We start from the raw sequence: 72,089 nt of genomic DNA, 5'->3' as shown, positions 1-72,089 counted from the left end.
TCCCCTCCGTCCCCCAGCTTATTTTCCTATTTGCTTTGACAGGAGGAAGGAGGGCAGATGGGGGTGGCGGAAGGTGATCCAGACTGCAACCTGCAGCAGCTGACATTTATATTGTCTTTTAATTAAATAAGCCCCAGACACATGAATGCATGCAAATTCCCCTGTGTGCCCTCCTCCTCTTCCTCTTAAAGCCTCATTAGGGAAGAAGACAGCAATCAAATGAGGAATGCAGGGTTGCCTCTCCTACTTTCAGGCTGTTGCCTGCACATCTTTGCCTGGACAAAGGGTCACTGCAGAACAACGCAAGATGGCTACAGCTGCCTTTCAGCCTGTCCTCAAAAGGCAGTAGCAGAAATCCAGTACAATTCTTTTCCTCTGCAATTGGTGTGCAAGTCAGGGGGAAGCAGTCTGTGCATTCATACACTGGGCTGTGTTTTCCAGTTTGGTAACAGCCTGCAGCATCTTTGAACCCACATATCCACTGGAAAGCCCAGGTGAAATAAGGGGAGTTGTGTTTGTGTTGCAGTGTCCTCCGCTGAATAGCAACGCCTATGAGGCAAGAAGCATCTTGCTCCAATGCTTCATGGGGCGCTGTTTGCTGCAAGACACTTCCCTTGCAGATTCAAGGCCTTCTAGGTGCCCAGAGGCCGCCCCTTGCTCAACACACAAGTAAATGGGATCCCCAAGATCCACCTCTGCAAAAAGAGGAAAGCTCCATCTACACAGGCCCTGCAGATGACACCCCCAACAGCTGACAGTGGCCAGGGGAAGGTGCAAGCAAACAGCAGTGTGTAGGCTCAGGACATGCCACTGTTTCCTAATTACTTTTTTGTTCCCTCTGGAGGCAATTCAGAGCAGTCATTACATCAAAATCAGGCTCTGAACCACAGTGATACAAGTGTAAGCCCTTAGCTAACTTTGTGGTGAACGTACACAAATACACAAGTGTGTGTATTTGTGGTGCCCTTTGTGCTTCTTGACCAGTGCCACTCATCTGGCTTGTAACCTTACTCATGCTTTTCTCTCATGGAGGTTCTTGTGGGGCTGGGCCAAGAGACTAACATCATCCAGTCCCCTCTGTAGGAAGTTCAGACTAAGTCTGTTCAGTTTCTTTCAGCAGGTGTTGCCCCTGCACACGGGAAACCCCCTCACAGGAGATGATGAGCAGCCGGAGGCAGAATAGAAGAATGCTCGCACTAACCTCTGGGGGGTCGGCACAGTGGAGAGAAAGTCCTTGAAATGATCTCTCAGCATTTTTCTTTCCCCACCAGGGGCCTCAGGGGAGAAGGCATGGGGTCACCGCCTCGGCTCTGAGACGCTCTCCTGCTGGCCCTCCGGAAGCACTTGAGGGCCAGGTGAATTTATTTGCTATTGCACCGTTTTTCCTTGCAGATCTGACAGCTCATAATACCTCTGGTGCCTGACAGCCCCGCTCTTCTCCAATTGATAAATAATCTCTTTCTGATTTGAGCAACCAAGGAACATCTTGAGCCTGTCACACTGGAGAAGATCCATCAGTTTCTCGTGCCACAAGTGAGGTGTTTAAAAAATGCTGTTTGTGCAGCCATTCTGGGGTATTAATTCCTGGCATCCCACTTGTATTTTGATTGTTTCCTAAAGAACAACAACATACTTTAACTCTTTGCAAATGAAGCAGCATTCTGTTGTTATGGTAACTCAAGTTCTAAAAATACTATAAAGGAAAGACCACCTTTAATTGATATCACAAGAAGTTGTTATGGTAACTGGAATTTTAAAAGTAACTAGGTTAAACTCCATTTCTTTTTATCCAGAGCTTTGCATAAACAAATTCTGATTAAAATATCAGGTTTAATTTAATCAGTTAATTAATGTCACTAAATGTCATTTATCTTGTAAGTCTCATTTATATTCAGTGCAAAATTACCTAACTTGCTGAGTTCTAACTATTCTGCCATCAATCTGGTATTTTGGAGTTGGATGACTGTACAATTTATTTTTGGTCATGGAGCAGTTAAAAATGAACGCACTGCTTTTAGATCATGTGAACGCCTTTTCCTGTATTTTTCCTCGGTAGCACAGGTTTAATGCCATCAGGTAATCCTGCCAGAAAAGTCAAGCATGTGCTGTTTGAATGGAGGTGCATGCTCTGCCAACTTCTGTAGCTGTCCTAAGCAAAACTGTTTTGAGGCCTTCTCTCCTGCTGTCTCCCTCCTCCTCCTCAGCGCCCAGACCTTCTGTCTCTGCCCGCTCTCCCCCGAGGCCGTCTCACCTCACCCTTCTTCCCAGATCACTCTCTCCTCCCTTCCCTGTCACAACTGGCACATTGCTCTCCAGCCTCATCCCCTAGGTTGGTAGTGACACTTCCTTTGCTGGGGGTGTATTTTCTGCCTGTCTCTCCATCGCACCGCCTCTGCCATTTGCATCAGATACGTCTCCTTTGCTCTCTCTTGCTCTCTTTGAGCGTCCCAGGCTCTCCCAAGCCTGCCTCCCATGTGCCCTGATTTGCCATGACCAAACCCAGCTCTCTGCCCACTGAACTGGCAAGCTCCTCTGTAACTTCGTTGTACCTTTTGACCAAATTTAATCTTCTTGTCCTTTCTTTCCACAATCCGAACTGCATAGCTCCTGGTTGCCTCTCAATCCTCTGTTCATTTTTCACAGATTAGTAGAGTGAAAGGCCAGGGAAGGTTCATTATGATCATTTAGCCTAACAGGCCACAGAATTTCATCCAGGAATTTCTGTGTCGAACCTGTAACTTCTGTTTGAGCGATGAGCGTGTCTTTTACAAAGACACCTAGTCTTGATTAAAAGACTGCAGCTAGTGGAGAACATACTACATCCCTAGATAGCTTGACCTAAAGATTTAACCCTCCCCGTTAAAAATAAATGCATCATATCTTTCATCCAAATGTGTCTAGCCTCAGCTGACAGCCCTTGGACCTCTCCATGGACTTTAACATTTGAACAGTTCACCTCAAGGGAAAAAATTACTACAGGTCAGCTTCCCTGTGGTAATCATCCCCATTCAGGCTCTTACCTGCAGCTATCTGCAATAATGGCGAGGTGATTTATTAGGGGAGCCTGGCTTCCAGGGAAAGAGGGATAAATGCACACTTGCAGAGAGGGGACAAACAGCTGCAGAGCAGCTGGTACAGGGGAATCTAGTTTTCCTGGTACCTTGTCTGTTTGTCTTCCTTTCTGCTGGGGTTTCTTTCCCGGATGGAAGACTAGCATCAGAATTTTTTTCCCAAATAATATTTATAGATCTCCATCAAATCACTTCTTAACCTTTTGGATAAGCAGGGAAAGGTCTGAAACAGCTTTTTAAGTCTCTCATTGAGAAGCAGAATTGGCAGGGCTGCAAATACTTTTTCCAGTTGTTTTTGCACTGCTATTCCGTTTTCCTGCATCTTTTCTGGATGTCTGAGAATGAGCACGGACACAGAGTCCAGCAGATCTCTCAGAAATCCTGTATCAAAAAGTGATGTGATTCCCTCCCGAGCCCTACTAATCCCTTTGCTTACTTGCCCAAGGATTGCATCAGCCCTTGTAGCCCCAGCTTCACAGTAGTTCACATTCATTCATCCATCCAAAATAGCCCCTACCTCCTTTCCAGACTTTCTGCTTTCTAGTATTTGGTTCCAAACTGAAAATAAAACCTGCAGCCTTGGTTTGTGTATACGTGACCTTCCCAGCAGCTGTATCTATGCACCAGCTTTCTAAAAGAATCCAGTTTATGAAGCAACCCAGATCTTGCCGTAGGAATGCTCTGTCCATATTAGCATCACTTATCATGCCTGAGTTGTTTATTTAATCTGCGCAGTTCACCAGCCATGCCACCTTCTTCCACCTCAGTTGTGACTCCTTTTGCATTTGCCTCCAAGCCTTCAACCTTGCCTCTTCCTCTGCTCTTAAATCTCCAGCCTTCTAAACCACACCTCTGAAAGAACAACTTACAGAAAGCACCCAGCCTGCCTCTGGAGCAGCACAAGCAAATCACATCATTGAAGAATCCCCTTTAAAAACAAAGTTCCGGACATTACAGCTTAAGGGGAACACACAGAAAACTGCCCCAGTCAGCCACAATATATCCCAGAGTACTGCAGCCTCTATACAGTGCCTGGTTATTTATTCCATAAACTGTTTGGGTTGGGTCCTTGTCTTGCAGAGCATCTTGCATACAGTTAATTCTATCAGTGCATTATTATAAATCAAACAGCTTGCACATGCACTAAGTGGCTTGTAAGCACATGCATGTAAACAGCTATGAATCAATCTACTTGCCTTTTTTGATGTACTGTAATCAATCCATAAACCAATTGTGGAAAGGATTGTGTTTTGTTCTTATGAAATGGAAATTTCTTCATGTGCAAGTGGTTGCATATCAAATGCTTCTCCAAAAATTAAGCTTTTAATTTAATCAACATGAGTTTTTAAAAATCTTTCTCCCTCACAGCTGCCAGCTAGAAACAGATTTTACTTTAGACAGATTTTAATTCATTTAAAAAAGAAAAGAAAAAAAAAAAAAAAGCTACCTTGTCTTCCCTTTAAACACTTGATTGCCATTCATGACACAATTTACTGTAACTGTCCTGTTTTGCTCCCTTACTGAAACGCTGCAATACTCCCTTACTGAAATTTGCTTCCCTTTTAAATTTCTGGCAACATCTTTGCTCCCAGCTAATGTTGGTTCTGATATTTGCTTCCCCCACATGTATGATCTTCAGCTGATATGAATGGAGTTACCTGCTTTACTGACAGCAAAATATCATAACTGATGAGATTCACTGAATGCCTGAGAGGAGGATGTTAACTGGAATCCTACAACTTTACACACCAAGCTATTACTATTTGTGATCGTGGAGTTTATGGAGAAGCCATATCTCTTGTGCCACTCTTAAAACAATGACCTCAAATCTTTAGTCACTGCAATTATGGGAAGGACATTTCTTGTGGGAGGAGACAGGGAAAAGAGTCACCGAATATTATTGTACAGGGCTGACACCAATGAGCAAACAGCTTTGGAAAATCACAGATGGGCAGATTTACTCAGATCTCCAGCTCAAGACCCACATCTTCTGTCATACACCCAGTGCCTCTTATTTGAGGATCCCTAGGAGTTTTGAAAATGTGGACGATTTCTAATATTTTGTGTTTGGGGTGTACATAGCAGAGGACCTGATCAGAACATGCAATCAGTTTTCTGAACTGTAATTAGGTTATCAGAACATATCCATCATTTAGCATAGTCATTAGAGATGACTGGAATCAATCTTTTTTTTTTTTTTTTCATGTGGAAGTTTTTAACATCCTTGCCCTTTATCTGTTTTAGAGAAGTTTCAGGTTTTTGGCAGACATTCAACCCCCAAGTATATGCATTCTGAAATACCTCTATAGCATTTACAGCTTAAATACCTCCTGCTCCCCTTCATCCCTGGCCCTTTGGCACCTTGGCTGTATCCCAAGTCTGGTGGTGCTCTGCCGCCACCTTTCTGGCTGCCCCTGCTCTGGGGACGTGGCTCTGCTGCACTCGGGAGCAAGACCCTGCACGGGGCAAGGTAGAAAACAGCAGGTTTGGTGCGGGGCACCACACTTTCAGAACCCAGCCATTTGGGATTCGTTCATATACTCCTTTTTGACAAATAACAGGAAATTTCTGGTGAAAGCAGATACCTTTTAGCTTTGTTTGAATGTAATTTTCCTTCATAAAAGCATTTTCAGGGCAGATTTCGTGGAGGAGCTCTGGCAGTCATCACATAAAAATGTGATTAATGCTGTTTGAGAATGAGGTCTGCCTTCCCGGGGAACCCCAGCGATGGAAGTTTATGACGAGGTACATGCAAAGCTGACACATGGGACCCCTGCACACACAGAAATGGTCTCTGACCTAGCACCTTGCCTGAAATCTTCTACCTACACATATTAACTGTCTATTCATGGCAGAGAGGTGAAACAGTCATTATATGTTTTTTTCCCAGTCCATGTAAGGAGAGGTTTGAAGCCTCAGCCTGGGCAGAAACCATTAAATCAGAGAAATATTTGGAAGCATTGATCCAGCTGAATGAAACCGCAGCCAGGCTGAGCCTGTGTGCAGCCACTGAAGTTACAAGGGGCACAACAGCTGGAGGACAGGCAGGGGAAGCCAGAAACTGCTCAGCTGAAGCCTCTCCAGACCATGTTTGACATGTTATTTATCTTCTTCTTTTACAGGTCTCTCTTGCCAAGGAAGTGGGGGAGAGAAGTACAGCTCAGAGAGCTGTTTACTTTCCTGTTGAATGAACAATTTTGAATGAGCAAGATTAGTCTACAAGGATGAAAATGCAATCCTGTCTCACTTAAACAAACAAAAAAAAAGGTAAGAAATTAGGTTAGCTCTTCCAAAATTTTTCTATCTCCAGGAGAAGCAGTGCAGCTTAATCTCAGCTGGGCCTCCCTCCCCTCTCAGGAGGGGCCTTCTGCCAGCCCCCAGCCAAGAGCCCCCATGCCAGACGAGGCCGTCAGGAGTGACACACATGGATATCTGCGGGGCTGCAGCCTCCACAGGCAACCCCCAGACTCTGGGCACTTTTCCTATCTGTCGGACACTGCCGCAAAATTCCCCCCTGCCCTGTGCCATCATCTGCCATGTGTTACTGGGCTGTGGGATATGGCCAGCACAGCTCCTGGCCTCCCTGCCCCGAGTCCTTTCCCTGGCGGGGCTGCAGTGCACAAGGCTGAATCCATCCCGCAGCCCGAGCGCCTGAGGCCATGCTGGGCCTGTCCCCTCACCCTGTGTGTCAGGAGAAGCAGGTGGGAACACTGGGAGCATGACTGACACCGGGACACCAAAAGGTGTCCAGAAAGTGCACACTGTACTAGATATTGTAATAGCCAACAATAATCCACGCCAGTGTTTTGCAGACAGATGGGCCAGATTGTTCTTTCCCCAAATACCAAGGTTAAAAGGTTCGGTTCTGTTGTAGCTGGGCTTCCAAACCCCCAGGGAAGCAGCCAGGCCCCCCCAGAACATCGCAGCTCCTCAGAGCGGCTGTTCTGCCCAGCAACACATTATGGATTCAGTTTTATTCTGCTGAGAAAATGCTTGTGAAGTTCAGTGCGGGCAGTGGGCAGCTCCTGGGTGTAAGCTGGAGGTTGATGTGCTTGCTTCCCCATCCCCAAAGCAATCCCAGAGAAAACTTCCCAGCAACATGGGCTCTAGATTCCTTACAGGTTTGGGTTAAACCAACCAGTACCTTCTGTTGCTACCCTGGCAGTTTCCAACCAGTTCCCAACCTAACTGCACGCAGTGACTGAAGAAAAAAATCCCTCATATTTACAGGGAGGAGTGCAAGCAGGAGAAGAATGGCATGACATAAAGCATTTTCACTCCTTCAGAAATGAATAATGAGCAAGATGAGCTGCCCAACAGAAAGAATTATCCTTGATTCAGTGGATTAATTTGCTCGATAGCATGAAATAAGACAATTTAAGGGAAATTAAAATTAATATAAAACATTTGTCTTCAGACACGTTTAAACAATGACATGGAAGAGTATGACGGTCAATAGGGTGTACAAAGCTGTTTAGACCATAACACTGCAGCCATCTTTAAAATACCAAATATCATTTATATAATTTGCCTTATGACAACACAGTTACGATACTGCTAGTGGGTAGCTGTACAACCTTGTTATAGAAAAGCAGACTGACAAACATACTTGCTTCTATTTACTATTTTACCTAGCCTATCAGTAGCATTTGCTTTAGAGGAGCACCCAGGAAGACAGATCAGACTGGCTCACTATTTTGCAGTCGTGTTTGTGCTACACAGACAGGGGCTACAAGATGGTCCTTGCCTTCAGAGTGTTCATAGCCTGATGTCTCTTCTTGCCCTGCCATGAAGTGCTCGACCTGATGGGCAGCATCCACAGTTTCTTTGTGCGTTTCTTTGAAAATCCTGCCACTGCTTTTTTCATTGCTGTATTGAGGGAAAAACCTCTGTGAATCATAGGTCTCCTCTCCAAGTAAGTCTCTTTTCGTTGTGCTTTGCACCTGCTCTACCACTTGGTCAGCGGACGGCACTCTCTAACTCGCTGGCATACACACCAGTGGTGTGGTGGAAATAAAGTTCTGGGGCCTCCAGTGACGTGCAAGCTCACATTCCCATGCCTGGGTAGGTGATCTGAATCCACAACTAGCCCCGGCAGCAATGGGTGGCAGATTGCCTTGAGCACAGTTTACCATGGCACATAGTGCTGCTAGCACTGTAAGCTGCTATTCAGCTGCCGCGGGCACGGCAGAATTGCCAGCATGGCCTCCTCCTGCGGAGATTAAGTCAGAGATAAATCACCGTGGGTGGGCTTGAATACACTGACTACGTTTTTAAAGTCCTGCTGCCTAGCAAGCGGTTGTCCCTAGGCACAGCAACAGCAGGATTTATGTATGGATGGACATGCTCCCCATAAATATTATTGTTCACAGTAAAGTGGGTAAATGTTAGAAATAATAATAAAGAAATCTATATGAAAGCATGACTCAACCTAATCACATTCCTGATGCTTGCGACTCAGCATCTCAGAGAAATGGCTCTGTGATGGCTCGCAAAGTGAGGAGGAACAAAAAAGAAAATATACTGCCTTCCTCCTAGCTATAGCCCCTACCCAGCGCTTCAGCAGCAGGCAAGCTCCCAGCCAGGCACTGCACCAAGGGCTGGGTTCAAGAGGGATTTACACCATGCCCAGAGGAGCTGAATGAGGAAGCTCCACTCCTATAGGAAACCCGCCCCCAGCTCCATCCTCCTAAGACAGGGAGGCAGCAGAGGGTTAAGAACAAGTGACCTACGGCTGCTACTGGCTGTGCTTTGCTCTCGCAGCCAGGGAACGCAGTCAGCAAAGAGATTTTTAAACTTCATTTTCTCTGTCTACAGGTGCCTGTCTTCCAGTATTAGTCTAGGGAACTGCACACCAATTACCTCATATATTCACTGAAAGTGCAGTACAATACAACTTATTGTTATATAGTGTCCTTGATAGAAAGCCCCATGAAATGCTTGACAGTACTATTGGGTCCATAAAAGTGTGCGTGGTCATGAATACATGTGAGGGTTCAGTCCTTGCTCTTGATTCCTGTTCTCTGCTGGAAACCACTCTGTTACAATTCTCTCAATTTCAACACTGAGAGGAGGTGGAGGAAGGGAATATCACAGCTCTGTGTCACTGTCTGCAAATGCACGAGGACACGGAAGGGCCATCCTGCCAGACGTGAGACAAATGGCCCGAGGGACACGCAGACATGCAAATAGAGGCACGCACGCTGACCCGCCGCTGGCCACCGTGACCAGTCTGACCCTGGGCACCATCAGTGCTCCCGAGGAGAGGTGGCGTGCCCCCATTGCTGAAGCAATGGCCAGGATTTTTCATGGCAGCGCTTTGGCTCAGCCACACATACAGTACAAGCAGCTTTATCTAATCTTTTCAGTGCTCGGCAAATGAAGAGCCTAATGTCATATCATGCATCACCTGTTTTCTCCAGCACTGGGCCCCCAGAAAAAAAAAAAAAAAAAGGAGAAGGAGTTCATTTTCCAAAGTTCAAATTATTTGTAACCATTTGACTAAGCCCAATTCTAAAAAACATGATAAAATGTCAGTGTTGTGCTTCTATCACGAAGCAGCTGGGGCTGGATTCACACAGCCAACTGTGAGGCTGAAGACAAACTTAGCTGCCTGATGCAGCATCTATCTATGCTCAAAAAATCTGTGAGAGATTCAGTCTGCCAGACGCCCCAGGCTGCTGTTTTTGGGATCTGTGTACAGTCAGCAGAAAGGGACAGGCATGAGGACAAACAGGCCGTCAGAGGATCCCAAGATGCCTGGAGGATGGATGGCTCCTGAGCACAGCTGGAGCTGTCCCCGTGGACTCCTCAGTACTGGGGAACACATGTGGCAGGTAGAAGTCAGCACAAGGCATGGGGATGTGTTGCCTTCCCACCCAGACACCAGCTCCCCTACCTCAACCCAGCCACGAGGTTCAGAGAGACCCAGCAGGTGACATTTTGCATCTTCTGTGGGGCAGCTTCCACCCTGGGTCTTTCAGAAGCCATTGAAGGCCCAAGGAAGAAAGGCAGCCATGTGCTGTCCGCTCAGACACAAGGATTTTCCTTAGGTTTGTAGGAACATTTTGCAGAAATGAGATAGGTGAATATTTTAGAAAAAGTACCCAAGACTTTGATTTCTTCTTAATAGGCTGTGTTCCCTTACTCCCTTGAATTTTCTTTGCAATAACCAAGGAACGTATTAAAAAATCCCATACTTAATTAGGCCTGAGTTTCATCACAGTCCCATAGAAATTAAAAAAAAAAAGGAAACTAAAACCTCAGTGATTTGCCCAAGACCAAACTTTACATATTTTCATCCAGACAAATAGACAGTCATCTCTTGAATATTTTAACAAGCCAATGCTAATGAACTATAACTGACAAATCTAAAGAAGAATGATCCCCTGCCATTTAAAAGGAAACTACAGTTCTCTTTGCTATGTGGTGCCCTGCATAGCGCTGGGAGCCCTGGTGATAGATGTCCAGACAGCGGATCTTATAAAACCTGAACCCTGCAAGGAGTTTGTTGGGCTTCAGTGACTGGGAGGTGGAGAAGGGAGTGGCTCACTGAAACCACAGTTAAACTTTGATGAGTTAGCAATGAAATTACATGGTGAAAAACATGGGGCGAAAATATTTTCAGGCTGACATTAGATATGAAACATTGGTGAACTGAAGACTGGAGGAAATTTTGCTTTGGGTTGAAACAGTTTGGATTTGAGCAGTTTTGCTGAGCTATATGCCGTATAAACAAGATCAAAATAAAATGGAATCCAAAAATAAAAACATCATACTGAAGACACAATCAAAGTGTTTCATTAGGAAAAAAACAGACCTAGCAGATGATTTGAGATTCAGGGATATTTTTTTGAACACAGCTGGGAAAACGAAGATTTATTTGGAAATCATCTTGCTGCCATGAAATCAGATCATGTAATGCTTACCCAGGGCCATATGCAGACCTGTGTAACTCCAGTCTAGGGCTGATTATCTCTGCAGCTGAGGGCAGACATGGCATATCAGCCCCGCTTCTCTTGAACATCTCCAGCCTGGTGCTGCCCAGGCCCCACACAGGGGTCCGCTGGGTGATGGAGCCCCCTCACTTGCCTCTGTGGCTGCTGAGACTGGGCTCAGCAATTCTCAGCTGACTCCCCCCTCCACTCCCACATGTAAAAAGCAAGGTTAGGCTCTAATACCTACACAATGCCCTTTAATTTCCCTGGCCTGGTGCTGACAATTGGAAAATGAATATTACACAGGCAGCAGAGGGTGGCTGCAGTGGTTGGGTGTAATCAGCATCCCTGTGCATGTCCAAGTGAGTCTCGTCTTATTTTAATTCCGGTAGTATTTCTGTTTTCAGCCAGCTCATTACAGGCACCTATTCAAAGCCTGGAGAATACATCTAAATTGAAAGTAGAAAAAAAAAGAAAAAAGCATAATGTGCTGCCTTTTCACCTCCCCCTGCTTCTTCCCCTACCAAGTTAACAGTGAAGACCGTCTAAGGCACCTCACGTAGACATCCTTGTTATCAGAACTGTCCTGCGGGTACGAATCAGGCCCCGAGGCCTTGCAGGGAGGTGACCCCAGTGCTGGGTCGCTGGCTGGCAGGGCTCCTGGGCCAAGGCGCTGGGAGCAGCACAGCAGCCTGCCACTCGCTGTCCCTTGCATCCCCGCTCTGCCACGCGGAGTGTGGGCACAGCACAGAGGGTTTCTCTACCCATCCAATTCTTGTTTATATCTGCTTATCCACTTGTTTATATCTGCTGAGGTTCAAAACGCATTTCAAAATATCGGGGAGCAGGAAAAGAAAAGGAAGGAGAGAGAATTATAGCCTGCCTGTCTCTATTTTATAATCTATTTATGTGGGAATAGGGGAGGGAACATGGGGCATCACTTTGTATCTGGTTTGAAACATTTTTTTTTTTTTTTCCCATAAACAGAAAGGCTTCAGGAGGAGAATGCTAAGCAGAACAGAGAAGTGACACACCATTTATCCAGGTTTTGTTAAGTAATGAGCTCGATTCCTCAGTGATCAATCTCTCCCCTTCAATTAACAGCAATAAATTCCTCATAAAATATTCTAAACAGTGCTGGACTTTCTTCTTGCTTTACATTATTTATGCACCATGTTTGTTATTCTTGTCCTTAAAGCAACTTTATATATTATGTCTTGTTTCTCAGCCAGAAAAACAACTTGCCACTGCAGAATGATCTCAGCAGTATGTTATCTCTGCCCGTCTGATCCCTGCCTTGTAATGCACACACACACTGCCCCTTAGAGGTGACATCCAGTCATGGCCACAGGGAAAAATCACAGCTACGGAGACTTGTTTTGATTGCAATGTGTTTGTGCAATTTTAACCAGCTGGCTGGCTTACCAGAAAGAGAGGCTGATATTTTTTTATTTAGAACAAATGTCCATATTTTGATCTCAGATAAGCAGTGCAAATCTGGGCTAACTCCTTCAATTTCAGTACCGATTTTTGCTTTTATTTTTAATTTTTATTTTTTTAATCCAACATCAGGCTCCTCACTCCTACTCCTTTCCCTGGAAGCTCTGTAATGTAAAGATACAGAATTGCAACTACAACCACCATGCCCTTCCAGATGCTGCTAGGCACGGCCACGCTCGCATTATAAGAAAGCCCCCGGCGCCTGCAGGCGTGTTGCCATCCACCCTAACAAACAAGTATGGAAATGATGAGAAAGGAAACAGCAGGCTAAGCCTATTACTTCATCAATTTCTACATCAACCACCAACTCTATTACTGCTCTCCGTTTCTCTGCTCACTGGGGATGCTGCCTCAGCAAGGCAATGGGCATCCTCTTGGAAAGCAAGACGGTGACAGCCCGACCCACCGCAGCCACCCCAAGGGATGCTCTTTCATGTCAAGTGCTCTCTGCCTCCTGCCCTGATGGAATAATAAAGGAAGCCTGTCTCCTTCTTTCATCGGCAGCTGCCTCTGCCCTCACGAGCCAGGCAGGGTAGCACACAGACAGACAGAGGGAGGTAAATGCTTTCTTGCGTCCATCTGTCTGATCTGACAGTAATACCTCTAGCTAGGATCCTACATTAAACAAACTGATGTGCATGTATCCCCTCTGCAGAGCTGGAGGTGGGGCATGAGCAGTAAGCTGTGTGGGACACAAAGCCATCAAGTAAGCATGCTGGTAAATGAGACATTTAATTAAAAATGAGCAGAGCTAGGAGCCTTGAGGAACTCATGGGCTGGCAAAGAAATGCAAGCTGCTTCCCCAGCAAAAGCTAGTACATGATCAAGCCAAGGGACAGATTAAGATTAGAAATTTCAGCCTGCCCTTTCCCTTCCCAGCCAGGAGAAAACAGGCAGGCGGCAGAGGGCTGGGACCAATCTTTATTGCAAAGAAAAAGACTCCATAAACATGACTTGACCCTTTCCACCATTTGCCCCCTTTTTATGCTCTTAATGGCTCCAAATCTTAGTGCAAGCACCCATGCTTGTGTGGTTTACCACTTATCTGAGCAAACTGGTTGGCCTCCGAGGGAGCAGACTGTCCTCTTCCAGCAGTGAGATGACCACTTCTCTAGGTTAGGGACCACACACAGAGCTGTGGATCGAAACGGGGAGAATCTCCAGGCCAGAGAGTGATCCACCATAAAGCCGGGATCCAAGAGCTGGAGTGAAAACATCAGTTTGGCCCCACTGTGGCAGGAGGGAGGACAGTTCTGCTGAGAGACAGGGGAGACGAGGAGCCAGCCAGGCATAGAGAAGACCTGGCCCACAGGAAGCCAGGAGGTGGTGTGCAGGGAATGGGGACACAGCATGTCTGTCCTCTTACAGCTGTCCGTGCTGGGGCTGCGCCTCTCTGAAATGGAGAGGGCAAAGCACAAACCCAGCAGGGTGGGAGACAGACCCTTTGGTGGTGCAAGTCAACGTCCTTGATCCAGAAATTCAAATGATGGCCCTTTTGCAAACCATTACAGAATTGCTCTGCCTGGCTTCAGCGGGAGGAAGCTGGACTCATTAACTCCCATCCGACATTCCCTTTCATCTGTGACCAGGGTCAACCTGCAAGGGGAACACCCAGCCAGACACTAACAAAACAGGAGGGGTGTGCGTGTGTTTGTACGGGAAAAGAGTTATAAAAATGCTACTTTCCCTTGGGGAGAAACTTGCTACATGAGATTTTAATGAGCAATTAGGTTCTGGGAGACTGTCGCTCATGATGAAATTAACCCCAGCAGTGCTAGAGACAGAGGTCAACAGAGAAAGCCTCCCCACAAGGGCTTCTCTTCCCTCGGGGGTTGGTCATGTCCATCAGGCCTGCAGCTGGGCCAAATGGCAGCCCGGCTTGGCTGAGGATGTCAGGAGCCTGGAGGGCAGCAAACCAGCCAAGCCCAAGAGCTCCCTCCACCAGATCTTCCTTCATCCCGTCAATCTCTTTGCTTCCACCATTCTCCTCCCTTTAGAAAATTCCCTTCATGCTGAAGAGATTTACTGAGGGCTAAACCTTGTCTGCACACACACACGGAGGCCTGAGGTTCCTGATGGAGACAGGCAAACTGTTGCCAAAGAAACACCCAACAGACTTCCACACCGGCCTTGAGCAGCCTCCGTGAGGCTGACCAGAGGCAGGAACACTTCTGAGGCTGCTTTTTCCTCATGCCAAGCAGGTGCCATTTGCATGTATGTGACTTTGCAGAAGACAGAGAGCCCACCCTTGCCCTCAGGCTGCACCTCTCGTCCCTTCTAGAAGGCAGCAGGGCAGCAGTATGTCTGCTGTGGGCTTACTGGAGAGGGAAGAGGGGCCAAGTGCTTTGGGCAGGGACAGAAAGAACCCAGTCACGGATCCAAGCCCCTGCTTGCACAGGCAACACCACCACGCAGATCCCTCCACTAAGTACATGAGCCACGTTACGATGACAGAACTGTTTTCCAGTACACCCTGTAAGGATGCAGAATGTCCTAACACACCAGTGACTGTCCAAACTCTCCCCACTACAACAGCAGCTGCAAAATTTTCATTGTGGCTTGCAAAGAAGTGACAGGATGCAAACAACCCTCAAAGCTCTCTGTGAGGCTGTGCTGGCCACACCCTGCTCCCTGGCCTTCCTCCTCCTCCTCCTCCTGGGGAGAACAATGGGGCTTTGTCAGCACCAGGAGGAATGAGCACTAGCCAAGCACAATAGCCTTTTTTATCCCAGCTTCAAGGCATTTGTGGTTGGAAAAAGAAATGCATTCATCTTGTAAGAGCGAGGAATATCTGTTAGAATTGGGCTTTGCCCAGAATTCTGTATTTGACCTCCAGGGAATAGATCTGAGCATGGATCACAGTCAAAACATTTTAGCTTAATCCTCTCTCTTAGCTTCAGCTAATTCTGAGAGCCCGCGCTCGTGGCTTTACCTACATTTTAATTGCAGTGGTGATTTAACATCTTCCACCTTGAAAGTCCTCCCTAACTTGGGGAACCTCTTCATGCCATCAGGAAGGCAGGTGGAAGCACAGGCTTACTCATTTCTTGTGAACCAAGTCACCTTTAGTCCTGGAGGTCCATTCAACCAGGAAAGAGTTAACACCTACACCTTTCAGTGAACAAATTGGTTCATCCAGGAAAAAAAAAAAATCCCAGAAAATTGGATGTTGGTAGATTATCCTTCTCCAGATCCATGGATTAGTGTGCTTGCAGAGGGCATCCAAGTGGAAAAGAATGTAATATCGCTGTACGTGCAGGGAGAGCCTTCACCTCCACTCCAGCTCAATTACACATCTCTCTTATCACAGCTATCACATGATGCCTATCCTTATGCCTTTCTCCACTTAAGCCTATTACTGCATTTCTATTAAATACTGGGAAGCCTTTTGAAATCATGAAGTTTCTTGCCACAACAGATCATATGCCAGCTAAATCATTTTGCTTCCCCATTTCTCTCCACTCTGTGCTTCCACATAGCTTCATTATTTATTTCCCTTTTAAGTGCAAGACATTGTGACATCCCTCCCCTCGATTTCTCCTCAGCACACACACATACATGTTCCCACTTACAGCTTAAGTCCAAACCCTGATCCCCTTATGCCAGCCTAGAGCAAGAGCCAAAGGCTGAAATAGCAAAGGAGCCAAAGAAATGCCTCTGGACTCTGTGTAAGCTAAGGGAAAGCTTGGAGTGCATGAAGAAGCCAGGAGGCAGCAGAGCTGATGCCAGTGGTGCCCTGAATGCCCGACACTTCCCTGCAGAAGACACGGTGCAACCAGAGCCATGGTGGCTGAACAACAGCGCTGCAGTGCCAGCTCTTTAAGCTGTAACAAGTAACGTGGCAGTGTGATATTTCTTCTCAGGGCCCCAGCCTTGAGATGCAACGACTTGTCTGACATTCTCTGCTTGCACTTTCTGCTGCAGGCTTTTTTATTTGTTTGTTTACTTGCTTGCTTGCTTGTCTTTTTCTTCCCAATTTATCCTTCACACTTATGGAACAAAGCTTGAAAACAAGAACTGATATCTGGTTTGAAAACCAGAAGCTGATTAGGAGAAGTATCACCATCAGGTCAAGGGAGGTGATCCTTCCTCTCTGGTGAGTCCACAGCTAAGTGCTGTGCCCAGGTGGGGGCTCCCCCGTACCAGGCAGATGAGGGCACACTGGAGCGAGCCCAGCAAAGGGACACAAATGGGGTAAAGGGATTGGAACATCTGCCCCATGAGGAGAGGCTGAGGGAGCTGGGGTTATTTAGCCTCGAGAAGAAAAGACTTGTGAGGTCTTGGGGGGGAGGGGAGTAAATTCCTGAGGGTGTGGGGAGCAAGGAAGGCAGAGCTGGACTCTTGTCAGTGGTGCTCAATGACAAGACAGGAGGCAATGGGCACAAACTAAATTCAAGAAATTTCATTTAAATCTAAGATTATTATTATAGTTTTACTGTGAGCATGACTGAGTGCAGGCACAGGGTGTCCAAAGAGGCTGTGGAGTGTCCATCTCTGGAGATATTCAGAACCCAGGTGGACACGGCCCTGAGGAGCCTGCTCCAGCCGTCCCTGCTTTGAGCGGGGTGGGACTGGGCATCTCCAGAGCTGCCTGCTGACCTCACCTGTTACTGGGATGCTGTGGTTCTGTAATTAATTTATAGTTTTAAAGCCATTCAAATTCAGCGGGGGAGTTGACCCATTCTTTTTCAGGACCTACGTCAACAATGTTAGGTTATGTTTTCCTTGAGCTCCAACCCTCCCGTTAAGTCAGTCCAAGCTCCGAGACGCACACCGCCCAGCCTGTTGGACAACCACCTACACGGCTTCTCACGCCACACAAGTGAGACCTGAGCATCACTTTAATCAAGCAGCTGAAGCTGCAACATAGCAATATGAAGTGCATGGGCAGTTTCCAGTGTGTATCTTGTATATTTGTTCAGCCACACATGAAAATGAACCTAGAGGTAGAAAAAAAATGAAGACCTGGAGTTCTACACGTGCATTTGTTCAAAGTTTGTTTCAGAGATTTGTAGGGAGATTTTCATCATGCTAATTGAGTTTTAAAGGTTTTACATTCCATTATCTTTTGAAAGTCTGATAAGAGTAATCAGTGGCTGCATTTATTCCCCTTTATTCTTTCTCCTGTTTGCTGCCAAAAGAGATAAAACAACAACAACAAACCTGCTTTCTTAGCATAAAACAAGAAGTAAAAAGCAGGAATAAGTACAGTAGAAGTATTGCAAAATAAATAAATAAATAAAATCCTGATTTTCCTCTTCCTTTTTGACTAAAGCTGACAATCTCACATCACAGGTAGAAACTCTTCAAGAGAGAAACTGGTAGTGAGGGTTTTCAGATGTTTAGGTTCCTCATCTAATCCTGAGAGCTCTATACTGAAGAATCATGATGAATTTGTGCAACTTATGAATAATTGGGGAATTTCACCTGGCTTTTGATTTGAAAGAGAGGGAATACTTTTCATTACATAAATATATGAACCTACAAAATCACAAGTGTCTCCTGATTTGGCATATCTCTGCTTTCTGTGTAGCTATTCTAGAATACTGAAAAGGGGTCTGGTTTTGGAGGGGAACTGATTAAGACTAGTCCTCTGAAAAACTGTCTCTGTGTGATGCAGCCCAAGTGCAAGGACCAGACCAATTCACCAGGTGGAGAATACTGTCTGCAATACAACAAGCATTTGCCAGGGGGATCGTCCCTTAAATTCTTTATTTACTGAATTATTGCAGAAGAATATTTCTCCCTCCAGACACATGCCGAGTAATAATTTGTTCACAGGCTTGAAACTAGGTTTGGAAAAAATATTCTAAAAAAGGGTAAGAATGGAAAATATTTTGGTTCTTAGAAGTTCAGTACTGAGTGGACAGCTGTGATTATTATTCTACGCCTACTAGTTAACTATTGCTATACACCAGAACTGATTAAGAAAACTGTAAGGTCTCATGGAATTAAAAGAAATCCCTATTTTCTCTTACTTAATCTACCTTTCTTTTGGCAATCTCAGCCTTTTTTTCTCTTTATACTCAATCTCCAGTTTGAGTACCACGATCAAGCTGATCTGTCCCAAGGACACACTGCAATCTTGCCACAGACAATGTAGTTGGCTACTGTGGAATTGAGTGGAGTATCACAAAGAGAAAGTGAGGCCACCATGTAAAATCATCAGGTTGTCAAGAAAGCAGTTCAGGCAGGTGTCCTCCTCAGGTCCCTGTAGCCACTTTCCACTGAAGTCACAAGCTCCTTGGAAAAGAGAGCCATTTCTCAACATCTGCAACATATCAACTATGCTGTCGGTGCTCAGCAAACAAATAATTAGAATAACAAATGGAATTGTTTCTATATATAATGTTCCACAAAGCTTTCCAAGAGATGCCATCTGGTCTGTAAGGTAGAAAGCTGGAGCCTGGAAAAAGTTCCACGTATGCTTAATTTTACACCCTCAAACAGCCCCAAGGACTGTTCAAGTGCATAAAATTGTGCAGATATGTAAATATTTGCAGAGCTACAGCTCCATAATTGGTAATTTTGCATCTCCTGTATTTTTCAAGGATGTAGAAACAAGGTCTATGGAGAAAGGTGCCTTGAGGGTCAACAGATATAAGCTGTGGACAGCTCGTCTCCACTCCGATTCTAGTTCTTGGCTTAATTTGTCAGCCTCCTAAACCCGCCCAGCTCACAGTGGAAGGATGGCACATTCCCAGTGCTTTGGCATCCGAGAGACAGCAGAACATATCTCACTCCTGCTTAGAGCTGAAAGTGAAAATAGAGTGCGAGGAATCCAAAAGGAAGTTGTTGAATGCATGGCAGATGTTGTTACATTTGGCCTAGCAGTACTCCATGTGGCAGTCACACGACTGGTGATCTTAGCCAGAGAGGTTAATCGGGATGGGCACTCCCACATGAGGGTTTTCTTTCAAATGAGAGTAAAACAAATGTTAGAAGTGAACTAATAACAGCAAGTCCAAAAACACACACACACACACACACACACACACAAAAAAAAAAAAAAACACCCCACAACAACAAAACCCACATTAAAAATAAGGCAAAGGGAAGCTCAGAGCTAACAGCATGTCCGTTGAGAATACAGCACCTCAAACAGCCCAGAAGAGACACAAAACCAATACCATAACTCCATGGGAAAGTGGGCTGAAAGAGACATCTGAAGACCACCACCCTATGAATCTCCACCCGACACCCCTGAGCTTTGGCTGGCACCCAAAGCGTCCTACAGACAAACGTGGAGTGAGGAAGTGATACATGCTGGCATGAATCATGGATTTCTAGGCCATCATTTACAACAAGAGCTACGCCTGAGCAGAGGAGCATTACTCACATATGATTTATGTGTTTCTTACGTAGCTATTGGGCTTTAATTATTCACTTGATTATCAATAAAAAATAAGCAGTGAGCAGCACAGAATGTTAACATGCCTGAAAGGGGCATGCAGCCACTTGTGTGAAACAAATGTGGACATGCAAGGAGGCATTCCTGCTCTGTCAGTGCTAGGCATGGGGAGAAATTCACCAGCAGAATTAGCGCATTTCTTTTCTCTTCCTTCTCTGTCTCCTCCCCACCCTTTCACAAACAAAACCTGCCAACCTGTTCATCAGCTCTGTGATGGCAGACAAATGTTTCAGCAAAACATGTGCCAAATATCCATCGATATTGGCTGAAATTCAATATGATGAAATGAATTGATGCTGGCGTCCCATTTGGTGCAATGCAATATCTGATCAATAGCAAGTAATTGGACATCACTTTGTGTAGGAGAGAAAGCTAGGGCTGTTACATCACTCTGAGTTATGGATCATATTAATCACTGCCTAACTGTTTCATCAATGTAATTTCTTTTCATCAACATGCTGTGGCATTTAGAATGTTGGACATAAAACCTCTATACTGTATTAACTTGAAATTAAAAGCTGTGCAGCCCAATGAAGTGGAACATCACTACCATGGGTGTGAATAGTGTTCTCAAATCATAGCGCAAAATTATACAATTGGCACCTTTAACAAGCAGAAGGAAGTGACAGAAAAAAAAAAAAAAAAAAGATCAACCAGCAAGAACTCATCTGGACTGGGGAGGATATGCACTCATATAAGCCTTACCTACAGTTCCTCCTCCTTAATTGCAATCAATGCAGGACCAGCAGGAAGAGAAATCCATGCTTCTTTTCAGCCTTTGCTAGTTCACAGGTGTTTGCAACTTGTGAAACTACTGAGGATGTATTAAAAGGGCAGCTCTAGTAAAGAAATGGTAGAGTCTCCCCACCCCATTTCCTAGCATGGAAATATGTGCATCTCTGTCATTGGTCATTTGGATTCCTGCTGCTTACCTTACTATGCTCTTTCTGTTTTAGCTTTCTTCAAGCCTCTTTCCCTGCTCCAGCAGAGGTACACTTGTGGCGACTGGTAGCATAGCCTTCTATCAGCTGACTCAAAGTCACTTGTTTGCCATTGCACAGCAGCAGGAATCCCTGCTCAGCATCTGACAGTTAAGGAAGGCTTTCAGGCACGTCAGTCAGAGAACTAGTGCCACTGGCACTGCTCACAGCCAAGGGACAGAGATGCTGCACTCTGAATCTGTTCTTGTCCCACTGGGCCATATAGGGCAACCCACGCATGGAAAAACTGAGATCAAGGGACTTCAGAGAGACCCAGTAAGACTTAGGGTCTGAGGTCACAAAAAGCAACTTGATGGCATTTAGTCCTTAAAAAAACTTTTGGTGGGGTCCACTTTACACACCTACTTGGGCAACTGTTCAGTGACTGCAGAGTCAGGCACTCCACTGCTGAACCTCATACCACACTGCTGTTTTCAGTAAGGTCATAGCAGGAAACTAAAATGAAGCCTGCACTCCTCTGTCTGTGCACTCCTCGGTACAGACATTCAGCCAGGCAAATCTCAGCTCCGTGGCGGGGCAAGGCCTAGGCACATGCATCCTCCCACACCCTCATTTCTGTGGGAAATAAACTGGGAAAAGCTAGCAAAATGGTGTTTAAGCCAAATCCACATCATTCGGGGTATAGGTGCAGAGTGCACAAGAGGCTGAAGGACCCTGTCCAAGTCCACAGATCAAGCTGGCAGAGAACAGACTCGAGGCTCCATTAGTCTCATTGCACAGAAAAGGAGCAGGACTGTGTCCCACCTGAGCAGAGAACAAGAAAGCAAGTCAACAGCAGAAAAAAACCTGACGACAGGATCTTATTCTCAGAGCACCTGCATTTCCCACTGATACCAGAGCTGCGGGTGCCTGGCACTTCTTAAAATTTAACCGGCTTATTCATCCTGTCCTAGGTGAGAGCATTTTCTTTGCTCTTTGTTTGGTGTGAAGCCTGTTGGGAAAGACAGAATGAGCAGATAATAATAATGATGTTTCAACATCTCCAGCTCATGGTTCCTTGCCATATTTGGTGATTGTTTTCTTTAAGCTCTGAACTCTGGGTCTGTGGGAATCTTTAGCTTTCTCTTAAAAAATGCTGTCTGTTCCTTTTGATGGGGTTGGAAAGGCTGCAAACCTGTCATCCAACAGAACTGAAAAATTATAAACCTAAAGAAAAGAACCTTAAGTGTGAATTACTTTTAAACGTTCATGTTTTTAACAGTGCCCTCCTGATTTTGGGGAAATTCTTGCTATCAGGTTTTGAGTGCTGAATAAAATGGACCCTCACCAAGGCTTGCAGTTTGGATAAAGTCCCAAAAGAAACATTTGTAAGTCAGAAAAAAAACAACTTGGATTATGGCAAAATGGCTTTTGGGGATTTTTTTTTTTTATGTATATATTTTTTTACTTCATGCTTCCAACTGGAAACAGAAAAACAAAAAAAGCAAACTGAGGTTCAGGGGTGAAGGGGAAGGGGGACAAAAATTTCTTTTATTTCCATCCCACTAAGGAAAATACTGCCATGCATGACAAAAACTCATATTATGGCAAGCTGAGACATTAATTTCCTCTGCGCTCAGCAGCAGACCCATACAGTGCTGTATAAAACAGGAACTGGTCTCCCATTGAAGCTGCACCAGCAATGTCGTTACTGAGTCTGTTCCTGAGACATTTTAAAACTATTTCAAGATCAGACAGTGCCGGTGCAGACAGGAGCACAGGGCTGTAGGGGAAATAGCACAGGAGCTTTTTTTCACTGTGGTTGCTTGGAAGGTTTAAGCATCAATGGCAAAATCTTTCAGTCTCCCCTCTCCTCATTTCTGCTGCTGACACTTGCTGTCTGTGCCTTTAATGGTACAAGCTAAATATGCAAATGTGTGGCTGCGCATTCTTTTTAAACATATTATGCCATTAAGGCTTACAGCAATCCTGCAGCCACTCTTCAGGGAGTGCTCCTTCGGAGCCAAGTCCATTGCAGTCACTGTCACAGAGCAAATCATCTGTGCACACGTGCACTTACATGCACAGCACTCTTCTTTTTTCCACTTCCCATTGGTGCCAGGAGCACCAGTAGCTGTCTTCTGATTTCTACTGGTGTATTGTAAAGGGGAGCTAAGCATAACATGGGCAAAGTGGGAAGACCCCTCTACAACACCCACAGAAAGTCAACAGGGAGTGCTATGTAGATCCACCTACCTGGATCAAACTCCCCTTCGCCCTCTGTCTCTGCTGCCTTATTCTAAAACAAGAGCTATTCGGAGTGCGAGGACTTCTGCTCTTTGTCTGTGGAAAATAACCCCCCTATAACCCTTTTGTCTGTTCATGTCACTCAGATGATCAGCCACATCTTCTGTTCAGTGACAGCTTCACAAAATGCACCTATTTTAGAGTGCTCTGTTGTTTTACTCCTGCATTTTAAAGGACTTATGTTAGCAACTAATTATCCTAACAGCCATAAAGAGATAGGGCCAAAAAATGTAAAACAGCTTACAGAAGAGAAATGAAGACACTGGATTATTTTAAAAGGAAGGAGTCTACTACTAAATTAATTGCTGCTAGTTTATTGGGGTAACCTGCCAGAAAAGGTCAAGATGTAATTAGGGCGGGTGTGCTGAGTGTATTGTATCTCTAATGCATGAAAAGCTGTTAGGTCTAAGTTTTCTAGCAGTACCAAGACACATTAAAACTCTTTGAGGACCACAAAAGGAAAGTAGATTGTGGAGCCCTACCTATGGGTTGATGCTCTGATTTTCTGCAGGGGCAGCACAATCTGGACACAAAAAAGAGTATGATGCCTTGAGAGCTCTTTCTCATTTCACAGTGGATTTGCCAAGGATCTGGTGGGCAGCTCAACTCCTCGTCTATAGATGCAATGGTTATTTCATCCAGCCAAACACTTCAGCTTTTAAGAGCAGATGTCAGTATGTCAAAGAGCATTGTGCTGTTGTGTATCGCTCTCACTATCAGTACATAAGATGAGGTTTACAGACTGTTTAAAATGGTCTATATGGTATTTATATAGCACTTATCACCTGGGTATTCAAGCTTCCTACAAAAATAGACATTAAACATCCCTTTTTTCCCCCTCTACAACCAACTAAATCATTTTTACAGCCATTTAGAGAGCTCACGCACTCCTGTAATTATTGCCACGTTGCCTCTGTCATTCTCTTGGTCATGTTCAGGAGCACAATTCACTTCCTCCGGTATTAATGAGTAATAAATAATTCATACAAAAAATAAGAAAGGTACCTAACAAAAGAGACATGGGCATACTTCATGTGGTGACTGCATTATATCGTCTGTGATGTCGTTTTCTGTGGTAAAGCCCTGGAGAATTTAAGAGAAAATGATAACCTTTCTTTACATTCTGAACATCCTATAGAATAGAATACAATTAACATCTTTGTCAAAGAATATAATCCAGTAGCATGGCTCAAAAAGGTTGCAGAAGACAGCGCTCTCCATTTCAATTCCAGAATAGAGTATTGCACTTCTATAGACTCTTATTGGTTTCATCCCTCCTAACTTCTGTAGGCCTTTCCCGGGAGGGTTTGCACATGAGATGAGAAGAATGGCAGGAGAAAAAATACTGTAGAGAGACAGGAAAATGTCGGGCCTAAATTTGCTGCCAAAAGCTGTCTTGGGAGGTTTAGATGTAGTGGGATCATTCAGCTCCACGACAAAGGGGTCAGGTGTGCTCAGAAGAGGGTTAATGGGGAAAAAACAGACAAACAACAGGAGAGTGCCCTGCAGATACACAATTAAACCGCTTTATCTGCCTGATAGCAATAGGTGGAGTACCAAGTCCCTGGCTACTGCCATAGCCCCCCAGCTGCTGCAGGGCAGTAAATGACTAGAGACTTCATCTGTGGAGCTGCCAGACCGTGCTCTTCAGAGCCTGTGACCAGCTCCTTTGCCCAAGGGGTCCAGAGGAAGCAGCTGGCCCTTACATGACAGACAGCACGAATTACTCTGAGCACAGAAGGGTTCAGACATCTTTGTTCAGTTAGTATCTATCTATCCAATGCATATTGAATCTTGCTCTATACAAACATATCGCAGGGTAGCCTTTTGTGAACACTCTCCATGCCCACACAAACCAACGCCTTCCCACTGAATTGCCTTCTTATACCAGTCCTGGTATGAGTGTATCCCCACATAAAAGGGAATTAAAACCTTATTACGAGTTCGGCTGTGGCTGTTCAGCTCCATTGCTGTTTTTCAGAAGAGTGGCAGAAAGAAATCAAGAATGCTTTATTATTGCTGCTCAGTCTCCCTTGCTGGAGGGAGCTGCTCATGACTGAAGCTCTAAGAGGGATCCTGCGCTGGTGGGATGAGGGGCTTTCAATGCAGTTTAGCAACAATCGGGGAAGCCAAAGGTTGGGTGGTGTTAGAAAATGAATACGGATTATGTTCTGTTAGACAAACACAAAAGGTAAAAACAGTCACCTGAAAAACATTACACTGCTAAGGCCACAAACCCAAATGCGGAGATAGGAGACGCCAGAACTGAGAGACCTTAATTAACCCTCCCGTGTGCATGCATTATCTAATTGCATGAGCATATATTAGTCCTCTCCAGAGGGCCTGTGGCTCACAATGCAGGGGACAGACAAACAACCCTTGTGTGAGAAGCTGTTCAATATTTTACCTTCTCCTCTCTGTTTGTGTGGTCCCAAGCTTATTCGCTGAACACCATTCGCTTCTTGCTGAAGGTAGGATTACTCATCTTATCATAGACATTCACGTCACATTCCTGACTTTAGCAGCTGTGGACCTCACATAAATTAACACACTTGTTTTCATCTGTGTAAAAGGAGGGCTTGGCATTATCCCCATTTAGCAGAGGAGATCATTGCTGAACAATTTCTATGAGAATTTTCATTACTCTCTCTGAAATGGTTAAAAAGGCAAATGAAATATGGTTCTTCTGTGAGAAGAGCTGCTCAGTTTTAATATGTGGTGCTACTGGTCCTGCATAAATTTTGCATTCTCTTCCTAACCAATATAAGTGCAGATATCCTCATTATTCATAAAAATGATTAATCCATTTTCAGAATCTCACCACCTCCTTTGACTGAGTGGCCCATTGTAAGATGAACCCCAACAACAGCCTTGTACTGAGACTTCAGCTGACCTAGATCAAAGTTCCTTGCACCACTGAAGTTGACTTTCTTAAATGTATGTCTTACTGTTCCTGGTCAAAAATACTTACTGATTTTTTTCTATTTTATGTATCTTTTCTATAGCCTTCTACCACACTCTTTTGCCACCCCTTTCCTTGCTACACTAGCTAGTTTCATTTGTTTTCTTCTGTCTCTCCCAGCATAGCCAACATAATATTCATGGCCTTGCTTCACGTTCCTCTATTTCAGAAATATCTTTCAGGAGGGGATTTTTTTTTCTTTAACTTTAAAACCCAACAGTTTTTAGAAACACCTGTCACTGCTTCCATCTCTCCAATCAGTGAGCAGTGCGGGTGTCTCTCTCAGTGGGAGCTGACAATTTGATGATACTTCATCAGTGTGGGACTCCTGCTGAGAAGTAGATTGAGACAAAGGAAATGCCTCTCACTATTGGAACAAATAAGAAATCAGATTTTCTAAGTTATTGCTAGGTAAGTTCCTTTTTTTTTTTTTTTTTTTTGAAGTCTGCATGTGTGTGTACTGGTATATTAGTACTGACTAGTCCACTCCCGTTTCTCTCTCACGCCGCACAGTCATTAATCCTACCAGCAGAATGAGAGTCCTCAGAAAAAATAACACCAGGCTGGGACTCAAGAGCTGTACTAAAATGCTGGCTTCTCCAGAGACTTCCTGCAAAGCTCACATAGGGTGTGTTTAAGGTCTCAATTCACTAAAAAATACAAACCCAGAGCAACTCTTCTTTAAAATAATCAGAAACGTTATCCTGTTCCCGGTGGCAGGTATATTCTGGCTTGTATTTTAAAGACTGTGTGCATTATCAAACTGCTTTATCTAAAATATAAGGAAGGAAGGCCTTATATTACACAAAAAGGAAGCTAGTATTAAAAAGCAGGGAATGTAGGAATGCAGGGCAAAAGAGGTGGGGAGGGAGTGAAGTGCCAGCCTCCCTGAAATCAGCTGGAGGTTTGCTCGACAAATCAAGCAAATCAATCAAGCAAATCAATCAACCTTCCCACCCATTATTTGGGAGGGAATGAATGCCCTATTGCCTCCTAGATTGCTTGTAGTGAAGAGGGTCATAGCCTCTCTGCAGGTTGCCAGAATATTCAGTGCACGAGTGGCTGCTGACAAAATGCCCAAACTCAGGTCACAATAAGAATAACCAGCTGATGGAAATTGCTGTTGGAAATCCTTTGTATCATGCAGTGTGATGGAGTTCCTTTTTCTTGCATTATCGATAACGGGGACCCTGTAAAGCTGAGAGATTCAGAATCACCAGCAGCTATCATCTGGACAGTAAGGAATAAGCAAGATGAGTGGTACAGGTTACTCATAGACGTAGTGCCTCAGGGCTACAGAAAGCATGGTGTGAGTGCTCTTAGCATGATACAAGTGCTCTCCGTACCCGTACACGCACGGAAGGAACTGTACCCATTCCCTCTTCCCAGCTGGGATGATTTCTGTCCCTTTGGTCAGGCATTGAGCAGCCCTCAACAGCCAGGACTAATATACTACTACAGGCAAAGAAAGCTGCATCTCTGGAAATTTAGATGGTCGATGCATGCTGCATTTCTTCTGTAGGTAGATGCTTTCTCAGGAGACCATGGGAGAACATTGTAACACCAGTAACATCAGTCTTATTGGTGGAATTACCCTGCCCTCCGTCTCTGGGGCTTTGTGCCTGGATCCTGCTGACCCGCAAAGACATATCTGCATTTTCTGTAGCTTTGCTGTACTCCCTTGAGATCTTTCTTGGATACCAAGTCCTGAACAGCCTGCAGTACAGGCCACAGCTCATGATGTCCAGCTGACTTTTACTGCCATAAACAGGATGATATTTGTTTAATTTAGTGAAATAAATGCCTCTCCTAGCTGTTTGGAAAGCAAATCCCTCCTTACCCTCTAGCTGGTATTTGCTGTACTTGAGTGAGGCTGGTAAAAAGCTTGGGTTATAATTGAATGCTGCTATGTTTGTGCAGAACCAACAAGCTTTCTTAATGCTTCTTAGGGCTTTTTAAGCCAAGGAACTGCTCTTTTCCTTGCCAGAGCTCTCCAGTGCCTTAACAGCATTGCACGCAGCAGATCTTCAAACAGGGACAGCAAGCAAGACTGAAGCAGCAGGTACTGCCGCAGAGCATAATAATACATTTGTGCAGGACTTTACAGAGCTTTCTCAAGTTCCTCACAACAGTCACACAGCACCTCTTCGGTATTTAGCAACAAGAACTGCCTGTGGTCCCACTAGCACAGCGCTACTAAATGGTAGATCTGTGCCCCCCACCTAGGCCTTCTCTTTTCTGTAGGTCTTTGCTATAATCCTTATCCCAATGTGAAAAATTTGGACTTTGCTGTTAGCAGGCATCTGGACAGCTCTACAGATATCCATGCTGACTGACTCCTGAGAGACTATTTACAATTCCAGTGCTTTTGAGCACAATGATGTTTTTTTCCATTGCCTTCAGCAGCAGCAGGAGCAAGTCTTAGTACTGAGAAAAACTGCAGAGATATGAGGCCAAAATGAGCGGTGATTAAATGAGTGGAAGCTTCCAAACAAGACCGAGACCCGAAGTCTCAGATTTTTTGCCTCTTCTCATCCAGCTCCACAGAGGGTAAGTTAATAGAAATATGCATGCTTTGGAATGTAGTGCATATTTCCTCCTTTCAAAATTTATGTATGTCTACTAATTTATTCTCTTCAATGATGACAAGAGGAATTCAGGCTGATGGCTGGCACTATACCGTATTAATTGCTTGCTTTGCAAAAAACATCTGTGCTACAGGGCCAAGTTCTGTCTTCTGCTTCTAGTTGCCTTGATTCTATGTATATTCCCATATGTCCTTCAGTCTCTTCTTCTTACTCTTCCCTCCAAATTTCCCCTTCACTTCAGTGCCTCTCATATTTTATGGGCTGTCTGATCACATGCCTAAGTCAAATAGATTTCTTCCAAATGTTTGCTTTCATTCACAGCTCCCAGTTCGTGTTAGGGGAGAACTGTAGATGAGAGTGAAAAAGATGCGTTGCTTACATGTGATCTTAAGTCATCTTAATTAAGATGACTTCCTCATGGGGAACATTCCCTAGAAATGCCTATGGTCCGCAGAGCACCCAGTTGTTAAATGAAAAACATGCTAGAAGACCACCACAACTTTAGCCAGTAACTAACAACTCACTCTGCCTGCAGGGTTTAACTGATGGATATTCTAGAGAGCCCACTGTTGCCGTATCTGAGAGTAAATCATGCTTCAATTATTGCATCTTATAGCCAATTGCAGCACAGGGAACATGCTTTGCCAGCAGCTGTTATCAGCATACTTGGAATTCTTGACTAAGATCATTGAAAACCCAATATGAGAACGAAAGGCTACAAATTATACCCATAGTATGTTAAAGTTAAGACAGTAGGCTGTAAAATAAAGAGAAATCTCTCTATTAGATAGAGCTGTCTCAGAGTCACTTCTTCCTTTAGAAATCATGATCTACACAGTTTCATAAATCGATGAAAGGATTTTGACCATTAAACTTAATTGATACTGAATTTAAAGGCATGAACTTAAATCATTTTGCCATTTTCTTTGACAATTAGTTTTTGGCATTGCATTTCTCTCTATCACTATATGAAGCAAAAAATCACAAGTACTGAGGAAGCAAGATTAGCATGTAGAAAAGATGAAGCACTGTGAGAAGCGACATCTGGGGCAATGCAAAAGATGTTTCAAGGAATGTAAACAGGCAGAAGTAAAAACAGAAAATAAAACCTGACTTTTAAGTAAAATCAGCAACAACTTGGATTTATATAGTGCTCCATATGTTCTAGATGAATAACACCCAAGGCGTTTTAGAGTGAAGTAAGGTAGGAAGCATGCTCAAGGCGAGAAAGTAAGAAAATAATTAAATTTCTTGAAAATGTTTTCAGCTTTGAGTAGGTGTAATTCTTCCTTTTAGATGGCTGTTGGTAATGGTGCTGAGGTGCTGTTGTTTTACATAATTGGCTTTGGATGGAAGCCATGCTGCAGTGAAAGAGCAGACTGCTTGTAGCTCATTTTGTTTATTTATTTTTTAATATATATTTTTTAATGTAATGCTGCAGCAGAAATCTGATTGCTTAGGAAAGTCTACCTAGAAAGAAAGAACAAAAACATTCAGCTGTTTGGAAATGTCATTGAGCCTGTTAAGGACAAAAGCAGGCCTTAGGTGGGAGAGAAAAGAAAGGAGTACACAAAGACAGTTTTTCCCAATTTTTGTGTTTCTTACCCTACCTCTAGTTTACAGAGGAAAAGGTTCTCAAAGACTGCATCTAGGTGGATTTCTCCAGCTCTGTGTAAAAATTAAAACAGCATTTTTGTAGTATCTCTAATAACAAAGGACTGTCAGCAAGGGAAATAAATACAACACAAAGTAAACAGCTGCCTAACAGTTTCAAGCATGAATCACGATCGCAGTGCTGTGATTTTCTCATTATATAATAATGAGTTGTACAAGTATAGTACAAAATGGAGTCTTTCCATTTCTACCATTCATGAGGCACAGATCACCACATCAACTAAGATTTGCTGGCAATTTACATATGTGTCCCTTATTCCATTTCTTCAGAAGGGAGGTACCATGCATTGTTAGATTACTCACCCTCTTTCACCATGATTTTTTGTTTTCCACAGGATAGAAGATCAGCAAGTTAGTCATTTGTTTAGGCCACCACTGGTAAACGGCAGGTGGATGACTATTTTTATATGGGCATTTTTCTGGCCAGAAACTGTAATTACTGTTGCTGCTATGAAACCTCTCCATGCTTTCTAACATTAAAACCATGCTCAGATCCTGGGTCCCCAGTCCTAGAGGCCAGTATGACTGTATCTTCAAAGATGGGCCTCGGAATAAGACTTTGATTTGTCAGACTGCTGTGGAATTCCCAGAACAGTGAAGCAGGCAACTGTGCATGGCTACATGCCAACAGCAGGAATTTTACAACTTATTAAAGCAGTCATCATCTTCATCATCACTTGGATTTAATCAGCTGTATTGTCCTCAAGGCCTTTGTCAGAAACAGGGCCTCACTGTTCTTTATAGACAGCAAGAAGATACACAACATGCTTCAAAGAGGTAAAAAATTATGCTTGAAAAAGGTTATCAAATGTCTTCTGTCTTGGAAAACAGTAGTGATAGCCAGTATTCAGTCTGTCCAGCTGGCTCAAGGGTACTTCCTGATTTCAAGGAAGAAAACTTGCCAGTTTTTGAAATGAATATATTATTATTATTGGTATCTTGCTTTTTAATCCTTCACTATGTGTATAGCCTGATCTTCATCAGAAAAAGGAAACCAGAAGGGTGCACACATGTTGCCAGAAGTCTGCTAGAAGAGGATTCTTGGCTAAAATTTTCAAAGCTCCTTGAAAGAATTTCCTGCTAACTTCAGACCTGGAAATCTACCCTTTGCTGCATGAGGATAACGAAGAGGCTACTCATCAACACCAGCATTTAGTAAGCTTTATTCCATTTTTATTCCAAAATTTCCATTTTCCCTTCAAACTGAGGAATCTTAGGCCCAGAGCTTCCTTTTTTTAGTGGTTACTCAGTCTGATGACTGTGCCTTTATATAAGAGTTAGGGAGAGGGCAAAAAGCCCTATCCATAACCTGCTATATAACAGAGAACTGCAGATTGCAGCAGTCCCTAAGGCTGATTGGATGGACTGAGTTGAACACTGTAACCCAGCTCTTAATGTTAAGGACAAAATATTCACCATCAGTAGCTATCCATTATGTTTAACAGACAGCAAAAGGTGATTGAAGTGAGTTTTAATGTCTTGTACATGATGATCAACTGAGGAAGAGTCATAATAATAATCCAGGTTTGGCCAGTAAGGCAGTGATTTTGTGGGGTTTATGTTTATCCAGGATGTAGAAGATATAAAGTCATCCAGAGCTAAGTTTTCAGCATGAGCTGGAAGGTTACAACTGTCTCTTACTTCTGCAAGGTGCTTCTGCTGAGTATTATATGCTAGATATTTCCATGAACATTTACTGAAGTTACTGCTGAGTTATTAGCTCTGATCAGGATGTAAATGACGCGAAAAGATTGTTCCTCAGACCAGGAAAAGTTAAGAGAAAGGCAGTCTTGAAAAGATCACCACAAATGAACAAAGCACGTAAGAAAATGGTAACTGAGATTTTTGCATCACTGATGAGGTCCTAGGAATCATATGAGAATCTTGCTCTAGTCCCCATTAACTTCTCAGTGCATCAGGCAACTAAGCCAGTTTACGGTGCCCTGCTGAAAAAATGTGACTCTTTTAATAACAAAGGAAAGCAAGGGCATAGTAACTGACACCATAACGCTATTAAGTATGCAACCAAGATTGTGGCCTTCTGGGAACTACAGTGGCAGACTTCAAATCAAAGGCCGCAACATGCTCCCAGGAACATAAAGCCCATGATGCCAGCTCCTTAAGCTATCTGAAAGAGAAGCAGCAGTCCAGTGCTGCATCGGGAGTCAATAAATGACAAAAAGGTAACTTCTGTAATGCATAAAGAACTACAATACAGTCTTATAAAAAGGAAACACTGGCAGTCTCTTTCTGTTTTAAAGTACTTAGTGTTTTAAGTATCCCTAGTACTCAAATAGCTCTTTTCTGGTTAATATAGCAGCTGTGATTCTTAAAGTTCTGTTCTTGCTAAAGTATGCTGTCTCAGTGACTGCAGCCAGCTTTCCCTTTTTTGTTTTCCCATGTAGTAAGCAGGGATAAAACACATCCTCCTTTACACATAGAAACTTTTTTCTCTCTTCTATGCACATTGTGATTCTGACCACCCGTTTCTAGTTATGATAGGTAACCCAAAACAACAGAAATCTCATTTTCCAGGTCTCCACACCCTCCCTCAGGTTCTGCCATCCCAGTTACCTCAACTTTGGTAGTAGCTGTAGAGGAATGGAGATTACATATGCTCTTTGACTTCTCTGTTCCAGCCAGTGACATACTGGCAACAATCTCTTCGTCCTGTGGAGATAAAGAGAGATAATTAAGACAAACTAGGCCTGCTGTTGTGCTCCCTGCTGGGAGGTATTAAAGGAAGACATAAGGGCCTATTTTAAAAGACTTGTGAGGTACAGATGAGTTTTACCATTTGGAGATACAAGAGAACCTTTCAGGAGAACCTTCTGATTTTTTTTTATTATTATTATTTTTTTATTTTTTAATAACAATACAACAAAACTGTATTACTTTTAAAAAAATCTTTTGTGCAGGACCTAATGATTGAATTTATAACCTGATACTTGTGTGCTGAAGTTATGGGCCAAGGAAATGCTATTTTGCTATTTTAGTACCCATGGAAGGAACAAAACCTATTTTATGTTAATGATTTAGAAAAATTAGGTAGTGTAAAACTTCCTTCCGTTTTCTAAACTGCCTCCTTGAGAGATGTGATAATGCAGAGTTTTAAAATACTTTAAAATTTGCATAAAAAAGGGAAATTGTGTACAAGAAAAACACAAACATGTTCAGAATGCCTACTGCCAGCAACATCTTGGCATTTGCCAGTACTTAAAGGTTATGTCTGTCATGTTTAGATGTGGTATAAAGTCTTTCACCCTTTCCCAAGTAATTGGACATCACACTGATAGGTAAAATTGAATGTGTTATGAACAGCTCTCCTATAGACTTACAGGGCTTATTGACAGACAGTGCTTGGAGAGAAGGCCTAATTTTATGCATGAACATGTCATGCTGGAATAATTATGCAACTGCTTGCTTTCCTTCCTCAGTACATTGTGAAACCCCACAATGGTTCCTGGAAATTCACACCTTCTTCTGGTTTTGCATAAACATAATTGCTGTGGTTAACAAGGAACAATATATTCAAGATATTATTAAGCTGAATGAAACATACAACCAAGAACAAAGAATGGAATAATTATGTATATAAAATTTTCTTGCTCTCAAGGTGTAGGAAACTGGCTTCAGCCTACACATCTTTTGTAAACAGCGGCAAATGAAAAACTGGTTCTAGCTGAATCTACGGTCATTCGTTTCCTTCTACACTCTCTGGGTTGACTGATAGAAATGTGCAAAAACTGAGGAAGCATTTTGCCTCTGGTAAGCCTGGCTTATGTTTTTTTAGTTCAAGGCAAGTTTAACCAGTGTGAAATAGCCCATCTTAATCTAAAATAAGAAATCTTTTTGGATCATAGCTGTAAATCATTGACAACCGACTACTACCTAGCTCTCACCTGAACAAGCTGACTGAACATTTATGGTTAAGGGAAGGAAAATGTTGGGGTGGCAAGGACACCTCTTGAGCTGAAAATAATTGGCTGCCGGCAGGATGGTATTGGGGATGAAGGAGTATCCTTATGCTTTCCCTGTTCCTATTCTTTCCAGACATCTGTTCAATGCCACAGTTATACTTTTTTTTTTTTTTTTTTTTTTTTTTTAACTGGTACATAATGTTCATGCGTATATTTCACATTTGGAAATGCACATTTCAAACAGCAATACAAAAACTGTCCAGGAAGAATGCATAATCTCTGAAAAAAACTGACAGCATCCCTGTTACTGTTCCATTTCTAAATACAAAACTGACTACCATAATGCTGCTTCTGTTTGCATAGTGAGACAAGTTCATTTTGTGTGTCTGTGAATGGCATGAATGACAGTCTCCCTGTTTTTATTTCTTTGCTGTTGAGGACTTCTAAGCTTGCAGACCTCCTAGAGAAAGACCCAGGCAGTGCATGGTGGCTGCCTTATGACACCCTGTTTAAGATATAATATAGAACAAAATCTTTTTGCTCTTGCCAATGAGGACTTGTCAATGGTCAATTCCCCCCTCTTTACCCCTTTCACCCTGCTGTCAGTCTGATTCAGCTTGCCTTTGTTCCTTCCCCTTCTCCTGTACGCCCCTTTGGGTCCTCTCCCATGTGGTTGGCACCAGCAGTGGTGCTGCCAGAGCACAGCTGCTCTGGGTGCACCATACGGGAGCAAGCCCATCTCTCTGTACAACTGCAGCTCACAGAAATGCAGATTAGTGCTAGCAGATGCCACAGGGAAAGCAGTGAATGCCCACGGTATGTTTTTGTGGCACTCATGCTCACTGCTAAGGTGCCCAAGCAATGCTGAGGTTGCAGGACTGGGATCCCTCTTAGTTTCACATTTCCTAGTTCTCATCACATTTCTCTTACCCACAGTCTCCACTTCCTTGTTTTCAGGTCTGAATTTAGTCATCCCCGGCTCCAGGGGACAGGAGACACCGTGGAGCCATTTTAACTTCAGCAGCAAGATGCTTTGGCTCTGAGCTCTGGTGGGCCCCTTCCTAGAGCTGCAGAGATACCTCAGGAGCCTGAGGTAGCAGACCAGTCAGGCTCAAGATTTGTTGAAGACAACGGGAACGAGCTTGCTGTCTCATGATTTCCAACCAAGGAGAAGCAGGTAAAGCTTTAAACTGAACCTCCAACAGAACAGGGGAATGCTTGCTTGGAGTAGTAACTGGACTCCCTGTTGGTATTCTGCCACGTGAAGGACTGCTGCTACTAGGGCAAACAACACAGGGCAATGTTTGTTCCCTTTTTTCCCATTAATTTTGAAGCATCACTACCAATTTTCATGCATTTTTTTTCCTTTGCTTTTCCTATTTACATTTACTCAGCAGCAACCAGAGCATATCCATTTCTGAAGTAAGGTTAAATAAATGCTGTTAGCTGATGACTAGCAGTCGTGCACAAATGCTTTCATAAGAAGGTAAGTTTTCTCAAAGCTCTTTGCCTACGGGTAGATGGCTGTTCTAATGGCATGTTCAAAAAATGTGCCGTTATTTACAGGGCTCGTGATATTATTCATATAATACAGGTTTATATATATAATATGTAATAGCAAGTTTGATCTTTGCCAACACCTAGATCCCTCTTTGCAATTAGCAAAGAAATGCATTGCATCTGCCACCATTCTGCGCTCACCCCCTCCTCATGTATAACTTCTAAATAAAGGATTGAGAGTACCAAATAAAATAAATAAAAAGGAATAATGTCTATTAGTACCTGCCTCTGGATTTAAAAGGAAGGGCAGATTACTCAGAGAGAATACAAGAAAACTTTCCTTACATCAACAAATAATTCATGATGTGTATATGAGTATCCAGCAACTCTATTATTGCAGTAGCGTGACAAATATTGTGAGAGGGACAGCAAATGGGACGTATCATTCTACTGTCTTGACAAAGATTATAGCAAGAACGGGAAACGGGACAAATGTAACTCATTCTGGAGACAGTCCCAGAGCTGTAATCTCATTTGTTCTTCAGCATGAATTATACAGCAGTGCAGAGGATGGGAATGTGATTTTCACCATGTTGTATACTTTAATCACTTTTCTTTGCTACTAAACAAATAACTCAATGTGAAATGCTGATAAATGGGGGATATTAGTTTTTGAACTATGAACTAAATGAACAGAAGAAAGCTGCAATGTAAGAGTTCTGCCGGTTCCATTAAAATTTGATATGGGACAAATTCAGCTCAGGTTCAGGCAAACAGAATTCCTGCAGATTTCTGAGAATCATCTGCCATGTCCTGGAGTGCAGCTGGACCCATGCCCTTGCCTTCCTTAGCTTGGAATTGGGCCTTTTGGAGATCATTCCAGAGCTGGGTGTCTGCTTGGTGGGAAGTCTTGATCTGGAAGCTATGGTGGAAAAAAACTCTGGTTGCAAAGTCCCATTGGACCTAACTCTTCTGGCATGAATAGGGGGCAGCTTGACTGTTGTTTATGCCAACAGCTGATTTGAATGTTGTTTGGTGTGGAAAGGCAACATTTGAAGCTCCACAGGGGGTTTAATCCAAGCTGAAATCCTTAGGTAATCCATTCTGTAGTAGAAGACAGCTAAGAAGCTCCCTAAGGTACGTGTAGTTTTCCAGTACTCATCTCCTGGGTAAGGGGGACTTTGTGAAAGTCATTATTAAGGAGAGGAAGAACTAGCTATTTTGTGATATATTTGTGTGATAAGCCATTTCCAGGGTAGCTTACAGTCCCTCTAAAACATCTCTGTATGAAATCCCTTAGGTTTCTTCTGCATGCTTAGCTGGCAGTTCTGAGCCAGACTGAAGAATGCGTTTCCCCCTTTTCCCTTTGTGTTTGCTACTTCTAACTCCAAGGCACCACAAGCAGGTGAAGGGCTGACATGACCACCAGTGAATTAGGCTGCTATGACAACAGCGAGAGCAAAGAGACAACCTGGGCCCTGAATTTATGTAAATGGAATTTCCATGTTCCAGGTGGCTAGAGGGCTTGAAGTGACAAACGATCCTTCCTGAAGGTAGATGAGAATATCAGGACTCCCCTGGCGTGCAAGCAATCACGGCGTATGTGGGAAAGCAGGAGACAAAGTTTTGTTTTTGAATCTCAAGTGCACTGTGATGACAATGCAAGCAGTGGAGTGGCTCGTGTGAATCCAAAATCAGCGTATGTGAGCACTGGAGGAACAGTCTGGGCTCTGTAGGAGGCTGGTATGGTTTAGAGCAGAGAATTGCCTTTGAAAACTTTAGGAACTGAAACTCAGTTCTTCCTGTGCTGCAGAATGGGAGACAAAACATGCCAAGTCCTACTTTTACCCATGGTTCAACCCTGATCTTAACTTTTAGGATCAGGTTTTCAAAATCAGTTGAACATAATGGGACATGTGCCAATGTCTGCACAAATCCAGCCTACACTGCCAATTACTGCGGACTGTGCATCCAGTTTCCTACCTGCCTCAGCCCCACTGGGGAGCGGGGAGGGTTAGCTGGTTAATGCTGCGAACTGGTAAATGCCGCGGTGCTCGCTGGGCAGCAGCAGTGTCAGCCCCACCGGGTGGAAGCTGGGGGACAACAGAACTCTTTTGTATAACGCTGGATCATTGCCTCACTGGGAAGCAGACAGCCTTTGGATGGACAAGCTCAAGTTCTGCTAGGGATCCCAGATTACACTTTGATTTCATCAGCTTTCTGAGAAAGCTGCTGAGATTGGGCCAGCAAAGGAAGAATGAGAAGGATTTTTCCTGGCAAGTTGAAAGGCCTGAGAAGACAAAAGAATGTGTTAAGATTGTTCATCTTCTCTAGAGTACAAGAGCTTCTTTTTTAAAAAAAATATTATTTTATTTATGAATGAATAGGGAGGATATTTGGGGTGGCAAGAATGCTTCCTTAAACACAATTTTTCCAACAAACTGACCTTTCAGGAAAAGCGGGCATGGACAATGTCCAGGGTCTGAAACACCATGGTGAGTTTAGAGTAACATGAGTGAAGTAAGACGGTTTATTTAAGATTTATGGTTGCTCTAGGTCAGACCAAAATTTATTAGTCTAGGACTGTAATTCCCTTGAGTCCTGGCAGGTCTCCAGGCTGCAGTGATCTCAGTTTCTCAGAGGACAGATCTGAAAGCAACGTCTCAAATAATGAAATATTAAATTCCTGTTATTTAAAGACAAAACCAAAAATAAAATCCTTCATTTGCAGTGCTACTACAAGGTGCACCTCTCCACGCCATGCATAACAGCTGTAGCAGCTGGAGGCCAACAAACCTACACAGCCAGAAGTTGCCTTCTGAGGGAGGAAACCCCATTTCCTTTTAGCAAAAGTCACAAAATCTATGCCCTTTCCCATAGCAGCTAGCCAAAGCCATGCCAGCAAACAGGGCACTGCACTGAGGCAGTGCTCAAGACCTCCCAGGTGCTTTGGTCTATGAAAGACTCCCCTCTCTGAGATAGAAATAAGAAAGATGAGTTGCCTGAAGCCATCTCGTGAAGGATTGAGCCCCTGGCCAGGCACTAGGCAGGGGGAATCATATCAAAGAGTTTCCATGTACCCACCTATTTCAAGAGAAAGTATTCAGCCTTTCCCAGCCTTTCTTTGCTAGAAAAGTGCCAGAGCTGCTACTGCTTCCTCTATAGCCAAAGAGCAAAAATGGTGTGAAAAGACCAAATGAGTTTGTTCACTCCAGATTTCATCTGGCTTCATGGCCATGTGCTGGAACAACGATCTGGGCTCCTTTGCCTTCTGTGATGCCTGGTAAGTCAACGGGCTCTTGGCAAGACTCCTTGTGGTTAGGGCCAGTTTACACTACCACGAGTTCCTGAACCATGGCCAGAGTTTGGCTCCCAATGGCTGGGACAACCACCAAGACTAACCTAGGATGGAAGAAGCTGTCGCTGTGCTAATCTATCACAATAGCTTTGCCTCAGCTGTCAGGCATGAGGGGCTTGGATACGCTGTTTGGGATAGCCAGAAATTATCCCTGATTAACGTAGCAGAATATTAACTTCCCTTCAGAAAATGATGGGGAGAAAATGTTGTGTTAGAATAATGAAGCTGGCAGCAATCTGTTGCGGTGTCCACATGCCCTAGGGAGACAGTGGTGAAATGAGGTGATGTAACAAAAACCTTGTTTTGAATTTGGGTTTATTTTTGTCTTGATTCCAAGTCCTCTGATTTCACAACCTGGCTGGAGACTGGACTCCAGAGGACAACAGCTCAGCATAATGCTGGCAGCCCTTTCAGGTTTCTCTTTCTTTCCAAAATGGGTCCTGGTGGGCCCTGACGAAGGATCCAGAGGCTCCTGACATCCCTGTGAAGTAGCCTACACAAATGCTAGCTGCTTCTCCTCTGTCCTTAGGTCAAGGGAGAAAGCACGGATCACAGAGGTCAAATGTGAAAAGAGCCTGGTCCTAACCCAGGCTCTGCTCAGGGGCAGAAAGAAGGGTTTCTACTGTGAGAAGTGTTGATTTCACTCTCTAAAGGCTTTGTGTTTGATATTAAAAGGATTTGGAGACTGCACAGATTTCACAGCCCTTTCTCTCTTCATCGCTTTCTGCTCCAACCTGCTTTTGGTCACTTTCATTCATCTGTCCATGGCTGGCTGCCTGGATTAGTTTTTTTTTATTGAATACATTTCCTTGCGTTAACAACATATGTGACAAATAAGTAATGTGACTCATCAAAAGGCACAGGAATGCAATGTTCCAGCTATTGAAGGACATTTAGAATTCAGCAACTTGCCACCTTTGTGTCAGTCCCAAAACACTGTATAATGTAAACAGACAGATCTAAAAGGAGATGCAGAAGTACAAACTTGCCCAGAACTCTGCTTGTTTTCATTCTCGTTTTTAAATAAGTAAACTGAAATGAAATCTACTGACACAGTTTTGGCAGTTTTGATTTACATTTCCTCTGAGGCCCAGTAAACATTTCCTCAAGATCTTATCTAGGGTTAAAAATATTTGTGTTTCAACACACACCTTTAAAACGTGTCAAATGCTTTTGCCACAGTTTGTGCAAATACAGTTGTTTCTTCCTCTTTTACTAGGAAAACCTTCTGAAGAGAGTATTCAGAGGTGACATTAAGTCCTTGTGAAGAATATTTTTTGCATACATCACCTATGCAACCTAAATGGTACCTGCCTCTTCCAACCACAGATAGGAAAACCCCTAATTCTGAGAGGCTAAGGCTAAAGGAGAATGCCAATCCGGTTGTGATGGTGCTGGTCCTGTGAGCATGATTCTTCCTGGCCTCACACAGCATAGCTCCTGGTTATGTGCAACAGGCATCTTGCAAAAGGTTCAGTTCATATTCTGTGAGCTTTCTCAGACAGATGGATGAGAAGGTCTTTGAGTGCAAAGGGTCTCTGTGGTGTCACTGGGGTCATCTTGGTACTACCTGCACTGGGAAATGGAGCCAGAAGGGTGCAGGACAGCCTAAGGATGGGAATAATCCCACCAGACATAGGGGGAGGAATGCCAGGTCCCTCGCTGATGGGGAGGGTGGTGAGGCAAGGGCTTGACGACAGCAAAGTAGGTGGCACAGCTTGGGGGAAAGGTGCCAGCAGTGTGCACGGGGTGCAGATGCCAGCTTTAACAGTCAGTTTGACTCAGCCAGCCGAGGTGCTTGCTGAGACACAGCAGCACGCCATCTGACTTGGCCAGAGCACTTCTGCAAGGAGCAAATGGGGGTTAACGCACTCAGACCCAACGTGGGGTATTGCTTTACTCTTGCGAGCATGTAGGAAACAGGGAGAGCCTTTTTCTGCCTTACCACCCATTTTGTGCATCTGCACAAGCTTCAACACAGCCTGACACTAACCTTTTTTCCTCACTACAAAATTCACCGGGAAGCCAACATGTGTAAATTCCCCTGGAAAATCAGAAGAAATCCTTGACTGGCCTTCCCAGCTAAACAAGGCACCCCAGCAAGGACAACAACCCCCCTGCTAAGGCTCGCCCAGTTTTCTCCTGGGGACCTGCCCATACCTGGGTCCTGGAGAACCCCACTCTTGAAAAAAGGGTTTCTATTTTGATGTGGGCTGCAGAAATGGCATTGGGGTATGCTGAGCTCAGCTGTTGTATCCTGTGACAGATTTCCGAACTGTAGCTGGGCAAGCTGAAGACAGACTGTCATTTCATCATTTTTGGACAGGGATCCCCCCTTTAACACTTAACTATTATCCACATACTGGTATTCTGGCAAGTCTGTGCTCACGCTAATCTGTTAGGATGGTCCTGTTCCCACTCATAATGTGGCACAGTATGTCAGCTTCAACCAGGCAAGGATGCCAACCTCAGTTGGATTGTGAATAGCCTGCAGAAGAGCCTCCTGCTGGTGGAAGAAGTGCCAAATTAGGCCACATGCTCTCTCATTGGGATGCACTGTGCCCAAAGCTGCCTCCGTATCAATTATGGAGGGGGCAACACCCTCTTGCAGAAAAGAATGTGTTAACCCTTCCGTTTCATGTGCTCTGTCTCTCCTGTTCAATTTCCATGTGTTATTTCTGGTGTTTGCCTGTACTATATGAAGATATTCTTCTTCCATGACAGCTAAGACAAAGGTCAGATGTGGCTGTTCAGATTACAAGCCCCAGCTCCGCTTGTTGTTGACTCTGGAGTTGTCTCTTTCTATTAAACCATTTGCCATTGAGACAACAGCTCTAGATGCTGCAGAGACACTGAGTTCAATGACAGCTTTTGCCCCCACTGGGATTGCTGTCTTACTGCTCGATGTTTCTTTGCAGAAATCCAGGTGTCCCGTGCTCCTGTGGACTTTGGTTATCTCCAGAGAACCGGTGAGTTGGTAAGAGATGGGTACCCTGCTGCATGGTACCCTGCTGCATGTATCCCTCTGAGCAGGACTTGCCAGGATTCACCAGTGCAGCATTACCCAGGTCAGAAGAGCTTCTGGACCTGCCTTTTCCTAATCAGGATGATCTCCACGGTTTCGGGCAGGCAGCTGTGTGAATAGAGTACCATATCTATCAAACTAAATACAGCCTGCCAGCCCCAGTGTACCATCTCTTCAACAGTCTTGCGTTGGTGCTGAATTATAACTTGTTTTTCTACAGCCTCATAGTTGCTTCTGTCTTTCCAGCTATGATGCTGTTTGTCCTTTGTGTAAGCTCCAGCCTTTTTTTTTTTAAACAATATGAATGGGGAACAATATACCGCCAGCTAAAATGGTTGCCTTTCCACACTCATTCACCGCAGGAACTCTTTAATCAGTAGTGTCAGCCAGGGACAGAAATCTCATACTTGAGAGATAACAGTTATTTGCTGGCAACTTCTTGTATGATAAGCCCAACAACTGGGTGATTACACAGTTCCTCAAATAACACAAGAAAATGATGCACCACATTTCCAAAAGTACATGTTGCAGCATCTGGAAAATTCATAAGAATTTTGTCACGTTTCTTTCTCCTCCTGTTTTTTTTTTTTTCTTCCTTTTTTTTTTTTTTTCTGTGCTCTGAAATCTGAATGTAATTTTGACATTTTGAGCAATCCAACAGCTTTTCTGCAACAAAAGGCTCCATAAAGAGTACTAAGTCAACGCTAGAGACAATGTGCAACTGATTAATGGGAGACAGTTTCTGGCATAACTAGGCTGCTTAAGGTCATAGCTAAACACTCTTTCATAGCTGCTTCATCCACTGAATTGCACTCGCATGGTTGCATTGCTGGTTGAAAGGGAAATGAGCAAGTACATGTTGGTTGACTAAATTATTAAAATACAGAAGCTGGAGCAAAGCTATTTCTGTGCAAACCCTGCTAATGAAGGGAGACAATGCCTTTGCAGCAGTGAAATCAGCTTAAAGTAAACAGGTGTGAGAAAATGGCATTTCTAAGCACTGCCAGTGTGTTTCTAAGGTGCAGGGGAGACATCTGTGAAGTAATAAGGGTAGTTTGCATCTGGGTGATGCACCTTTATAGCTAGGTGGAGGTATTTGGTCTGGTTTAAATGTGGATCTGTGTTTCCAGCTATGTTTGGGGTTCAAGACCAGCCCAGGACATGTTTATAGGCTTCTTCAATTTCATGAATTTCTGTGTGATACATCAGCTACAGAGCCATAAGGAGTATCTGCCATGCTGGTGCATACTCCCAGGCACTGGGTTTTATTGGCTGCTAAGCTAGGCAGCTGCTGGGCAGGTACTTATTGGCAAAGGAGACCATCTGCCTTCTCCCCTTCCCTGCAACTCCATGTTGGGTGCAGCAGTCTGGAGAACCAAAGGAGAGCTGAGGATCCCAGAGCAAGGAGATAAGCCACGCTACTGCTTAGTGAACTGCAAAAGACAGGTAAAACAGCAGGTGAAAAGAGTGCTAGATAGCAGTCAGAAGTAGATCCGGTATTTCATCAGTGAGACCTGATGGGCTTGTGGTTCAGGTCTACAAACATCTGAGATATTCTTGAGATTTCTATTCCAGTCACAGTATTTTGTGGTATTTGTGCCACCTTGAATGGGTGGGTCTTTTGAGCTGAAATCTTGCTCGAGAAGCTTTTGGATTATTTTTGGCAATTATCTCCCTGATAATCAAAGGACTTAGAGCTTTTCTGTCTGTATCCAAATCTGAAGTTGTTTTCAGACAGGGATAATTAAACCTAAACACCCTTAGGTTCTTTACCTTCTATGATGTGAGTAGGGGTCAGGATTTGTGGTTGTGGTTTTTTACTCTATATCTGGGGCAAGGAGTGCAGGCTGAGATTTCTAGCACTGGGCTGCACTCAAGAGAGGGGAAGCCATCTGGATTATTCTGCTTTCTCCTCTTCCCTCCTATCAGGTATTTGTTTTTCTCTTGCAATAGCAACAGCAGGTGCTGCTTTTGTGCTTGCACTACTGGTGAAACAGAGACAGACCCACTAGCCTGCTGAATTTCATGGTACCCCGTCTGTTTGCATTTGTGGGAAGGCAGAAGAGACAACATTAATGGAGCTTGGATTCTCTCATCTTCATCTTACTCCATCTCTGAAATTCAAGGTGGACATTCCCTTTCCTTCCACTTAAATTTTACCGGTTCTTCCTCTTCCTCCTCTATTACTCTTACTTTCCTCTTCTTCCTTTCTCTCAAGCTAGATGCTGTACAACAAACTCAGGAAGGACTGAGTGTTATTTCTGATGTTTATAGCACAATTGGCCATGCTAATGCTTCCTGTATAAGCTGAAATCGGGCACTTCTCCAAGACAGCACGTAATGCAAACATAGCCTGGAAACTTTTTCAATAGCTCCCTCTAGAATCTGACTTTCTCTCTCTCTCTGAAGGTTGATCTTAGGGATCTTCATATGCAGTCTTCAGGTTTTAGGCCACAGGTAGCTTAAAAGGAAAATAAGTCTGGAGATTGCCTGTGGAGATTAAAAAGGTTGCTTCTGGCTTCAGACAACCACTATTCTTTATAAGTCTTTTTGAAACAGTAAATCTGCATTTATTCATACTGGGTGAAGTAGACAGCTGGCACTTTCTGATTCCAAGACAAACAGATCCTGTGGATTTTGCTGGCTGAAAAGAAGTTAATACTCCAGAAGTGGAAATCCACATGGTTCCCAACAATGAGACTGGTACCAGCCAAGCAACAAGGTTTCAAGTGTACTGTGTGTTTAGCTGGCAGAGTCTGAGCTCAGTTAGGTTAGTGCTCATGTAAATTGATTTATTTTAGACTGGTTATCTGGGACCAAAATTCAACCTACTGACATTTGGTTAGGCAAATATTTTTCCTCCTTTCCATATATAGCTACTTACTGTCTTATGTTGCGTTATATGCTAGATGTTAATCTTCTCAATAATGATTTTCAGAGGTTTTCCTTCAGAAGGAGACTTGCCCATAGCAATGTATTTTGAAACAGTGGATGAGGTTAGCAAATAAGAAATTCAGTAAGAAAAATATCTGCTTGGCACACATCTTACCATTTCCAATAATGATTTTCATTAAAAAACCCTACAGTAATAGACAACCTCTGCTATAAAGCAACTTGCTCCTTAATAAATAAGACTCAGAATGTGACTGAAATCTACATCATTTCTCAGTTTCTCACGGTCCCTCTCCATCTGTTTGCCTCTTGTCTCCTGAAGGCAAATATCTTTGCTTTGTTTGAACATTGTTCAAGCTTCTTTAACTTGGTTGGGGATTGCTAGGTGCTATGCAGTATCAATTAAAAATGATTATCTTGTAGTGTACGGTTTGATTAATGCTTATGATTCTCAGGGGGAAAGACTAAATTCCTTCATAAGAGCCTCCAAGTTGATTCTCACCAGTTCCACAGAAAATGGAATAGTTAACACTGCTACTCGAGCTGACATATGGGGGAGTCATATGAGTTTGGAAATGAGCTGGAAAGTAGGCTGGGAATATTCCTGTGTTTCTACGCCAGTTTTTCCAATTTCTATGCACATTTCCTCCTCTGCATTAACATGGTGTAATTAGGACCTATTCTGAGGGCCATTCATGGAGAGACCGGGTCTATCATTAGTGGAAGCATTATGTTGACAAATGGTTTGTATTGGGAAAGCAGTGCTTCCCTTTACCAGAGAAACCACTCTGTAGTCACAAGAAGAGCTGTGTTTCACTTGGCATGCTATCTTCTGTCTTTAGTTGACAGCCTCCAAAGCAGCAGCGTAGCAGAAAAGGTTGTGTTATCAATGTGTCCCATTCTTCTCCTTGGACTTCATATTAAACATGCTAACAGTGCAGAGGGCTTTCACCAAACAGGGAATTTGAAGTGCCTGAAGGCTGTGGTGATGGTATTGTTACTGTCACAAAAACTGCAGAGCCATGCTACTTCTGTGATAGTAGTGGAGCCATGTGATGAACTACAGAGAAAGCTACCGACTGGCTTCTTACCTGGCTCTGTAGTTTGCTGCTGAATGGCTTACTTTGTTTGCAATGCCATGGCTAGTGGCCTGCAGGGTTGCCAAAACAGGTGTGAGCTAAGCAGAATGCTGATCTTGTTCTGCTACAAGGGCTGTGATGTGCTGCGGAGCAGCAGCAGATTAATAACCCTGCTTGGAGTTACAGGAGGGTAAGGAGTTGCAGGAGTACACCAGGAATGGTATGCTGTGTCTTCATTTACCAAGGAAACTGGAATTGACATGCCCTCAGTCACAGAAGTGTAAATAGTGGGCTAATCCAGCTAGGGATGGTGGCAATTGTCTCCAGGAATGATGGCCATCATGGGCTGTGGCACATGTTCCCTCTTCTCCCTGTCTGTGTTCCCTGCTCCTTCAGTGTGATGGGGTATGTCCCTACTTGCCTGCCAGCCTCCAGTGGAACAGCTACGACCTTGGCTTGCTGCCGCCGCCTTCCCTGGCAATTGCTCCCCAAGTGTACCAGAAGAGCAGCACAAGGATTCCCCTGTACTCGAGGCCTTCGCTGCACACAATCTGCCCTGAAACCTAGCCTGTGGCTGGAGGAGCTGCTTTTTCAACATGACAGCCTTGTTTTGTTGCCACTGCTTCTCTGTTGACATGTGTCAGACAGAAGAGCTAGCTATCTTCTCTCAATAGCCTTTTGTGGCTCTTCCGCCCCTTTTTGTTGTGAAAAAATCCCTAAATCCATTTCACTTCATCTGCCTGTAAGAAAGCATCTTGCTTTAACCCTCTGCTGGCTTTTTATCAATGTGCAGTCTCAGTACCGAGTGGTACCTCTTCATGGAAGTGGCAGCTGTGTCCCTCCTTGTAGGTCTGTCGCTGCCCTGGTCTGTGCCTTTCTATGAAATGCTTTCAGAATCCCACTTTGCTGGCACTTACGGCTCAATTTGTGCAGAGTGGAATTACACCAAGGCCTGTGAGTGAGAGATGCAACAGCAGAAGGCAAAGCTGGGAGTAGTGGGAGCAGGTGTCTGGCACCTCGTAGAGTTGGAGCTAGTTCCCTGACATTTAGAAGGGATAATGGCTGCGCTGTTCCATGCCAAGAATTGGGAGCATGGGATTTATCCAGCCTATGCCCACCTACTTTCTGCATGTGGACATTTGTTCTCCCACCCACCTAATTAGGAAAATAGAGTGTAGAAAATGAAGGGGCGGATTTGTTATTTTGTTGTGGCTGTTTGAAAGCAAAGTTTGCTTTGCAGCCTCACATTACAGTCCATGGAGGGACAGTATTGTCTCCAAACCTGGCATTAGTGCTGGCTTTCTGCAGGAAGTCTAATGGGAGGCGAAGCTATGCCACAGACTGCCACTGCAGCGAGGGAAAGGATCAGAATCACTGGAACAAGCCTCCATCCCAAGAGTGAATGCTTGGGAGAAGACTGCCATTGGAGATGGGCACAAATAACCTCTGGGTAATCAGGGAAAACTGACACTTTGACTGCTGAGTGTTTCAGTAGAAGAAAATAATTCTCAAAGCCAGAAGGTTTCCAATAAACCCTGCCTCAGATGAGTTAACATTTAAAATTCAACTTCCTTGAGAAAGTAACCTTAGTTCCTTTAGCCATTTTCCTTCTCCAGAACTTCCTTTATTTGCCTATTCTGGTTGGGCCCCAAATAATTTGCAGTATAATAGCAAGGAATTCAGAATGGTTAGAGAGTGCCCAGGGAAAACCCATTCCTGAAATTTATCCAGCCAGCCACTACCCAGTTGCATTCACCCTTAGGTAACTTGTTATGCTACATGAGCGAATAGTGAAGAGTGGTTTTGTTTCACCGATGAGATATTCATCAATCTGGGCCACAGGATCAAAGAAAAAGGGAGCTGGAAGGGATGCCAAGAAGGCTGTCTCCCACCCAGGGTGGGATTTGCTGTAGCTACATCATTACTGGCAGATGTCAGTCAAATTTATTGCATAACTTCATCAGAAAAGGATGAGAGAGGTGTGGGATGGTGAAAACCTCTGAATGTGACAGAATTCAGATCAAGTACTTCTCAGCCTGAGGATTTGCCCCTTCCTTCAACACCCATCACACAGAAACATGCCTCAGCTGACAGGCAATGGGGCATTCAGAAGTGGGATGGCTTCGGACCCTCCTCAAGTGTCTGTGTTCAGGGAGACCTCTTACCATGCTGAATGCCATGCCTTCCTAACCCAACATACAAAACACTCAGCAGGGAGCTGGGGTGTAATCCTTGCCTCCATTAGTAGTTAGCTTTTGAGGGATGACTTCCCAAATCTGAGGTAAGTTCACCAACCATTGCTGGGGGACTGCTAGACTAGACACAGCCTTTTATAGAACCTCTGTGAATCTAACCCTTCATTTCTTTTGTTTTTCCTGTAAGTCCTTGAAAACAAAATATCCCATTTTGGCACTTGTTCAACGCAAAGGAGGGATGATGGGTTTAAAAACAAAGGCTATCAATCCAAGTAAAATAAAATATTTATGTTTTTCTTCTGGTTCAGCTGCTGAGCTAAATAAATCAGTATGTAAGCCTTTGAAAACCAGTGGCCATCCCATTAAATTTGTTTCATGTCTTTGCTCCATTTCCCCTTCCTGCTGGTGGTCTTAGAGCTGGGCTTGTCACAGCAAGAGTCTCCTCTCCTCTGCGTGGAGCCCGGCAGAGCTGTTCTGGTCTAGTCATCAGCAAGGAGGAGAGGAGGCAACTTCACTCATCTCTGCTGACAGTCTAGAGTGTTTGTGACAGAGGATGCTTCACACCATCTCAGTTTAGTCGGCTTCAGACTATGATTATAAATCCGTTTTGTTTTTTCCCTTTCGGCTCAGAGGGCTGTGAACAGCAAGGTGGAGGACATTGGCATGGACCCTAATTAACTACCTGCTGAGAGCACAGTTACACCAAGCACTGGTAGTTTGGCTGGCAGCATCTCTTCCTCAGCTGCGTTCCAAACCTGAGCACACGGGGTGGAAGCCATCAGGGTGAGGATGAAAGAATTATTCCTGAATATTATAATAGTATAAAACCATGTCAACTCCTATAATTGTTAGGATACATATTCTACTATTATAAAGTCACAAAGACGTAACTATTTAGACCTTGTAATATCACAAACCTGGCTGAGGAACCTAGATTCTCTCTGCAGTATCCAGGAAGAAACAGGCATTCAATTTCTCATCCAGGGAGAAACAAAGTGCGATTCACAAAAGCCAGCAAGCTGAAGCTAGATGTATGTTGAAAGTTGTGCCCCCTTCTAGAACTGAGATACCACATTCAGCGCTGTCAAATGAGACATCTGCTCACTTAGACTTCACAAACAGCTGCTCTTTCCTGAAAGTTAGGGCATAAGCTCTTCCTTTCCCGAATACCCTAATTCCAAACCCCTTCTCATGTAGAATGGTGATATTCCCCACCAACAGCCCTGCCTCTTTCATGAGAGTTTGAATCCATGTCTCAAATTCAGAGTGAGCTCTAACAGCCAAGGTGTGTGCTACCAAGAGGGTTCAGTTCCCTCTGTGGGAGCTGCCAGACAAAGTATTGGGAGCACGGGGTTCACCTGGTGTATGAACGGGACACCTGGATTAATCCCTTCTTATGTCTGCCAGTTGTATGTTTTCCAACAACTTCCTAAAATAAAGTCTTACATTACACAAAGTCTCCTCCACCGAGGAGGCACTTTTGTTTTCCCCCATGCAGGAGGAAGGCAACTTACAGCCACATCCTGCAGCTGTGTGCGGTAGTGCCCTGAGGTGCTAGGGAGGGTTCTGAAAAATGGAGTATCAAGAGCCGGGGCAGAGGAACATGGACACAGAGGGACTTCAGGTGCTCGGTCAGCATTAAGTCTTTCAGGGGGTCTAGGCCTGGGGGATTTGCACTCACAAATTGAATGGTGCAATTGAATTGAATGAAAGCAACCAGCCACGGGGAATGCACAGCTCCTGCTGGCTCCCAGCTGAGGAAGCGGAGCTTTGAATTAATGCTGAAGAGAGATCTCTTGGAGATATGAGTAACAAGGAACGCGTGGGTGCCGAGCATGCCCGTGACTTGCCAAATAGTTTGAGCTGAGGGACGGCACAGGAGAAGGCCTTTTCTAATGTTCATCCTCCCTCCTCCTCTGCGATTAAATCCAGCCTGCATGATATTTGTTGCCAGCGGTTTCCCACTTAGCAATAATCAGGCCATATTGGGGCAAAATATTCAAAATATGCAGCAATGTGGGACTTTGGAAAGCATCGGCATAAGATTACGCCTTCTGCAAAAGCAAACCGATGGATGCGCTGGAACTGAATAGCACCATTTTTAATGAATGAGACCCTGGCTACACGTCTTGTTTGGCATTAGCCTACCAAAGATTAAAACTTGTCTTAACATCTTTTTGAAGTGATTCAGTGAAATTTCTAGCTTTTGGATTCAAAGAGCCATTATTAAATCAGGCTATAAATGTTTGAGTGAAGGAACCAGCTCCTACTGCAAATGTGCTGGATAACGCAGATGTGAAGCTCAGGTAACTGGCAAACAGGCCACCTGCTGATTTTCCTGTTGTATTGTTGCTACCTGGGGTATGATTCTACTCAAGGAGAAAATAGGGCTCTTCTAATTAAAACAATTTGTGCACCATCATTTCACTTAAAATTGTCCATGCTTTCTTAAAGAAGATTGAAAATGGTCTCATCAGGTCTTTACTGGGGTTCTACAGGCAGGAGGAGAAAAGCAGACAATCAAAGGGAGTTTCACAGAGTGTGTATGAGAGGGCTAAAATGTAGGCGTTAACCTTGGTACTGGAAGTTAATGAGCAGTGTGATGCTCCACAGTAGTCCTATTTCTCCAGCTATAACTGTGTAAGCGCTCAGAGCTGTTTCTTGCTGCCAGGCATGGGGTGTGCATCCATGTTTTCTTGAAACAACAGCTGTAATCAGCAGCACCCGATTCCAGCTGATCAGGTCCTTGGTTACACGTGCTCAGATACTTTCTACAGCCATGACCTCAATAACAATACAAACCAGGAGCTCCCAACTAGAGGAGCATTTGGTCTTTGCATAGATCTAACACTCTTCCCTAAATTTGTGGTAGAATGTGCTTTTGAACATATTTTCATGTACCTTTCTGGAGAGAACAGTAATACTGTTGGTGCATATAGCTTTCTTAACTCCTGCACCTCTTACAAACAAAAGATATGAAATGGCTGCTTCAGCTGCTGCCCCGATATAGCAACCCTGTAGTGGAGTGAAGTGGTTACCTGGCCACGCTAGCAGCTTGATTTTAGGAAGGAGTGCAAAATGCAATTGAGTACATCAGTTAAAAATGTAGGCCATAATGAGATAAGAAATCAGGATGCAGTGATCAGCACTTCTGTCCTGCAGCGTGGAACACTGCCAGCTTGAATTCAATGATACCTCAATCGATGAAAGAGTGAGAATCCTGAATATCAAATCCACAGGAACCGTGAATATATTTGTTATGATGTTCTCAACCAGTAGGGGAAGCAGGTGGGAATGTGAAAACAGAATTACTCACAGCATCTAAAGTGAGTATACTTCAAACACCACTTAGCATCTAGTCTAGACAAAGACAGGCATGTTTAAAATGGTCTGATCTGCTTGTGGTTAACCACAGCTGTTAATTGCGGGTTTTCCCAGTGCACATCCATTTGCAGCTTTGCTGGAAGGTGCCTTTGTAAAGAGAGTGCAGTTGAGGAAGGAAAACTTGTCGAGGAGGAAGATAATGATCGACAGTCCTTGATATGCCTTGTCTAAATACCCAGGCTCCACATCAGAAGGGGTGAGGATTCTTTGTTGCTCTCCCATTCTTGTGGAATGGATTTGATCAGGCTGGGATGGTCCTTCAAGGAATGAGTACTGAGAGGAAGAAAATGATCTCTTTGAAGACCGCCATTGCTTTTAAACTATGACTTCCTGGGAAGAGGAAGTGTGTGAAATGAAGAGACATGAGAAAAAGGAAAGCAGTGAAGTGGAAGCCCACAGAAGAACAGAGAGAGACACTCAGGCAAAAGTAAGTCAGGAAGCTGGTGAACTGCAGGCACCTGAACTCCTTTCTACAGAGAAAATAAAAACAAATCAAATCCTCCCTTCTGCTGCCCCTTGTAATTTTCCAGAAATCTTCTATAATTTTCCCTGGAGTCCCACGCTGACAGCTGGCAGATGCCAAAGGAGAGAGGGTCCCCAGAATGAGTGATGGCAAGGTCACAGCTGGAATGCCTGTGAAGATACTGATGGAGCGAATCACAAGCAACTTTTGCTGCCACACAGTGGCAGAGAGAAAAGCTGCCACATGACAGATCCTCCTTTGTAGTTCTTGTCCAAAGATAATGTCTTTGTATTTTTATTAGTGTTGCTCTCTGGTAACAAGTGCACTGATGCTCAGAGACTAAAGTCATGGAGGAAAGGGAGGACCTTAAGCAATACCGTTCCTGCAGACTTAATTTAGTGTGCAACTTACTCCTTATAAGCCACACAGCATTCTCATATGCCATAGGTTTATCAACAAGTGTTGCTAAGAAGTGCTTAAAAGCTTGTATTTCAGAGACAGCGTATGAATAGTACCTCTCAATGCTGCCGTTGCTATAGTAAACCCTTGTTCTTAATTGAATACTACAGTAAATAATACTTTAAAACTGGAGAGGAAAATAAAACGAGAAATCCATCAGGAGTTCCCTGAACCACTTGAAATTACTGCTCCTTTTTTGTTGTTTTGCAAGTATGGAATGCATTGTGCAGTGGGTTAGAATAGGAACACCTGCATAACCGTGATGATCTCTCAGCACAATTTCTTGTTCCTCAAAACTTTGCAGATGATGTGCTTCAGAGCACCTCCGACAATATGGAAAATAGCAATTAGTGGGATTAAAATAAGCTGTTGTTTTCTTAAAATTACTTATATTTTATACCAAATTTTGGAGGCAGATAGGATGCAAAAGGTTGAAATGATCCTTAAAATGATCCATGTAACTGCTGTCAGTGAAGTTACACTGGAGATAAATACTCCAATCTTTTCCTTGTTAAACTGTAATAATCCATAAGCATTGCAAATTGAGAGCTCACTCATGCTGATGGCAGCATTTGAGTGCCACAGAGATAACACTGTCCAGGACAGAAAATACAGGATGTGCAGAACTGTCATGTACTTGGGGGTGGGGACAAGGCAGAAGTTGGTGAGCAGCTGAGAACTGCAGCAGTTCCTTGTTATCCTGGGCAAAGAGGAGGAGGAGGATGATCCTCCAAGGCCAGATAACTCTTCAAGAGCCAAGAGAAACATCCCATACATCATGATAAACAGCTGTGAGGCAGAAGACTTGCAGGCCCCTAAGGGGAAACAGAAGGAGCAATGAGGTTAATGGAAGTAGGAGATTATGCTATCATAGGGTATAACGCAGTGAAAGAAATTAAATGATACATGAAATGCTGTGTTCACAGTTACTAGCATGAGGCAAACAATAGATTTGTATTTAAAGCACTGGAGTGAGAATAAGCTGATTTTGGCCTATTTCATGCTTTGATCAGTCTCTGTGTGCATCCTTGGTCCTCTGCCTTATCTTCCCACCTGTATAATGGGGCTAGAGAGTTCTTCTTTTGCAGGGCTCTTGACAGGGGCAAACATCCTGCTGTTTGTGAGTTGTTTGGGAGCTGTGGCAAGAAGGGTCATAGATGTGACATCATTTGTAGACTTCTGCTCTCTCAAGGAGTGGAAGACATGCTTATTCCTCACCAGCTAAGATGCTTCTCATGGATCTGCATCCTCATTAACAGACAACATCTGTTTCTTCTTGTAATTAGCTCACAGTTCAATAGGTAGCTCCAGTCTCTTTTACACCTGGACTACAATCAAGATGGAAATCACAGAAGCACATGTCTCCCCCTCCTCCCTCCCACCCCTTTTAAAGCAGTTTGAGTTACACACATTGTTAAACACCTAATAGACAACAACTGTGTGTTAGAGCTCTCCAGCACATGTGTGAAAAAATGTGTTTTTGTTTTTGTTTTTTCCCTTTTTTTTCCCCCTTTCTTGATGGGCTTCAATTCCAATGTGCTTTGCCTTCTCTGGCTTCTGTGTTAGCCTCAACCCACCAGTCGTGGATTAGGCCATAAAGAACTGTTTCCAGCCACCTGCACAATGGTAAGGGGAAGTGAAGCGAGGGCTGCTGGAGGGGGGAGCGTGCACCAGCTGGCCCTGCTCCTGAGGCATTATAACTGGATTCTTTGGGGCAGAAGGGTGTGAGGTCTCAGGTCATTTCCTGCCAGGTTTGCTCTGAATGGGAGGGGGATGTGTAATTGTGCTGTCTCCCTGTACCATTAGTGTCAAGACTCATTAGGAACCCAATCTACTCAGTGGTGGTAGGCATACAAAAGAAAGAACTAGCCAAAGTCTGCAGACTGCAGAGCAGGAGTTGGTGGAGGAAGCAATTGCAAAATTCCCGTCTGGGTAATTAGAGTCAGCAGGGAATCAGATTGGCTGCGGCAGGGCTTTCATTTTTCCCCTTGCTGTTTTAACAGGATTGGCAGGTGCTGCTTTATTCCAGGGGTGAGGTGATGTGCCTGTGTCATAATTCACAATGAGAAATGATCATCAATTTGCTGCCATGCTCCTGGGGTGAGCTGAGCAGACAAACTGTGATTACTATTGTTGTTAGTACCTTGTTAGCATGGAGCAGGAAGATTGTTGCGGGCAGTTGTCTATGAAAGGGGTAGGATCTGTACACACAAATGCATATTCCTGGAAGCTTAGCTTCTTTTGGAAAGTTTGGGACTGCTGGCTCTTTCATGCTCCTTACACTGGGATCTATTTGATAGCAGTCAAAAAGACATGACTTGGAAAATTTATCTCGTGTAAAAATTGGCAGCATGTTGGCATCCTTCTTCAGCAGGATAATTTAACTGAGCTACAAAACAGTAAAAAAGAATGGACCCTCTTTCTTTGAATACTCTGCTTAGTACTTAACTGCTTGCTAAGTGAGAGATGGAAGAAGACATAAGCAAGCTATTCTGTCTGCACACAAGGTGTGGTTCAAGGCCTGGATCAAGATGTTGTGCAATGAACAGAGAGCTTCACACGGACTTCCCTGGGTTCTGGCTCAGACCAGCAGCCTGCATGCTCTGCTTGTCAGTTGACACAACACTTGGAAGGTGCAACAGGAAGGGATGTGCTATGACAACACGGCTTTTGGGAAGAAAAGGTTTTGTTAACACACTGTTACTCCACAGAAGTTCCTAGAAATAGAGATTTCCATAAGGAATTGGCCACATTTACCAATCAAATTAAGATTCTCACACCTGCTTTGCTTCACTGAATTCCCCATCTGAGAGTCAGACCTTGTTCTTCCTACCTCCATCCATCAACAGTCAAATGAAAGCTTAAGGACAAATTTGTTGATGATGCACGAGTCAGCATAAAATGCAGGCTGCTTCTCTTCTCTGAAACTGCATGGTCTTGATGCTAAGCTCTTGGGTTTGCTTTAAAGGATGAAAGACTTATTCCCCACCCCTGGTCAAAAAAAAAAAAAAAAAAAAAAAAAAAAAAAAAAAGTCCTATAGTGATCAGCAGACTACTTTCCTGAGGAAAGCATAAAACATTGGATCCACAAGGAGAAAATAAATGCAATGACAAGCCATGCTGTTCTCTAGGCACTCTTCAGTAAAGCATTGGACAAGAAACAATTATTTCTGTCCAGGAAAATATGCCAACATTGCAAAAAATATCTTCTTGCTCTCCATGAGCAAAGCTGATACCTGTCAAGGTTTATTTTATGAAAAGTATGGAAGAGAAATGGCAGCATTGTCCTGAAGAGCTACTGTTTGGACCTTTGCTTGAGGTGTGGACAACCCTGTTGTGACCTTGGTCTCCCCTGGCCTGGGATGGGGTTCTGCTGGCCAGGCTGTTCTGAAGTGCTTCCTGGGGCTCTGGCCAGAAATTCCAAGCCTAAGGTGGAACCGTATCTTACTGGAGGCCTAATGAAGCTGGTATATACCTGTGAACATTTTCAGCTTTAATAATTCAGTGTTTTCCCAATAAAAGAGAAATTTCACCCAAAAGGAAAGGGAAAAAAAATAATAATAAAAAAAGAGATCCCTGCCAGCTCTACCCTCCAGACTGCAGCTACATCTGAAGAACCTACTTGGAACACTAACAATGAGATGTGTGTTTTCCTCGAAGCCTTTCCTTTGAGTCTCTGCACATCTCTTCAGTGTGTTGGGTTACTGACAGAGTAAGAAACAAATAAATGAAAAATGGCCCTTTCCTCATCCCCGGATTCCTGACTGGAATGAATCAAACTCAGACCTATAAGCTGCTTAGGCTTCGCAAACACTCTAGATTAAATTATGGCAACAGCAGCTTTGCTAGCTGCTGATTTTTATAGCTGTCTCCTTCTCAGGGCAAAAGCTAACACTCCATACAGATGTATCTGTTATTTCAGATTATTTCTCAAGGCCCATTTGGGCTACTGGCCATGTATGGTATCTTGGAGTTTGACTGAGTCTGTCCTACCAAGGAGAAAACGCAGGCTTGATTCTCCATTATACCCCACCTCTCACTTAATTGACAACTACTTCTGTCAAAACAAGGCTGACCCTCTCCCTTCCTACCCCTCGCACATCCTTGGCAGGTCTTCTGTCTAGATGGCTTTAAATCTGATTTGGGATTTGAGCGTTATTTGGATTAACTCATTAGAGGGCTCCATTCTGGCAAGCTTGCTAATCTGTGACAGTGGTGCATAGCACTGTGACAATATTACACTGAAAATGAGAAATCTAATGAGATTAGCATTTTATGCATTCAGTCAGGGCCCGGGTGTTTGCATGGTCTGCAGACAGTTGGTATGAGTCACAGCAGGCCCAGGAGGGAACAAAGTGACTGGCCTGTAACACAGCATCCAAACAAAAAGAGAGGAGATTGCAATGGTGCACAGAAGGAAGAGTAGCTTGGTTCTGGGAACAGAAACATTTCTAGCCCTATTAACTGACTGTCTCAAAAGCATTCCCACATACAACCAACAGATTCCTTGCTTTTCACAGGGATGGAAGAGGGCTGAGCTGGGTCCAGGGGATCATCCTGCAAGTTAGTCCCACACCACCTTACTGGTGGTGATGGGGAAGGCTTTATTGGTTGCTTCCATGGGGAAGAAGGCTGCTGACTTCCAAGTTGTTTTTACCTCAGCCAGGGATGCAGTGCAAGTTAGGCGTGTCAATGTGTGTGGTTATCAGACTGCTCCAGTCTAAGATTACACCCACAAGATTAGTTGCCTGGACAAACTCCAGTTGCACTTTTCCCCCTCAAAGGCGTTGCAGTTTTTACTTCAGGTTTAAACAGAGAAAAAAAGTGAGCCAATATCTGTAGCCTCCTTTGGCTGCATGGAGAGGGAGTTTCTGGTTTCTTAGGGCCATTTGGTAGAGCAAAGCAGCCCTCGTGCTGCGTGCATGGGCTTCTCCTCCTCTACCACCCAACCAAGCCTTTTGTAGCTGCCAAGGAGACATCTGTGGGAGAAGCTGGGAAGTGATGCATCAGGGCTGGGAGCCACTGCTAAGTGCTGTCCTAGCCTGCCACCCAGTGCTGGTTTCTGGCACTCGGAGCTGCTAGTGTGCTCCATCACTGCAGCTGGTACCTGGCATGTCCTGGGCTGGACCTCCTTGGACCCTGTTGGAGTAGTCCTTCTGAGTTACTGAATGAGATACTCAGGTCCCGCCAGAAGTCACCCGTGGTTTAAAATGGGCTGCCCTTGGAGAAGTGTGTGTCAGCACCTTCCTCGCTGAATACCGTGGGCTCGACAATTGGAAATGGCTCCTGGGTATTCTGCGCTCAGCAGGTGACGGTCTATTCTAGTTTCTGGCTTTAGTGAGCATTAAGCAAGAAGGAAAAGCTATTATTTCTCATCTGTTTTTTCCAGGACAGCTTAGGAGTGATCAGAGCAGCACAGTCTCTCAGCAATGGTGATGGATCCAAACCAAATACATCCACAAAACTGCTGAAGTTGGCAATAGTTTTCAAACTGGGATCACTGCGTCATCTTTCTAAAACACCTAAGAGAGCTAGAGAGAGGTGATGAATCCCAAACATACCACAGAGCTGCCCAATCCCCACTGAAGAAGGGGAGGAAAGAAAATTTCCTTGGGAAAGCACAGATGGTGAATGGTGCTGTGGGCTGGGCTGTTCCAGGGAGAAGAGATGTTTCCGTGGCACAGAGGACAATTCTCATTCACAGGACTCATCATTTCTTGATTCCACAAAACCATCCTCCTATTACAAGGATAAAAGCGCTGCTGGGGAAAAAGATGCTGTTTTGTAAATTTCTTTCACAGAAAATCTGGGGTGGATAATTTAGGGAATAATTTTCTTTTCTTTTCTTTTTTTTCTAAATAAAAGATGTCTGTCACTTAACCATCAAAAAAGCAGTAATTGAATAGTGCCAATGACAAAACAAAAATTGTAGGTGAAACCAATAGCTTTAATTGGGTAAATGAGGAAAAAAAATCTGGTGTAGTCTTAGAAACTGCTGTTTGTCTGACTTAATAAGCAATAGTCATTGCTGTTTGTAATGGCACGGACAAAAGCTGCCACACTAGTGTTTTATTAGCCAAAGAATTTAATAGAGCAGCAGCCTTTGTGACTGGGGCCTGACACTCAGCCTTGACAATGCTGCTTGGATTTATCTAGGTGGCCAGATATATTGAGCTTTGGCTCTGCAGCGGGGGGGGGGGGGGGGGCGGTGAGTGGTCATTTTTCTTTAAGTAGTGAGATAGATTTTGTTGCCAACTGAAAAGGAAGGGGAGGAGAAGAAAGAATGTGATGCGATGGCCTTGTTTTAAAGCATGTGAGGTGCAGAGAGCAGGCACAATACAGGAAAGGGTGAGTATAGAAGATGAAAAACAAAGGCGTATTTACTCTGAAGGGTGCTTAAATGCCATTAATATATATTGTAAACCTTTAAATGCTCTATTATTCAAGCATTGTATTAAGTGGAATGAAAAAAAAAAAACACTGTTACTGATTTGCATTTTGTTATTAATTCAGAGTAAAATAGAGGAAAAATTGTCAGCAAGGTGCCTTAGTGAATCTTAGCATAATAGTAACAATTTATGTATGGGAAGCAAATACTTAAAAAAAGGAGTAAAATGAATAGAAATGTAATTCAGAGCAGCACTAGCACTTCATCTTCATGTAATGATATGGGCAAAGCCTCAATTCCAGCTCTCTGTGGTGAATTATGTGACATGGTAGAGTTTGCACGACTGCAAAAATAAAACACAATCAGTTATAATGTCCCATTAGGAAAAGGTGATGTCATGAATTCCTCTTTCATGGCCTAGCAATGACACATTTCATTCACGAGGTTATTTACCCCCCAGATAAAATTCATAATCTTTCTCATAATATGAAAATATCTCCTTAGATACATTTTGCAGGGGAATCTCATTTTGCTGAATGTATTTTTGTCAGAGCTGTAACGGCAGTGAGCCTCATGAATAGGGAAGCTGCCCTGGGAGCCACAATACCTGGGTTATGTTCCTGACTCCGTGATGACATTCTGAGACACTGGGTGAGCACCATCAGCCGCTGGGACTCTTCTTCCCATGTCCCTTCTGATTCCACCTGTCACAGGTCAGCTGGCATCGTAAAGACATACTTATTTAAGCTGTCTAAGCCAACACAGCTCTTTCGGGGTGAAACATGTTGAAGCCATTTAGCCTCTCTGACAGGAAGGCAATCCAGTGGGAGATGTGATGCATGGCTGGGGAGAGGCCTGAGTAGTACCAGCTACTGTTAGGAGAGGACAGATGGCCGGAGCCTGAAGACAGTGGCTCCTTGAGGCAGGGGGTTTTATGTGGAAGGTGCATGATCCACCCCTGACCTCAGCTGGAATTTCTGGATGCTCCAGGAAAGCTGTCGCTAGTGTGGTTGCTTTCTTCTGGCTCAGTACACAGGTTGTGATGTTATAAAGAAGACTAGCCTGCTTGGGCCAACTTTGGAGCTACTGTGCATGAAAAAATTACTCTTTAGTGGCTTAGCTGACTCTCATTTTTCTGGACTTAGGCAGCAAAAGAGTGAACAAAATGCAGTCCAGCAGAGAACTGCTTTTAAAGGAAAGCTGTTCTAATTTTCTAATTTGATCTTTTTTTTCTTTTTTTTTTTTTTTTTTTAAATCCTGAAAGGAGGCTTGAGAATTCTTAAAAAGCTCACCTGGAATCACAGTTGGCTTGCTGTCTACAAAAACCCACAACATACAAATCATCCCAGAACAGGCCTGGCAATTTATCACACTATGTGGCATATCTGTCTCTACAAACAGGTATCTGCTAGCACATCTCCACAGGTCTGTAAATATTCAGGATTTAGATTTAATGAAAAATACTGTCTCTGTGTAAAGAAAAGCTAACAGTTTATATGCAAATGTGAAGGTGCTATCATTTTAGTTATCTTAGTTTTAAAAAAAATCAAACTGTGCCTTTCACTCCTACTTAAATATAATAAAATAAAAAAATCACTTTCTCTCCAGAGATCCAAAAAGTTGAATATATTTTCCTAGCTGATTGATGCTTTTCCATTTATTTTTAAATGTAATTTTCCCCCGGTAAGGAATTGTTCTCTTGAATGTCAAGGAGGAAATATTTCCCAAATCATAGGCTTGGATTGGCTGGCTCGAACCTAATGAGATAGCTCTGTTGAGAGGGGGTAGGCCAAGGATGCAGAGAATGGAGTGATTTGTCACGCTGCTTTTCCAGCCATTGCTAAAGAGCTGCTTTGTAATGCCAGCTTGCCAAATCTCCTGGCCACAATCAAATTACTCCCTCCACATGCACGCACATCCACACCCTCGCCCTTTAGATCTATCACTGACAGAATAGTTATTAAACAAAAACTCAGCCCGGGGAATTATTAATCGTCAGGCTTCATTTCTTTATCAAATGTTGTGGCCCGGAGGGAGAGCTCTTTAAGCTTTCAGAAAGACCACAGCACATTAATCACTGGAAGGAAGAGGGGTGTAGGCTTGGCATTTGTAATACTTGTCAGATCAGAAATGGGAGATACAGAGATGAAAAGAGATGTCTAAGACATGGCAGCTAAAGGGTTTCACTTTTCTTGTTGTTCATATCTCTTTTCTTATTGTTTGTTTTGGGATTTTGGTTTTGGTTTTCTTCTTCTGGTCTTGTTCCAGAACTTAGGCTAACTCTGGCCCAACACACTGCCCAGGAAGAGTAGGGCCATGAGTTACAGATGCTGTTTTCTGTGTACCTTATAGCAAAATGGTAGTCACTGCTTTTGAATGCCAGCCTGTTGTAGTGCAGCACTTGTCCGGGAGCTGAATGGGCCCCACGCTGTCGGGGAGCTAGGGGTGCTTAGGTGCTTGTCTGCACAAACAAATTAATGGAGTTACAGAATCACAGAATCCTTTAGGTTGGAAAAGGCCTCCAAGATCATCAAGTCCAACCGTTAACCTAACTCTGCCAAGTCTGCCACTAAACCATGACCCCAAGCACCTGATCTGCACATCTTTTAAATACCTCCAAGGATGGTGACTCAACTACTTTTGTAGGTGGCCTGTTCCAATGCCTCACAACTCTTTCAGCGAAGAATTTTTTCCTAATATCCAAGCTAAACCTCCCTTGGTGCAACTTGAGGAAATTTCCTCATCTTATCACTTGTGTGGGAGAAGAGACTGACCCCCACCCACAATAAGGAGAGCAATAAGGCCTCCCCTGAGCCTCCTTTTCTCCAGAATAAACAACTCCCTCAGCTGCTCCTCATAAGACTTGTTCTTGAGACCATTCACCAGCTTCATTGCCCTTCTTTGGACACACTCCAGCACCTCAACATCCTTCTTGTAGTAAGGGGCCCAAAACTGAACACAGTATTCAGTTACCCAGCACTGCAGGTCAGTCCTCATACACATGCCTGACTTCTTGAAAGTTTAATACTGGGTTCGCTATTATATGTAACACATCTGTATATTCCCATACACTCCTTTAAGATTACCATAATCACAGCAGCTCTAGACCCTATATATGGCAGATTAAGCCAATATTGGAGACTGCCTGTGGCTGGAAGCACTTACCCTGTGATTAGTTAGAGCATCAATTAACATTGACCTTGTTCACTCTAATCCTGAGACCTTCAGCCCCTGTAGTATGTGGGGAGGTTGTTATTCCTGGCAGGGTACCTTGTGAGGAATGTAATGTAAGCTGCTGTTCAGTTGACATGCTTTTTCTTATGAAAAGGATGGCATAGCAACTGAAGCAAGTAGTCTTTATTGTAACACTTCAACAGCCCTCCGCTTTCCAGTCCAGATTCTTCCTCTACCACTTGAGGAGATTCTTCAAACTGATGAGAGGTGGGTTTGCTCCTACAAATCAATCAAACTTACATACGTAATCTTTTCTGCAGCAGAAAACTGACTGACTTCTTACTAATACCTTAGCTTGAAATAAAAATCATTTTAGCATATATTGTAAACATGCTGTCCACTTCCACCATGACCTGGAATTAATCATCAAAACAACCTGCTTCTTCAAAATAATATATGTAAGTAAATATTTAAATATAATACAAAGTATGACTGAATGAAATCTATTAAAGTGGGTAAAATCAACGTAAAGATTTTGTAAATAAACACCAGTTTCCCCTTGCATAAGAGTTTTTTCACACTCATTTCCTATCAGAACTATTCAGAGTTTTGGCTGCAGTGAGAGAGCCGCAGGTACCTGGAATGTCCCTTTCTCACAGGAACACATGAGGGGGAAAAAATCTGTACTTCTGTGGTTGCAGTGAAGATCCCAAGCTCATTGGAGAGTGGGCTGTGTGTTAACATGCATTTTATACTGTGGCTGGCAGACAGCCTAGTTTTGTACAGCCATGCTGTTAGCTGGAGCCTCTAGGCGCTACTGTAATATAAATATTCTGGAAGAATAATAGGGCTATTTGTGGCTCTTGAGGGCAGCTAATGTGCCTGGTATGCAGCATGTTTTTCAAACCTTCATCTCTTATTTTTCCAAGCATCCAGCAAGAGAGAAGAAACAAACCGCATTTTCTGCACACAGACAGAAGGAACGAGGGGAGGGATGGATCACATCAAACGGATTCTAAGAGCGCCACAAAACACTTGTTGCGTGTTGTCCCGACACTGCAATATGATATTTGCATTGTGATGTTGTATCAATATGTGAGACGATCTGTCTTCTTGGGAGTCTTGGGAGTTGGCAAGGCACTTCCCAACTCAGAGTCTCACTTCTTTCAAAGGGATTTTGTCTGTACGTGTGTAAACAGAGGCCAATTCTTTGTCATCTCCAGAGCAATCTGTGTAGACTTAAGCACTGCAAAACCTGAATGACCTACAATACCACAGGCAAACAAATTCAAATTATTAGCTGTACTCCCAAGTAGATCATCATATAGCAAACAGCATATCAGGACACCACTGTGAATAACTATCAAGCAGTCTTCCTAAGGAACAGCATGACAGAAGAATGTGTGGGCTACGAATAATAGTCAGTGAGTCTGGTTTGTCTGTCAAGAAAACTCTGAGACATCCATATTTTTGGATAAGCTTTGCACAGCAGGAGCTGCCTGTGTGTTTATTGTTAATTGAACTCAGCACTAAAGGAATTGCTTCTGTCTCATTAAATGCATTATCCTCCATGCGATACTTTTCTTTTGGTTGTTTTTAGAGGAGAGGGGAGCAGGCAGTAAACAAAGTGTGCTGTATTATCATTTTTTCCCCAGTTTGTAATCTTATGAGAAAGGACATGCAGATGCCCAAACTCCTAAATTACACTCCTATAGGGTGGCTTTGCTGTTGCTGTCAGGAGTATTGTAGCAAGTACTCAAAGAATCTCAAATTAGTGGGATTTGAGCTAGGATTCTGCAGTAAAACAGGAATTATTAGAAAAGAAACTCTGCATCGTGATAAGCATATTTTCTTTTGTTCCGTCAAAGTTGCTTTTCCACCTTCCTGTGAGGAGCTGTAGGTGAAGTCCTTCATGGGGGCCTGTAGTCAGGGTCTACATACCTTTAACAGCTTGCAAGACTAATAGATCACAGGAAGCTTTGGAGCTCAAGCATGTATTTGGTCGTGATTATTTTCAGTTAACAATGTTTTCGCTTCCACTATCTCTGTGCTAGTTTGCTCAGCATCTACATTCATAGGGTCTCTCTAGCAACAGGTTCCTTGGTCTCAGTGCTTTCATTGCATCGGATTTCCTCAAGTCAGCTGCTCCATGTAACTGCTCTCTGGCAGTGTCTTGTTCCCTTATGGTTTGGCTGAGGTAATTTACTCTTTCAGAGCAGAGTTATGTGACCTCAAATGACACTACAATTACAGAGGGATAAGATCTTGCAGACAGGTGCTTACTCTGGAAGAGCTGATAGATGGTAACACACCTGTGTGGCTCTTGCAGGGGCTCAGCAGAGCCCACAACTGCAGAGGGATCTGCGCATTCCATGTGAGAGGGTGGTACAGGCCTGTAAGGTGGAGACAGCAGGCAGGTGGCTAGAGATAAGGAATTAGAGAAGCCTTGAAGCTGGGCAACAGACAAATTGCTTCTAAAGCATTTATTAAATTTCTTTTATGGGCACTGAAGCAAGGTTTTATCACTTCTTGCACTGCATGTTTAAAGGTAGTGGCTGATACATCACGACACAGGCTTAGCTGCAGATTTAGAAGAGCTTTCCTCGTGTCTATGCCACAGCTGTCTGCCCTATATCCAACAGCTCCTGGGAGCACCAGCCTGGTGTCCCTGACTATGGCAGGGCGGGTGGAGTTAGGTGATCTTTAAGGTCTCTTCCAACCTGAGCCATTCTTTGATTCTATTGAATGATGGTTAAAAGCAGGATTGTGCAGGATTTGTATGCTTCCAGGGCTTTCTGTTTCCCAAAGGAAAACTTGCTTAAGCATCTCAGCCTAAATCATTAAGCCTAATGATTGTTATTGTTGGCATTGCCTGTTACTTCACTGACTACGCTTTTCCCCTCAGAAAACCTTTATTTTCACTGACATATATACACTTCATAGATGTCTTTATGTATAAATAAATCATATGTAACATATGACATGTAATATGTACATGCATTTATTCCAAAGCATGAGTTATTTCACAGTGGCAAAGACACTTAAAGATACGACTGTACTTGAAGATGCTGCTGTGATGCAGAGGTAACGTTCTGTTGTTCCTTTTGACAGTCAGGAATAACTCCTGGTGCTAGTGCTTTCTATCTCTGCCTGTTAATTGTGTTACGGTAACACTTAGCAGAGCAAGCTGAGATAGAGTTCTTGTTACAGTTAGTGCTGCAGAGACATCTAGCAAGGTTGTCCTCACCCTGCAATGCAAACAGGGGTTGGCAGAGGACAGGCAAAGGAAGAGTTTCATTAGTGTCACCGAGCAGGTGAACAAGAGTCAGAAACAACCCTCCCTGGGACAATGCACGCTCTACTGGAGCTGTAGATTACTGCTGCCACTGTGACACACACATCCTTTTGTACTCATTTGGTGGAGCATCCAGGAGCCACATCAAGGTGGGGTTTTTTGTTTGTTTGTTTTTCTTTATTTTTTCCATTTGGTCCATTATTGCTTTCTGCAATTGTTTGCCTGTGATTTATTGTCAGCAAATGTAAGACCCCACGTAAAGCCTGGATTCTACGCTACATCAGCTGTGAACAAGGTGAAATGCTGCCAAGCACATGCCACGGAGCTATCTGTAACAGAATCCCAGAAACACAGAGCAGGGCAGAGCCCTTGAGTAAATGACAGCCAGCACTGGGTCGGCTCCTCGCCTGCCCTGCCTCCTACTGGAGCAAGACAGAGATTCCCAGACCCCAGCATTCACTCCATCCCACTGCTGCACCACTTCTACTGTTAGACAGTGATATCCCTGTGTTTGCTTCTCCTTGCTTCAAGTTAACCATTACTGCTTGTCCTACCTACCTACCTACCTACCCTTTTTTGCTTCTGTAACTATTTTATCTGTTATCTTGACTCCCTTCAGTTTGTTCTTCTGTTTACCTAACAACCGCCCCTTTCCCTTCAGTCCATGATTTTAGCTCTCTGCTATTTCTCACCACCCTACTCCAGAACAGTTCCAGTTGACCTCTTGCTCGTACAGCCTGGCTGTAAGCCGGACTGAGGGAGGGAGTGGCAGTCCTGTGATATGAGAAATGACTGATACCACATTTTGCTAAATGTGGGGGGAAGGGAAGGAAATAAGAAGTGGGAAAAAGCTACCAGAGAGCTCTTGAAAGTACCAAGTTTCAGGGTAATTTGCTGATAGGAGGTCAGAGGACTTAGCACCGAGATGTGCAAAACAATGCACTTTGGAAAGAAACGCTTAAACTACACCCTTGGCTGCAACCCCTCTGGGAAAAAAATAAAAGATTCCAATGAAGACATCATTGCAATGTGCAGAGGTGCTAAAAGAGAAACAGCACAAATGTCAGGTTGTATGAAAGAGGGAAGAAGGAGAATACAGAACGTATTGAAGTAGGATTACATCGATTTGTGTTACATCTCCAACTAACCTACGGCATTCAGTCTTGGTTGCTTCATTTCTAAATGGCCATTGCAGAGAGCAAGCCAGACAAGAACCTAAGAAAACTATTAGACAGAGAATAGAGGAATGAGAGACTCTACGCCAGATGAAGTTAAAAAAGAGTATGGTGACTTAATTTGAAAAGTGCAAAGTAATAGAAAAGATAAGAGACATGAGATAATGAATTCCATTCTGTCCCATGGCCTAAATGCAAGTCAGCTCTTGATGAAATCAAAAGGCACAAATTTAATATGAATCAAAAGAAATTTTGTTTTGAGTGCAGCACAAGGGCCAGATATCTTGGCCTGACTTTTGTGTGCCTGGCATAATTCAACGCAAGACAGAAGTACCGCAGCATTTTTGAGCTACTTCTGCTTCTCTCTGATAAGAGGACCATTGCTTTGTGTCCTGGGCCAGGCCTGCTGCTGTGGGACACCAGGGTACAGACTAAAAGGGTTGCTCGGCCAGCTGTATGCCCGCACAGCTCAGGACTGCCCTTGCTGACCACTCCAGCACTGCTGCTTCAAAAGTGCTTCATCTTTCCTTAACTCCTGCTGCAGACACCCCTGCTTTGCAGCATCACTCCCTGTCACATTTGCAGTGCACTTTCCTAGCCTTAGGTTTCTCGCAGTCTCAAATGCATCTGAGCTAGCAGTTGCCGATGTCAGTTGAGTAAACAGATCTTTCAAGAGAAGTGCTTTTTCACGTTGTGTTTTGTGTAGCTAGATAAACAGCATTTTTCACCTTTTGTTACTGTCTGAACAGTATAAGCACAAATATTGCTGAGGATCACAATGCCTGACATCTTGGGAATACATTATCCATCAAGAGTAAAGCAGAGGTAGAAGGGAGAAAAATATCTTAATAGTTACATCTCTTACTTATTTCATGACTTAGCAAATCTGCCTCCATACAAGATAACCTACGTAGCTCTGTGTGGCCACTGTCTCCAGTTATCTTGATTAAGATAATATGGCTGGTATCAGGAATATGCAGCAGCTTTGAAAAAAAGGTGAGGGCAGGGAAACAAAACTTGAGGCTACACTAGTTCAAAGGAGAAGAGAATTAAAATCAAGAAGAATTTGGTGGACTTTCTTGAAGTGTCTACATTTGCATTTGCACTGCTGTAATAATTTGGTGGTTGTTCGAAGCTTTTTTCTATCAAACATTTCTTTCTGTCAGCTTGGGAGCATGTCTCTAAAGCTACCTGATTGGTCTTTGGCTCTTAGGTTTTAATTAGACACGGGAAAGGATTCTCTTAATTAGGGCTCCTGATTGAAGGAGATCTAGGAGCATTCCATGATTGTTGAAAGAGAGGAGGATTAGCAGGGAATTAACTCCCTGTGTTCTGGTTTTCTGGCTGCCTATGGTAGCCTGCCAGAATTCAGTGTTAATTGCTTCACGAACAGAAGGGACAGCACAGCACCGTCTGGCAGTGGAAGCAGGCACTGGCCCTTCCTTCCTTGTGCATCCTGGCGGTCTCTTTGGAGAAAGGAACAGAGCCTTCATTATCCCAGCACTGCTGATTCTGTCACCATGCCGGTACCAGTACCCAAAAGTTACAGGGCAGTAAGCAAGAGTGTGAATTTGAACATCACGAGCAAAGCTGCACCAGTGCGTGCAATGAGACAAGGCGGCTACCTCACACAGAAGCACACGCTGTCCCTCGAGGGGAGGACTTAGTGCAAAGTAGGTCATTATCTCCAGTCATGTAGGTAGTATCCCTGTATGGAGCCCTCTCTCTGTTGATGGGTGGCAAAGGGCAGCTGGGGAATTCCTGCAGGGAAGCCCACGTGCCAGCTGTCAGAGTGGCCAGGCTAGGATGAGACTGGACAGCTTTGTAGGTGTGTTTTTTTCTTAACTCTAGGCTTTCTACTCTGCACATAAGGCTACTTCTATGCGGCTCAAGGGAAGCAAGTGTGATGCAGAATGAGGAATGCTGGGTTTCTTTACCAAGAAAGATGAAAACTGTTGATAAATCTGAAGACTTTGGTGGCATGGGGAAGAAAGAGATTTAGTCAAAGAAAATACCAGGTATTTGAGGAACTGTCTACATTCAGATGATCATATCTGCTAGGAAGTCAGTAACCTGACAGAGCCTTATTTAATTCCTTGGAGAGAGGAAAGAGGTTAAATTCTGTATTGTCAGAAACGCAGACTTAGGCCTCAGAGCTGCACTTCACAGAGGTAACAGTATTTCTGAGATTTCAGTAATTTGAAATGGTCATCCTCCAGGAACTTGGGTTCTATTCAGCTACAAAATTTGAAGCATTTGAAGGAAAAAGCATTTGAAGGAAAAACAGAAAAAAGTGCAATACCACAGACTGAATGGAGTTCTGGCCTTGACAGGCAGTGGGACTACTCCAATACATGGGATATAGAACAAGGTTATAAAGAAGACATGACAATAACAATAACTGAGGTTAAGCAATAAAACAATGCAAGCAGCAAAATTAGATTTTACATCTCCACATAGCTGGTAGAAGAGGGATTAAGTCTGTATGTATATGTTGGTAGATAAAATACTTTTCAGGATGGTGTGACAGACTTTCTGCCTATAAAACTCAATTTTGAAGTGATTTTGAAATCACTTTAATTGGAGTTATTAAGCTTTCAAAGATACACCAAATCAAGCTGGCGCTGTTTTTATGTCATTCAGCCAGCCCAGCTCCAAAAATCTCGGTGCACTTGGTAACCCAGCCCCCATAACTGTTTACGATGGAGTGAGGTGATTTCGTGGGCCTCACAAATCAAATTGCTGTGGCAGAACTGGGACCATGGCAGAAGAATTAAAACTCTCAGCACTCCTTATTCTTGCCACTACATCAAACTCCTGCTTCCACACTTCAGCACAGTACAGCCTTCATTAGGAAAAACCACTTTAAACAAACAGATGAAGTGCACATAATATTTTTACTCCTCAAAATCTGGAATACTATATGCCATTAACACTGAGTCATTGAAATTGCTCCAAAATGAAATATTACAGTGTGTTGTGCCAATGCCTTAAAAGTCTTTGTGTTAAGGCTTCAACAAAAGAAACCAAAACAAAACTCCAAACCTGAAATTTCCAGTCCAGGCATCACATTTCAGTCCTAATGCATGGGAAATATCAAAGCATTATGAGCCATCATGTCCACACAGAGAGGCAGATAAAAGTCTAAAGCCGAAAAGATCAGACTGCAAATAGGATACACATTTAACTGAAGATAATTAACCACTGGAACAGATGGTAGAGAGATGTGGTAAATTAATCGCCTACAGTCTTTAAATCAAGATTGGATGTCCTTCCTTCTAAAAGAGATGGCATGGTTCAGCTATAAATTATTGGGCATGATGGTGGTATCACTGGGTGATATGCTCTGGACTGTGTCGTATGCAGGAGGTCAGAGTTTATGAGCATAATGATCCATCCCTCCAGACCTTGCTATCCACGAATCCATTATGTTAGCTTGAAAAGTTTTATAGTTTAACGAAGCAGTTACAGACTGTTAGGTTCACAGTGTGTGGCTTTAGAAGTTTCTAAATACTCTTTCATTCTGTGTTGTAAAGGGTCTGAATTAATCTTGTTAATATTGTTTAAAAGCATGCAATTGTAAAATGTGAACATGCTTCGTTTTTAACACATTTATTGCTGTATCTCACTAAAACAAATCATGATCTTGAGACACACATCGATTGCATATTCCCTGATGGGTTCATTGCCCAAGCTGTTGGGCAGGTAGGTGGCAGAAAATTTCCTTCTCCACCTCTTTCTGTCCCTCTCTTGGGCAATGTGAAGGACACGATGTATACCAAGGTAAACATGGGTGCAATAAACTGGCATGTCTGCACTTCTGAGTGCTTGAAGAGAAGTTCTGTGGCAGATACCATCATTCATGGCCACAGCTTGCACAGTCACTGAGATGAAGGCAGGCAAAGCTCTCCAGCTTAGTCTTCTGCTTCTGTCTTAGGTGGGATCTTTGCTTTTGTGATGGAATTCAGAGCTCTTCTTACGTCTGTAACATCAAAACTCTGATACCAATGGTGTCATCACGGAAGGGGCTTAATTATCACAAAGCCAAAAGAACATGAGATAGAGGTAAGTTTGTGCTTTTGGGTGTCCTCAACCCACACTGCTTCCACGCACTTGGCTGAAATCTTGATTCCCACAGTGAGACTGCTTGGGCAGTTTCCTAACTCTGCGCTGGGAGAAGTTGACAGGATTGAGAGAAGAGGTGTAACATGGCTTTACTAGAAGGTTAAGGGATGACAGAAAGGGAAGAGTAGGCCACCTAGAGACCATTAGGTGGTCTGTCTGTGTCATTGGGCAGAATCCTTAAAGAACGATCTGGAAATACAAATAAGATGATGTGGCAGTAGATGTAACCAGGCTGCAATTCTGAATGTTACTTTCTGCCAACTAAACTTCACTCCCCCAGTTTTGCTTGCTTACAATAGCCTCTACTTCCTGCCCTGAACTGCTGTGTTGTGGTGCTGGGCATTTCCATATGGTTGCTGGATTTCAAAATGTACCCATCTCTGCTGATGCTTCCCAACAGATACATTTTGTAAAATATTCCTTAATACATCTTCAGTGTTTAAGATCCCAAAGCATTCTCTGAGAGTTATATATAGAAAAATCTGGGTTCTCCTCTCTTGTTACAGGACAAGGTTATCAAGATTAATGATGTTGAGGGGCTCTGGTTCTCAACATTCAACTTTTCAATGAAGAGACACTTGAAGAGGTACTCAGAGACTTCTGAGCCCTTTTTGAGTCTTAAACCGAGCACCCCACAGTAGAAACACCCTAAAATTATTATTTGCTTCTTGGCCCTAGTGAATTTTCATTATAATTCCATGCACATGCTAACATCTTTTGTGATTATGAGAAACAGCCTTGCGTAGCTAAAAGGCAGATTTTCATCAAGCACCAGGGAAATAACATTTTGAATATCTAGCCCCTAATGCTGCTTAAATTAAACCAGTTTCTCTCCTCTCCTCTCTTTTAATTCTGATTGACCCTCTGTACTCATTTGAACTCCATTCTTCTTGTATGTTTTGTCATTTATGCTCCAAGTTTATAGTCCCCTGGTTAGATAACCATAAACATTCAGCTCCTCTCATATATAACCAAGATTAAAGCTGTGTATATAAACGTGGCAGCGAAGCGGTATTTTTGCCCACTCTTGGATTGTAGATATATTTCTTCAGTAATGACTGAACAATAATTCATCATTTTCACTTTTTTGATCCCCTCATAAATATGTAAACCAAAACTGTAACAAATATTTGTGCTGGCAACTGGCTATTGCACTTAACCATCTGAGAAACCTGTCTGTACCTGTGAACAAATGTAGCTGCTGATTCCTTCCACGTACAAGCGATTGTTTCATTTGCACTGCAATTAGGAGCTGTACAATTGCAGTGCAAAGCACTCAGACAGAAA

The 72,089-nt window shown here is 43.6% G+C and overlaps 2 long non-coding RNA genes across 5 annotated transcripts; both read left to right on the top strand.

Annotated features, from left to right (window-relative positions):
* The first annotated feature begins 25,516 nt into the window (after positions 1 to 25,516).
* LOC118170251 lies at positions 25,517 to 39,136 on the top strand. 4 transcript variants are annotated; one of them, XR_004752599.1, is made up of 6 exons: positions 25,517 to 25,617; positions 26,370 to 26,519; positions 28,515 to 28,658; positions 35,248 to 35,467; positions 35,685 to 35,776; positions 35,935 to 39,136. It is a non-coding gene; the product is annotated as an uncharacterized LOC118170251 (long non-coding RNA). The 4 variants fall into 4 exon arrangements; XR_004752598.1 differs by having other exon boundaries at positions 28,512 to 28,658; positions 35,688 to 35,776; XR_004752596.1 differs by having other exon boundaries at positions 28,512 to 28,658.
* Positions 39,137 to 43,481: 4,345 nt separating this feature from the next.
* Positions 43,482 to 59,251, top strand: LOC118170252. The gene is made up of 2 exons (XR_004752600.1): positions 43,482 to 43,619; positions 58,035 to 59,251. It is a non-coding gene; the product is annotated as an uncharacterized LOC118170252 (long non-coding RNA).
* The last annotated feature ends 12,838 nt before the right edge of the window (positions 59,252 to 72,089 follow it).

This window comes from Oxyura jamaicensis, chromosome 7 (assembly GCF_011077185.1).
Source record: "Oxyura jamaicensis isolate SHBP4307 breed ruddy duck chromosome 7, BPBGC_Ojam_1.0, whole genome shotgun sequence".
Classification (NCBI taxonomy): Eukaryota; Metazoa; Chordata; class Aves; order Anseriformes; family Anatidae; genus Oxyura; species Oxyura jamaicensis.
The sequence above is the reverse complement of the archived record's forward strand: the minus strand, read 5'-3'. Positions and strand labels throughout refer to the sequence as shown.